The 64,400-nt window shown below is 35.0% G+C and overlaps 2 protein-coding genes and 1 long non-coding RNA gene across 3 annotated transcripts; 1 reads left to right on the top strand and 2 right to left on the bottom strand.

Moving 5' to 3' along the window:
• On the bottom strand, positions 22,904-24,088 carry LOC108663422. Its single transcript, XR_001929404.1, has 3 exons — positions 24,051-24,088; positions 23,305-23,387; positions 22,904-22,942 (listed from the first exon to the last, which is right to left on the bottom strand). It is a non-coding gene; the product is annotated as an uncharacterized LOC108663422 (long non-coding RNA).
• LOC18589523 (leucine-rich repeat extensin-like protein 2) lies at positions 36,552-39,117 on the top strand. Its single transcript, XM_018127518.1, has one exon. It carries the CDS (start codon positions 36,766-36,768, stop codon positions 39,022-39,024), a length of 2,259 nt encoding a protein of 752 aa, XP_017983007.1. The 5' UTR covers positions 36,552-36,765; the 3' UTR covers positions 39,025-39,117.
• On the bottom strand, positions 39,989-48,132 carry LOC18589524 (probable protein phosphatase 2C 44). Its single transcript, XM_007014540.2, has 5 exons — positions 47,768-48,132; positions 47,314-47,574; positions 46,959-47,235; positions 46,637-46,791; positions 39,989-40,662 (listed from the first exon to the last, which is right to left on the bottom strand). Exons 1-5 carry the CDS (start codon positions 47,837-47,839, stop codon positions 40,525-40,527), a joined length of 903 nt encoding a protein of 300 aa, XP_007014602.2. The 5' UTR covers positions 47,840-48,132; the 3' UTR covers positions 39,989-40,524.

The following is a 64,400-nucleotide window of genomic DNA, read 5'->3' as shown; positions in this document are numbered from 1 at the left end:
GAAGAATGTTTGTCGAGGCTTCGCGGCGGTTGTCACGGGCTCGATGGGGAGTTCCGAGTCGTGACATCTAAAATGTTTGGCACCAAGTCCTTTATATAGGCTTCCAAGTATCTCTTCTTCAAGGATACAACCCTTTCATAAAGACACCTCTTTGCCTAGAAAGCATCTTTATGATTTTTGCTAACACAACTTTTAGATATAGTTATTGTTTCAATAGTCATCTTATGAATAGATAACTATTCATCCCACAAATTATAACCTTTGAGTTATATCTTGAAACAATAACTATTCACTTTAACTTTTGGGCAATGGTGTCTTTTCAATCATGTCTCCTAACTTTTGGATATGATTTTCCAAGAGACATAACCATTCACATGAAAACATGTCTATATCTAATAGACACATTATGTTACTTTTCGTAACATAACTTTTGAGCTAATGATAGCTTTTCCATCATGTGAAATAACCTTTAATTTTGAAAATACACTAACACATTGTTGTCCAACCTTAATGATATATCAACCAGGAATATTTAGAGATTATGTTTTGATGCATAAGGATCTCATAACTGTAACTCATTACAGTTCCTTTGTAAGGCATATAAATCTCATGGACATCATCCAATTAGACTTATAACCCATAATAATTAATGTCTTACTGATGAAGGAAAACCTCTAATCATTCAACATGAATGATATTGTTGCATGATTAGAATCAGACCTTAACCAATCTCAATTGGCTACAAGGCTCATCTTAACAAAGGAATCCAAGATTGGATTGCTTACTCATGACTATGAACTTTTTAAGATGACAGAAGGTGAATCAATTAATGAGATGCTTGAAAGATTTACCAACATTGTATGAGGTTTAAAGGCTTCAGGGAAAGAATTTTGTTGGTCCCAAGTAAATGTGCTAGAGGGGGGGTGAATAGCACTTTTGGCTCTTGGCAAGATGAGGAACTAATTTGAAAAGCAATGAAAATAAAAATAGAGTAGACAATGCGTAGAAATTGAGAGTGGTTCGGTCCAAGACCTACATCCACTACCTTGATTATTCAACCAAAGATTTTCCAAACTAATCCACTATGAACGGTGAAATTCACAAGCTTTCACCAAGCTTTTACAATGGCTTTTACCAGGCTTAGCCAAAACCTTTCACAATAGTTTTTACTGAGATCAACTAAAACCCAAAGTGGTTTTTTAAAGGCTCAACCACAACCTTTCACAATGATTTTTCATGGGCTCAACTAAAACCCAAAGTGGTTTTCCAAAGGCTCAACCACAACCTACAACAATGGTTTTTACAGGATCAACCAAAACCCAACAACTAACTTTTCAAGGTTAAGTTAGAACCTACACACTCAATCAAGCAATCCTAACTTGAATCAATCCCTTAGAGTGACTCACTCACTCTAAGAATACAAGAAGATAAGTGATAAGAGTGTACCTATGATCACACGGTTGATCTAAGTGGTAAAAAGTGAAGTGCAGATCACAATTACAAAGATATGAGTTGAGTGCAGTAAATGAGCAGAGAGTATTTATAGGTTTTTCCAACTCTTTTGTGTTCTTGGAAGCTTTCAATTCATTTCTAGCCGTTGGAACCCTCTTTTATACTTGGAAAACTAGCTCTGATGTGAGTTAGATAGTTTTTTGTTCTTTGAAAATAGTTTGGTAGCAATTTTGGCCGTTAATCTGTCTTCTAGTGCACAATTCAAAATTTCTGGCAGAATGCTCTTTGTCGACTAACCGATATCTTAGTTGACTAAGTCGTCTCTGTCTTCTATTCCCAATTTCTGGTAGTGTGCACTTAGTCGACTAACTCATTCCTTGGTCGACTAAGTTGGTTTTGTTTCTTAACACTCTTCAGCCCGTCAACTTTTGATTTAATCTTAGTTGACTAACTCTTCATTAATCGACTAAGGGGCTTCTGTCTTGTTGATAAATTTGTGACTTCTTATTCCTATGCTCCTTGATATGTGCATTTGAATGATTGATTATTTATTTGCATACAATTTTTGTCCTGCACACTCAAGTAGAAATATTAGACACAAATGAATGGGAATGTTTTATTATCATCAAAAACTAATAGAGCTAACAAATTTCCCAATGCTCAACTTGTGATGAAAATTCTTTGTAGCCTACCTAAATCTTGGAGACCAAAAGTTACTACTATAGAAAAATTTAGAAACCTCAATGATTTCAAGCTATAAGAACTCGTAAGATCCTTTCCTACTTATTGTCACGACATAAATCCGGAATCATGACTGGTGCAAGGGTATTGATGGGAATTACCCTCTTAACCCATGTAAGCTTAATAATGAATAATTAAACCAATAACCATATGTGCCTCATGAAAACCATCACCATGGAATCATATGTAAACAGATATAAACATGATTAATATATACATAAAGTATTATGAAATCAGTCTGCACACTTACGTGCTTAACATGCAGAAGCAACATATAAAATAAATCTAGGGTATGAACCATTGTGTGGCGAATATATCCCATAAGCCATTCCGTGGTAAATATTCAATATATGTCATTCATTATAAGACATAAACATTGTCAAATTCCATAACAGTAAAATGTAAAGACTAGACTCGAGAAAACCAAACCTAAAGGAGGATGACTCAAAGTCAAAGGGTTGACACCTACTAGATGCCATGAAAATCAGCTACCAAAAATGACTGTAGAAGTAGCTCCCTCCAAAAGACAACGAGCCAAGTAATCTACTGATCTAAAATAATAAGTGCATCTCACATGTGTGAGTTATAAATAACTCCATAGGTAGATACGAGGAAGGGGAAACAAGCAATAGGGAAGAGTATTTAAAAAAATACACTTTCAGAAATATGCAAATAGACAATTATCAATATTTTCAAAACCCATGTAAATAGGCACAATCATAAATCGAGCCTTATTTACCTAAGCGTATTCACCTGACAGTCTCACTTAACCAACATGTCAAATAACATTATGGTCAACAACCCGACCAAGCCCATGGTTTTTGAGTTCATTAACTTTCAAATAACATCAGGAAACATACATCCTTTCACACTTTAAAACCAATATCTTTTAAATGGTACACTAATAGAATACTGTTCCTTTTTAAAACATTATTTGAAAAATAGTTCATAAACTTTTAAAAGAATATTTAAATGTTGGAAATCACATCAAAATTTGATTAAAACATCATTTCAAGAGTGTTTGAAACATAAATTGAGGTTCTCAAAGATTTAGTTGCAAGCATAAACACATTTCCTTTTTAGAAAAGGTTTAGAAAACATTTCAATTCAGAAATAAGCATATTCCATCGTTACATTGCCCTCATGTATCGATAAATTGTCCTTGTCTATCGATTCATTGTTCTAATGTATCAATAGATTTGAATCAAAATGTAATTTTGGAGGTTCGGTGTTGTATCCATCGATACTTCATGCACAAGAATCAATAAACAAGTTATAAAGAGCAAAAATTTAGCCTAGAACTCACCACTAGTGTAACACCCTTGATCTTTCAATAAAAATTATGGAGAATGAACTTGAATTCATAAATAGATTTGAGGACCTTGATGATGTGTTAAATATGTTGGGTATATGGAAGTATGGCTATAGACACTTAGGCAAAAATTTTATGAACATATTTGGTAAATCTTAAAGTTTGATACTTTGATCAAGATTTGATCATATAATTGAGTATGTGTATGAAGGATTTCAAGTAATATGAATGATTTGAAGTGTTTTGATTAAAGGAAAATTAATTGGAGGCCTTAGGGACAAATTTGGAGAATTGAAGAAGTGAAAATATGAAATCTGGGGATGATATATCGATAGATGTTCTACATTTATCAATAGATGCAAGATGAAAGGCCTAGGAAAACAAGTTGGATGAGCATCTATCAATAGATTGTCTTAATTATCGATAGATGACCACTCAAGAACCTTGCACAGCAACGAAGCCCAAAACTATTGATGGATCCATGGAATCTATTGATATATGGTTAAATGGGAAAAAATAGAAAGAAATTTAAGGCATAATCAATCGATAGATTCAAGGAATCTATTGATAGATGAAGGTCAATGCCCATAATTTTTAGAGGGATCTATTAATATATGCCTCCCATCTATCAATAAATCACCTCGTAAACCTAAAAATAAAAGGGGTTGAAGGCATCATTTGCCTTAGAACAAAAAAAGAAAACCCTCTCTCTCAGACCCTCAAAACCTTAACCTCCCAAACCAATTTTTGGAGCTATTCGGAGTAGATTGGAACTTGAGGAATGCTTTTGGAGGTAAGATTACACCTTTTTACTAATTGATTTTCAATTTAATCAATTAATAACTTAGAATCAATTTGGTCTAGCTTTAATGAGATTTTCTCTCTTGAGTTTGTTGAGAATTTAGAGCTTAGATTTGGGCAACCTAAACACTAAGGTAAGGATTTAGCTCATTGTTGAAATATTTGAGCTTATATATTGAATTTAGGTTATTTTTAAAAAGCTAGATTTTTTCGATAGCTAAGAAATAAATATTATTTGGATGTTTTGATGAGTTTAAGGGGAAGTTGGAGATAATTAACTCGTTAATGAGTTGAAAGATGGTTAGAGGCTGAGAATTGGAGTGTGGCAATGGGCATGCCTTCAGCTGTCACTATGAGTGGGTTTAATTAAAATGCATGTGATGCATGATGCCTTGTTAATGGCGCTACCATGGTATTAGAATAAAAATTTATAGTGTTTGTGTGTGTGTGTATAATCACCTAGATGAATGTGCTTGGCTAGAGAATGAAAATATATGTGATTCTGTGTTGTATTGTGTGCCTTAGTGCAAGTCACGTTGTGGCCTATATTGTGTGAGCATAGACTAGGAAGTCTAGTGACTATGATGAATGTATAGGAGTAGATTACTCAAGATGAACGATTTTCAAATAATTTGAACCTTTGATGACTTAGAGATTTAAAGACATTTATAACCATATCAAGCTTATAAATGGTTGAAGCTCATTAAATGTGATTTGTGATTTGATGTGGACATATGGGATGGTTGAAAGCATGATGGCCTCGTTTGTGTATTTGTATTCTATTCGAGGGATGGATTCTGAACGTTAATTTGATTTACGGTTGAGTGGACTCCTATTCCCTGTGACTCTATTTTGTGCTTGTAAGGATGGTGGTATTAGTCTTGCTTATGATTCCCCCTGTAGTGTTTTGATGCCAGCCATTGAGATTACTCCAAGTGATGCCGTCCGTTAGGAGATTACTTCGCCTGTTGCTTTGGCACACACGTGATTTGATTATGATAACTCTATTATATAGAGTTATTTAGCTCCATTTTGGGATAATAAAATAGCTAAGTCCTCATGTTTTGAGTCAATTTTAGATAGTGTTTAGGTTTTTAGTTAATTAGTTCAAAGCATGTTGATGTACTTTAATTTTATTAATTTTAACTCAAATTCATGTTGAAAGTCTTTATTTAAGTCAATGTTGATTTGGTCTTTGGTCTTATAGGTTCATATGTGCTTAAAGTTGAAAGTTGCTGAACAAGGCACTGGAGACTAAGTGCAAACTTCTACTGAACATGTCGTAATGTTTCGGCCATAACTTGAGCTAACAAGATTCAATCAACATGATTCTTGGACCATTGAAAAGCTAAGAGGTAGACCTACAATTTGCATGTTTTACTATTTCAACTAGATCAGGCTTAAAGTAGGAGAAAATTGTGTTGTAAGATGAGGCACTGTAGTAGACAGTAATATGGCAGCATAAGAGTAAGTAGTGTCAAGCCCTTGAAAAGCTCAAAGCCGCAACGCCCAAGGGAGTAGTAATGCTCCCATACAAACACTTGCGAGCTGACTACCATAGTGCCTAAGGAGGAGCGGCACACCCCTAGATGAAAAGCAAGCAAAAAAATATATAAGTTAGAAACGTCGCGATGCCACTGAAGCAAAGCCATGGCGTTTTGACATGAATTAATGAAGTGTAGCCAATCGAGAAATGAGTTTTTAGGGTTTATTGGTGGCTACAAATAGGTTTTTTTTAGCAATTGAGAAAGGAGGTTCAGAGAGGCAACGAGGGCAGTTTTTGAGAGAAAAGAAAAGGATTTTCAATGAAAGAAACGAAAAGAAATCAAGGGAATCAAGGATCAAGAATCGACAGAGGATTTGAGTTTTCTTTACTCTTCTTTTCTTTCTTGTTATTTTGTTGTAGCAATGATCTTCTTTATTGATTTAATTATGTCTACTATAAATACAATGATGAACTAATTTCATTTTCTAAAATTATGGGATATTTCATTATGTAGTTTGATTATTTGATTTTTTCTTGCTCAGTGTTAATGGAAATCACATGGTTTATTCAATTATGCACTTAATGCTTTTCACTGCTTGATCACCAGTTAAAATGTAGTGGGTCTCTAAATGGAACTCGATAGAGGGAATTTAGACTAGACCATAGTTTTGAATAGCCTTTGTTCGATTCACTTCAAAGTTAGGTGATAGTTTCATGATTAGGATAGACATATCCCTAAATACCTTAGGCAGCCATATTAGAACACGAACTTAATGAACTTTCTAATTAATTTGCATTGACATATGGGATTAATTTAGAAAAAGTATGTGTGCATGATCTCAACAGATGACATGTACATAATTTGGATTCTAGGTTAGCCATATATTCCATTAATCTAAGTTAAGGAAATTATTTAAATCAAACAAAGTTTTGAAAGACACCATTATCCTAGGTTTTGAGTAAATATTTCCTTTAGTGACGTTTTGTGCTTTATTCATTATTTAATTAATCAATTTTTTTAATTTAATTGATATTTTGAAATTGAAGCTTGGATGAGATTATTTTGTTATAAGCTTATTATTCAGTAAAAATAGGTACAAATCTTTGTGGGAAACGATACTCGACTTACTTTATATTACTTGTACGGCCACTTGCACTTGCGTGTATAACCAGATCAACAAGTTTTTGACGCCGTTACCGACGATTTGTTTTCGTATTTATATTTGCTGATATTAAATTAAACAAAATAGTCTTAGACAAAGCTTTTTCTTTTCTTTTGTGTTTTTAAGGTGCGTTTGACATTGTATGTGCATAACACGAAACTTAAAGACTATCTTGTGTGACTTAGAGATTAAGCGAACATTTCGATGACTAAGACAAAAAAGTCAATAAGATTTTAATTCTTTTAGTACAATGGATGAACAACCAAGAGAGCGACAAGTCCAAGAGAGGGTAGTTGAAGAGAATCATTTATTGAGGGACTATGCTGTTCCTTTAGTACAAGGTATCCCATCAAGCATTAAAAGGCCAACTGTACAAGCAAATAACTTCGAGATCAAGCCGGCCATCATCACTATGATCCAAACATCAGTATAGTTTGTAGGTGTTTCCAATGATGATCCAAATGGTCACATATCTAATTTCCTGAAGATATGTGACACAGTTAAGCGCAACAGGGTTACAGATGATGCCATTTGATTAAGATTATTTCCATTTTCATTGAGGGACAGAGCAAAAGTGTGGTTGAATTCATTACCCACAGATTCAATCACAACATGGGATGACCTTGCCTATAAGGTCCTTGCAAAATACTTCCATCTAGCGAAGACAGCTAAAATGAGGAATGATATCACTTTTTTCATACAATTTGATGGTGAGTTACTGTATGAAGCTTGGGATAGAAACAATAACTTACTTAGGCATTGCCCACATCATAGTTTTCCGAAATGGCTTTAAATACATATGTTTTACAATGGATTGCACAGCCAAGTTTGAAATACAATTGATGCAGCTGCAGGATGAGCTCTTATGAGAAAAATTATCGATGAAGCTTATGACCTATTAAAAGAGATGGTGTCAAAAAATTATCTATGGCCATCGGAACAATCCATATATAGGAGAATAGCTATAGTTCATGAGATTGATGCCATCGTGACATTAATTGCCCATGTAGCTGCTCTAATAAAAAAGTTAGATTTTTTTAGTATCAATCATGTTCAAAGTCTTTTTGTAGTTTGTGACAATTGTGGAGATGGACATGCCATCACTAGTGTCCAAGTAACAACGTGGAAACAATTCAGTTCATTGGAAACAGACAGCAAAACAACCCCTTTTCCAACACATACAATCTCGGATGGAGAAATTATCCAAGCTTTTTATGGGGAAACAATCTAGGAGCATTAGCTTCAAGGCCAAATATTTTTCCCAATTTTCAATAGCATTCAAGAGCCCATATTCTAAATAAGAAACCATCAATAGAGGAGTTGCTCTTTTAATACATGGCTAAGACAAACTCCTTCATTCAAAGTCATATAACCTCATTGAGAAACCTTAAGACACAAATTGGACAATTGGCAAGCTCAATAAATAACAAAGCTCAAGGGACTTTGCCCAGTGATATAAGGTAAATCCAAAGAGGGATGTTATGGAATATGTTAAGGCCATCACTTTAAGAAGTGGTAAGAAAGTTGAAAGTAAATTCCAAACAATTTAAACAACCAGACAAGTCTGATGAAAAAGAGACAGAGATAATGATTTCCAACAAGCAGAGTCAGGACATCAAAGCAAAGACAAACCTACCTCTACCACCTTTTCCTCAATGCTGTCAAAAACAAAAGCTTGATATGCACTTCCAAAAGTTTCTTGAGGTATTCAAAAAGCTTCACATCAACATTCTTTTTGCAGAAGCTTTAGAGCTAATGCCTTCATATGTGAAGTTTCTGAAGGATATATTATCAAATAAAAGAAAATTGAAGGATTTCGAGATAGTTGCACTTATTGAGCAGTGCAACATTATAATCCAAAACAAGCTTCTACCAAAGCTTAAAGTCCCAAGGAGTTTTTTCATCCCTTGCTCAATTGTTAATTTTAATTTTTTGAAAGCTTTGTGTGATTGAGGTGTTAGTATATCAATTATTCCTTTGTCTATTGATAGGAAAATTGGACTGAAAGAGATTCAACCTACTACAGTCACCTTGTAGCTAGCAGACATAACAATAAGGCAACCATTTAGGATTACAGAGGATGTCTTGATTAAAGTGGTGAAATTGTACATTTCAGTGGACTTTCTTGTACTTGAGATGAAAGAGGATGTTGATATTCCTTTGATACTGGGACATCCATTATTGGCCATTGCAGGTGCCCTCATCGATGTAAAGGAAGGTAGAATAACTTTCAGAGTTGGAAAGGAGATTGTTGAATTTACTATCTTCAATGCAACTAAGTACCTTTCCTCCACAGCTCATTCTTATAAAGTGGACTTAGCTAATAAGGGAAAAGATAAGATTACTCCACAGCTTCCATTTGAGCTAGCACCAAGCCTTGTTGTTGAACTACCACCTTCAAGCTATCCTGATTTTGAGGTTGGGCAACATGTCTTATTACTTTATAAGTCCTACTTCAAGTTTTTCCATGGAAACATAAATCAAAGTGGGTGAGCACTTTCAAAATTGTGAAGATTTATCCTTATGGCATTATGGAGGTTGAGAGTGAAGACACCAATTTATTGACGGTCAATGTGTTAAGCCTCAAACATTATGAGAAAGAATAAGGAGCTTGTAAAAAGAGTCTAACTAAAGAAGATAAAGAAAGTGTTAGCTCCATTAGTTTTTGATGATAATAAAACATTCCCATTCATTTGTGTCTAATTTTTCTACTTGAGTGTGCAGGACAAATAATGTATGAAATTAATAAATCAATCTTTCAAAGTGTATATAAAAAAAAAGGGATAAAAATAAGGAGACATGATAGATTAATGAGAAAGAAGCTCCTTAGTTGAATAAAGAAGAATGTTGGTTGGCTAAGATTCAAATTGGAGAAATGGCGAGCTGAAGAATATTGAGAAACAGAACCGACTTAGTCGACCAATATGTGAGTTAGTCGACTAAATGCTCTCTGCCAAAATCTGAACTTCAAGACAGAACTAACTTAGTTGACCAAGATGTGAGTTAATTGACTAAATGCTCTTTGTCAGAATCTGTGACCAGAAGAAGAACCAACTTAATCGACCAAGAAGAAAGTTAGTCGACTAAGAGCTCTTTGTCTATAATTTGAACCAAAGCACTAGAAGACAGATTAACAGCTAGAACTAACTCTCAACTGTTTTCAATGGCCATAAACTGCCAAACTGTCATCAAGTTATTTCTCCAAGCATAAAAGGGTCTTCCAATGGTTAGAAATAAGTTCTTTGGAAGTGTTGAAGAGATTTGAGTCATATAAAGCTGAAAAACCAGAAAATCTCCTCTGCTCCTTTCTGCACTTAAACGTCAATCTTTTGTATTTGTATTCTGCACTCAACCTTGTACCATTTAGATCAACCTTGTGATCATAGGTACTTTCTTTTACTTCTCTTCTTGTATTCTTAGAGTGAGAGAGTCACTCTAAGTGGTTGTTTCAAGCTAAGTTTGTTTGAATGTGTTAAGGTTCTAACTTAGCCTTGAAAAGTTAGGTGTTGAGTTTTAGTTTAGCCCGTGAAAAACTATTGTGAAAGGTTTTGGCTGAGCCTAGTAAAAGCCATTGTAAAGCTTGGTGGAAGCTTGTGAATTTCACCGTTTCTAGTGGATTGAGTTGGAAAATCCTTGGTTGGATAATCAAGGTAGTGGATGTAGGTCTTTGACCGAACCACTCTAAATTCTGCTATCTCATTTACTCTATTTTTGTTTTATTTTCTTTCTTTCATCTATCTTGAATTTGTCTACACTTAGAGACAATTTTTGAAAGAGCTAAATTGTGCTATTCACCCCTCTCTAGCACATTTAATTGGGACCAACAGAAAGCACTGCTATAGAGGCAACCCAAGTTTTCTACACTTAGATAATTTTGGCCTATTTTATTTTTTTTCTATTAATAGACTTTTAGTTTTAATTTTTGTTGTATTTTAAGTCTTGTTTACTAATTTTATTATCTTTTTCATGTTTTTGTAGGTTATTGTTTTATGATTTTTAAGTAAATAATAGTAATAATAATAATAATAAAGTCAATGTTGTGAAGGAGGATGATGACGTGTGATGTTGTCTACAAGCATATGGGAGTATTCTATTTTTTACTTTCAGGAGCATTAGAGACAATGTTCACTTTAAGTTTGGGGGTGACTTTTTATGCTTTCTTTTAGTATATTGCATTTATACTTTAAACTAGTCAATTTGCATTTAGGATAAGCGTGTGTTGAAACTTGTAGGTAGAGTAAAGCACCATGAAATTGACTTGCCTATCTACTGATGAAATCTAGTTGTCTTGCTATTCTTGTACTTTTAGTAAGCATGAATAGAGTTAAAGTAGTATGTTGAATTCTTATGTGTGGCAACATTATAGAATGAAATTTCCATAATTAAGCACTTTATCTCTTATATTGAGTTATTATGTACATTTAGAAAATGATTGTGTGAATGTGAATTCTTAGACTAGGCTTGGAATTTTAGAATTTGTTTGATCCTTTCTTAAGGTGAAATCTTAGGAAACACTTAACTAGGAAATGACTTAGGCCATTTTTGGATCAATTGAGCCTTTCGAGCTAACCCAATTAGAGTTTATCCTTAGTATACCCCCTTAAGCCAAGAAATTTTTCTAACTTTCTTATCAACCATAAACAAGTGAGCTTAGCCTTTAAATAAAATTTCCAAGTCTACACCCCTCATTCCTAAGCATGTACATTGTTTTAGAAAATATATTTCATTTTTGATGAAAAAGTGGACAAGATGAATTATAAAAAAAAAATAGTAAATATATAATTTAATAATTTGATGTGAAGTATTCATTCTATCGTCATTGAAAAAAACATGTTTGAAGGTGATGAATTGAGAATAAAAAAATATGGTTGATGAATGAAGAGCGAAATGAAAGACAAAGGTGTACTTAGTGGAGAAAGAAAATAATAAGGTTATATAGGTCCTAGAACAATTGTGTGTTTAGGGTGATTTGAGCTACATAATATCTTGTATCCTACCTTGACCCTAGCCTTACATTACAAGCTGAATAAAGTCCTAAGTATCCAAGTTGAGTGTGAGCCTACATTAGTGGAGAGACAGGTGAATAGAAAACTTATGAAATTCTAAGCTAGTTTAAGATTTGATGAGCATAAACTTATCTAAAGTGCATGATGTTCATTATAAAAGATTACACACATACATAGAATTTCATCTAAAAAATGAGCTTACATTTGAAGGAAATGTAAACTTAAATGATATTTATGCTTTACTTGGGTTGGAAAAACTAGACAATTTATGAGGAAATTAAGGGTGATCGATGAAGCGATGTGATCTCTCAGTTGATGTTTTCAACCATGCTATTTCATTTTCTTTATTTTAGTTTTGCTAAAGGACAAGCAAAAAGCTAAGTGTGGGAGTATGATAACTCTATTATATGGAGTTATTTAGCTACATTTTGGGATAAAAAAATAGCTAAGTCTTCATGTTTTGAGTCAATTTTAGTTAGTTTTTAGGTTTTTAGTTAATTAGTTCAAAACATGTTGATGTACTTTAATTTTATTAATTTTAACTCAAATTCATGTTGAAAGTCTCTATTTAAGTCCATGCTAATTTGGTCTTTGATATTTGTAGGTTCATATGTGCTTAAAGTTGGTCTTTGATTTGGTGAACAAGGCAATAGAGACCAAGTGTAGACTTCTATTGAACATGTCAGGATATTTCACTCATAATTTGATCTAAAGAGATTCAATCAACATGATTCTTAAACCATTGCAAAGTTAAGAGGTAGACCAAAAATTTTCATGTTTATCATTTTAACTCGATCAGGCTTGAAGTAGGAGAAAATCGCTTTGCAATATGAGCAACTGCAGCAGATTGCAGCAAGGTAGCATAAGAGCAAGTAAGGCCACGGCCTTGAAGAGCTCAAGGGAGCAACAATGCTTTCATAAAAAAATCTGAAATATACTATTTGTGGAAACTCTTAAGGATGATTGATATGCCCCTAACATTGAAGATGTTTGTTAGAATATTTGTTTGCACTGATAGTGCAATATTTGTATATGTGTCTAATATATATATTTATATATATATTTGATTTATCTGCATCTTTCACTGAATATTAGATGACTCACCCATTTGTTGTACCATATGCAGATAAATAGGCCACAAGGTTGTGTGACAAGGGTTGTCCATTGACGGATCATTTTTAGCATCCCGTAAGTCCTTATCTGACACGTCCACTCCGCTGAGTCTATAATGAGCTTCCGCCTTGGGGTTTAGTTTAATTTGTTATGTATGTAGGCACGATGTGCTAGTTGAACTTGTGCAAGGGTTGTAAAGTAAGAACCTAGTTTGATGGCCAATGTATGGCTTTATGATTGACATATTAAATATTGATTACAATATATGTGCCAAGTGGCAAAGTTTATGTATTTGAACTTAAATATCATATGAATATGTGGATTTATAAACCCTTGGCTATGTGTTGTGTGATTCAAAATTTTAAGGCTTGCTCGGGTCTCATAGGCTTCGCTTGTCTGACTCCTACGTAGATCATGGAACTCCGAGTTGGGTCGTGACAACTAAGACCTCAAACAAGTTTATAAATCACCCGTAGATAAATAAACAACTTGTAAACATCATATAGGCAATAACTATGTCATAATCCATCAATTCAATCACAAATTCAATAATATCTCAATCTAAATCACCATATTAGAAATTCAATCAATCAAAATGGAGCTGTAACCATGGACATCCAAACCACCTAGTGTCATTGCACTAAACCGAATAGTTCGTTGCTTTTAGTCGACAACTATTCACAAAAAGGGGTAGTACTTCGTTAGCTACCAATATCTAGTAAGTTTTGGGAATTTCTCAACCGGCTCAAGCTACCACTTATTGTGCACAATGGCTAGTGCCTTCTGCCATTAGCTACAAGTCCTTATATCGATAGGCTCCAAGAACTATAATATAACAATTCAATGTATAGTGTATAATCAATCAAGGGATGAAATCAATCATCAATATCCACAAAGGTTAAGACAACATAAAACCATAGTCAATCAATTATTAGGTACGACATGATCAGATTAAAATGCAGCAAATAAAAAATAAAATAAAATGTCGCACCTACCTCGATCACCTTGGTGTTTTAATACAAATAAAAACTTTAAGGAAGAGGAAAGTGATTAGAATACCTTTGTCAAAATCACGATGGCTTCCTCCTCCTTCGATTCCTAGCTCAGTGATATATTATTATATGTGGAAACTCCTAGGGATGATTGATATGCCCCTAACATTTAAGATGTTTGTTAGAACATTTATTTGCACTGATAGTCCAATATTTGTATGGAAAAGATGCTCACCAATAATACATCAAGTCATTTAACCATGCTTTCAACTTTATACACTAAGATAGTTTTCAAAAGTTTATGTTAAATACCATTTAAGTGAGTGTCCTCATTTTTACTTCTTTCCTTTTTCCTCTCCATTTACTTAAGATAGTTAATGTAAATAAGCTAAGAAACCACCCATTTGGATTCAATAAAAGTGTCAAAAAAATCAAAATAAAAAAAAATCTAAATCTAAATTTTGGTTTCAAGAACAAGATAAATAAAGTTCAACTAAAATTAAATTTGTAGCTGCCATTTACCATAGCAAAGGTACTCCAAATATTATGAAAACAAATCATTTTTGGTCATCTAAATATCAAAGGAATCATTAATGTCATTTTTTATTTCTAAAAGATTGTTCTATAAAAATCACATATTTTGACCCCTTCTAGTGACCCCTTCTAGACTTAGAAAATTTTTGCTTCAAAAGTGACAGATAACAAAAAATGTCAATGAATTCTTTTGAAAGTTAAAATGAAGTTTCATATTTAAAATATGTAATCTATATGCTCACTTAAAGATTTCCTAACTTACCCTCTTACTCAATGTTGGATTACACAGTAAGGAAAAATGTCACTCACAAAAAGTACTAGGAACCCAAGATAATGGGGGTTAAATCACTATTCGCTTGAATGGCGGACACCACTCAAAGTTATGAAATGTTTATGCTGTAATAGTAAAATTCTATGGAATAATGATGATGAGTATATATTATGTTGAATGAGAATTATTGTTGTAATACATGCTAGAATGTGTATGTTATGTTGAATGAACATTGATGTGATACACACTTGGTTGTGATGGTTTTAGCCTTGGTTAAACTAAACTTTGGCCTAAGGAATAATCCCATGGTATAAAGGGACATAGGATATGGTTATGTGTAAAATTTCACCTACAAAATTAAGTTTCATGACTAATCTATTGATACTTGAGGGAGATGTATTGATAAATTTTGGATAGAGTGCTATAGGAAGCATTCTATGTACAATCTATTGATAGATTCCTTGCAAAATTGGATTTTCAAGTGTTTTTCAAAGGCAAATGTTTTTCAACAGTTTATGCTAGTTTGATTTCAATTAAATGTTATTGGAAATGTATTTAAATGCCATGTTTCATGAGTATTATGGAAATTTTGAGAAATTTTATGAATAACATGTGATTTCAAGTTTATGATTACAAAAAACTCTCCCCCTTGGCTTGTTCCCTTTTTCATATCCACTCATAGAGTCTTTGTAACTTACACGTTATTTTCCCTATTTTTGTTTTGCAGATCAGTGATTAGTTTACACCCTTATCGCCAAGATGAGCTCTTGGTCTTCTTTCTTTAGTAGGTGTCTAATAGCCACTTGATGCCTAAAGGGTTGAGTCATGTTCCACTGACGTGTCGGTCTTTTCTTTATGTTTATGGATATTTAAACATGTTTATGATGATGTAGCCAATGGTTGGCATTTACTTTATGAATGTTATATTTATATGTGCAAAATTGGCTCAAGAGCCTATAGTTCACCTATGGGTGTAGATGGATGATCATATGATATGTATGAGTTTTGATATAGAGAAGTTCCATAGCTGTGTATTGTCGCCTATGGACGTATGCATGCGAATAGTATATTGGTTGCCTTATGTATTATAATGATGGTTAACGAACCATAATGAGTGTGAATGAATATAAGCAGACTTGCTTGGGCCTAACGAGTTATACCTGTCTTGGTTCTTGCACCTATCACGATTCTTCCACAAAATGGGATGTAATAGGTTAATATTACTCATTTTGATTAGTTTGACTATTTTGGTTGGAAAAATTTCAAATCTAAGACCAAACTGATTAAATCATTTTAATCGAACTTAATTAACTAAAATAATCAAATTAAGAAAACCGAACTCACTTTGATTCTATTTGATTTGAATTTGCACACCTCTACTTTTGGGGTTGTTTCAGGCCAAATTCGTCCCCCTGATAATTAAGGAGTAAATTGAAACCATGCAAACAATGGGCTGATTGGTTTATTAGAGGGGCTTTCAAAATTCTTAAGAATAATCTTTGGTTGTTTTTTAAATTTTGAATGGACAAGAAAAGCCTCTTTTGTATTTTCTTTTTCCTTTTTTTGTTTGGCATTGTTTGAACTTGGGTGTTGAGCCCGTCAATTCCAGCGAAAGATTATGACTAAATTGTAATAATAAAAGACAATAAGATTAAAGAAAAAAGGAAGGTTAGTGTATCACATATCTCATGATTTTGGGGTATTGAGACAGTGTCATAAAAATTGAAGAGGTTTAAGAGATAAAGATGGGCAAATTTTGGCACTTTCTAAGATAATTAGGGGCAAAAAGTGCAGGGGAATCTCACATAAATGAGAAGGAAAAAAAAAGGAAAAGAAATTGAATATAACCCAAAGAAAAGAAAAGAGAGAAAGTAGTAAAAAGAAGACAAAAATGATATAAATTTTTGTACAAAATCCAAAATTCATCTAATAATTAGCAACCAAAGTTATATTTATGCATTCTGACAAGTAACGTCAAAAGCAGATAATTGAAATTTATGTTGAAAGAAGTTTTTGATATTCTTCTTTTTTTTCTTTCCATTTTCATTGTGTTAATCGTTCAATTTTTACATTATATACTCTATTAAACTTTTGTAAAGTAAAAGTCAAACTTGCCCCTATAAATTTTTTATACACTTAATATGAATTAAAGATTGTATGTTTGCGGTTAAATTATGTCAAGAATTTCAACGAAACTAAACAGGTAGCATCATTAACTGTTAACAAATAGCTTCAAGATAATAAATGACAAATCAATGAATATTTATTTCTTATAAGTAGTTAGGCAATTCAAGTATTTCACTTGAACATCTTTCTTGTGTATTTTTTTTAAAAGAATTATGGTTTTATTTAGTTGTTACTTGCTTTTCACATTTGGGAGCAAAAATCAAAAGATTTGTATGGGTACCAGAGTAAATAAAACTTTTGTTATGTAAAAGATTGTATATGTAATTTTTTTAAAAATAATATATATAATTTTATGTTTATATAGAATAATTATTAATTTAATATTTTATTTCAATTGCTTACTCATTTTTTTAATTATAATTGATTTTGGCTTTCTACCATTTGCATTTTTTATTAAGTGACCTTTTAAAAGAGTAAAAGTAAAAAAACAAAAAGTAACTAGCAAAAATAACTATTAGACTAGCCTATATAATTTGTTTAATTCATTATATGTCAAAAAGCCCTTGAACTATTAAGAAAAATTCAAATAAATTATTATTCTTTTATTACGTTTATTCAAATTCTTATATTTTTTATTTTGAGCTAAATATGCCTTTATAACTAATGGTTGGCATCATTTATTATTTTATGTCATGTAGTGTTGACATGGCAAGTTGATATATTATAGTAGATAGTGACATGGCATATTAATGTAACATGATGATATGATCACATGATATTTTTTACTTTTTATATCAGTGCCATGTAAGTATAAAATGAGAAAGCACATTTTAACTAATAATTGTTAGTCAAAGGCTAATTATAGTGATTTATTTGATTCAAAATAAAAATATAAAGATTTAATTGAATGTGATAAAATAATAAAAATTTATTTAAATTTTTTTAAATATTTATATCTTTGTTTTATATGAGGAAATTGTGAGAAATGGACCTCCTGATAAGGTGATTTTAGAAATAACCACTCATATAAAGTTATCTATTTCTAGCCAAAAAGAAGCATAAGTAGACCAAAATGCCCTTAAAAACATCGTTCCAAATTAAGCTCCCGATATCTCCCTCTTGCTAGAGAGAAAATAGAAATAAATACTCAACTATTTGAGCTCGCTCATCTTTCTCTCTCAACTCTTTGAACTGTCTCAACTTTGCCAACTCTCTGTTGAGCACCATCTTCATCAACTCTCTCAACTCTCTGAACTTATGAGCTTGTCAACTTTCTGTTGAGCACCATCGTCATCGGGTTGTGGTCTATCTCTCGGCATCTGGCCATATTGTCGTCAATTAACAGACTTTAAAGCAAAGATGACATCAAGGTATGTTATTGGGTTTATTGCTGCAACACTTAAATTTTTGAAACATTTGGTGTAAATTAGAATATGGATTAAAAACATTGCCCAGAGTAATTATAGTGATTAGCGTGTCAGCGTTGGCATGTTACAACATTTGACTTGATACGCATGACGTGTTACAACATTTTACCTTATATGCATGGCATGTTATAACATTTTACATTATATGCATGGCGTGTTCCAACATGACTGACAAATTCTAAAACACGGCATGTCATGTAATGTGTTAAATGATTAACAAATTATTGTTGTTTCCAAATTTCAATGGGGTTCCAATTATGTGACTTGTAATAAGACACGGTGGTCAGTGGGTGGATGGCATTTACAAGGGTGGTGAGTCACGAATGCGGGGGGTTAGGAGTGATTTGTTGTTTGTGGGATTGATGAAGTTGGTTGAAAATGTTGTTGGGGTAAACTCAGAAATTGACGAGATTAAGTTACATGCATTGATCAGTACACCTGGAGAGCTATCACGGCCAATTATCAAGGACGATGAGGATGTTGTATTAATTATGCTAGAACAGAGGAATGTTCTGGCTGTGTATGTCAGCATTAAGGGACGCTAAACAAATGTTATGTCACATGAAAAAGCTGAACAACATAGTAATCAGCTCAATCAAAATGAGATTTACAATGCTTCACATATACCACATGATTGAGTTTGTAACCCACAACAATGGCAATTGACGTATGCACAAGAGTTTGTGCAGCCCGATAGGCACATGACATTCACAAAACAGTTGGTTGCACAATTCCGATCAGGATGTGCATCGAACCAATTAGTTATTTCTGTCCAACAAATGCAACGATCAAGGTGAAACTATGCAGGGTGTAATGGAATTTTTAAATGAGAATGCGACACTTAAGGACAACACTGCGACGCTCGAGGATAATACTGCATCTGATGAGGGAAATGAGGATTTGTTCCCTATCGATGAAGACAGATTTGATGACAATTCAAATGATGGGCCTGATAAATGGCATGATGAGAGTTCAGACGATGATTGGCTTTATGACAGTGACATTCCAATTTGCAATAATGTTGAAGGCGAAACGGAACCTGTTAAAGGTGTTGATATAAGAGATGTTCAGTGTGATGACCCTATATACAATAACCCCATCGCTGATGAGAATGGGACTCATTTTCCTGGTACATTGCTCCATGATAGTTATTAGGAAAGGGAAATGCAGAGATATCTCGTACGTGGGTAATTTCAGGGGCAGAAAGTTTCTCCTTCCAAACAATTATAACTGAAGAGTTGACATGTGTCAATGATCGTTTATACAAAGGAAGAATATTTTCCTCGAAGGTCGAGTTGAAACGAGCTTTGAACATGTTGGCTCTAAAAGAGCAGTTTGGGATAAAAGTAAAAAGGTCATGTAATGCTCATTATAAGGTTGGTTGCAAGGACAAGGCATGCAAGTTCAGTGTGCGTGCAACGAAGTTACCTGAACGAGGAGAATATTGGTAAGTTTGGACGTTCCACAAAGTACACACATGTACTGTCGATGGTTTGCAAGGGCGATTTGCAACTGCGAGTGCGAAGATAATTGGTGAACTTATGTCACACAAGCTTCAAGCTAATGGAGTAGCATTGAGACTTAAGGACATAATTGGTGAGATAAGGGTTCAATGGGGATTGGAATGCTTGTATGGTAAGGCCTGGCAAGCGAAGGAGTATGCGAAGAGGCTTGTTTTCGATCCTCCGGAGGAGTCATTTCAACTACTACCCTCATATTTTTATATGTTGGAACAAGAAAATCTCGACACAGTCACTACAGTGGCTACTGATGAGGTAGAAAGATTCAAATATTGTTTCTGGGCATATGAAGCTTGTATTCGGGGGTTTAAGGATGTAATGCGTCCTACGGTTGTAGTTGATACAACACATTTGAAATACAGGTTCAAGGGTGTTCTGTTTGTCGCTATATGCAAAGATGCGAACCAGTGCATATATCTAGTTGCGTTTGGCATCAGCCATGTTGAGGACGAAGACTCGTGGACGTGGTTTCTTAGCAAGCTGCATGATGCGGTTGGTTGTCCTGAAAACACTATGTTTATTTTTTATCAGCATCTCGGCATTAAGAAAGTAATCCAAAATGCATACCCAGAAGCGCACCATGGTTTATGCGGGTACCACTTGAAGAAAAACTTAAAAAACAAGTTCAAGCGCAACGACGTTTCTATGATTTTCACCCTTGCTCGAGATTGCTATAAGGTTTCTGATTTCAACAAACATATGAACCATCTCAAGCAGATTCACGCAAGAGCCCACACTGATCTTATGAGAATAAGCCCTGAGAGATGGGCACGTGCCTGTTCACCAGCAAAGTGATACCAAATGATGACATCTAACATTGTGGAATGTGTTAACTCATGTTTAAAGCATGCAAGACAAATGCCAATCACTATTTTGATCGAGTTCATCAGAGACATGTTCCAGCGTTGGTTCCATGACCGGTACGAGGAGGCCGTCAAGATGACCACGCTCTTTAGCCCTTGGGTTGCTAGGCAGTTGAGCAAATGGTTCAATGATGCACATCGCTTTGTGGTTAAACCTATCAATCGAGTGGAGTTCGAAGTTAAAGATAGGAAGATGGACGGACTTGTAAACCTATCCAAAAAGACGTGTTCATGTTGTGAGTTCCAAACAGATTTACTGCCATGTAGCCATACCATTGCAGCAATAAGGTCAAAATATCTTTATTTCTTATTTGAACCCTAATTGACAAAGTATTTACATTGTGCTTGAACATTGAGTTTATTGTATTTTTCAGTAAATGCAAACGTGAAGCCACTAAATTATGCGCTGACTACTACAAAACAACCGTTTTGGTGGAGGGTTATGCAGAGTCCATTCGCTCGGTAGGGCATCCTAGTGAGTGGGACATCCCCCCTCATGTGAAACAAATTGTCGTCGTGCCACCACCTTGGTGAGGCCAAGCGGGAAGACCTAAGAAGAGAAGGATACCATCGGCCAGTGAAGGCAGTCGAGCATGGAGATGTTCACAATGCAAGAGGTATAGGCATAATAGATAGAATTGCCCATCTCCATTTACAGTTTCATCCACAAATCCAACACCATCTCCAAGTCAATCGACGCCTCCACGAGTGCGCCTACCAAAAGCATGTTCCAATTACAAACAAACCGGTCACACACGCAACAACTGTCCAATACAAAGGACAATGTTTGAAAACGTAGGGTGTCTTGTGGATGAAGATAGCTTGTCGGCCTAACTAAATGTGTAACCCATGTGCAATACCTTTGTCACAATTTGCTCTTGCTGTATCTTACATTCATTCATATTTGGATTTTGTGTTTGTTAGTTTCCTCTTGTATATGAGTCTTTATTTTTTTTATTAATTTTATAGATATATTATTTGATTATTCATTTCATTTTGTCCATACTTTTGAACACTGAATAGACTTGTGAAGTCCCTATACTGTTACCCTATCACAACCCAGAACTCTTATCGAGCCCGTGACAACTGCCGCGGCGTCTCGATAGACATTCATTACCCGAAAATGTCAATCGAAACCTCGCAAGGCTTAATATCAGTTTTTCTCGCTTCCCCCATGTGTATTAGTTACTAAACTCATGTTTTGAGAAATTATAAACTATTTCCAATTCAAAACAATAGAAAAATAAATTTTTCCTCATAGGGGCATTTTGGTCATTTTTCCTCTAAGGTCTTTAAATTCGCTAAAAATGTAGTAAGCGAGTACAAAACACATAATTCATAATCAAAAATAAGTTTAAACATCTAAAACCTTCATTTAAAATGAAATTACGATTATTTGAATATAACAAAAATATTCAATAAAATATTTTATTTTCTTATAAAACAATATTTATAAAGTTACCGATAAATAATTTTTGTAGCGTAAAAGTTAAATAAATTTATACATACTGTAATACAGTAAGCCAGAGTATTTAACTTAATTTACAATAACCAGTGGGCTCTCGAATAACCAAAAACAAGAAAAGGTTGTGAACCTACAGTTTGAAGGATGCAAATCCAATGATAGCCCTCGATGAAATCAGCTATCTACAGCTTATTTTGAGCCTGAAATGGGTGGAAAGGAGGGTGATGAGATTATATAATCTCAGTGAGTAAACAAACACCATTCAAAATATCTAAAGTCGAGTAAATGGAGACGATTAAAATATTCCATCTCAATATGTAATTCATAACATAAATATTCATTTCATTTAAATAATCAACATGGCTTATGAGTATCATAAAAGCTTGGCTCCTGCCAAAATCATTCTCGGGAATACCTTGGCCGAGGCATTTGACCGAGTCCGCCAAGGCTGTTAAAAAGTTCGTAGACACGTAAACATGTTTTTATTTTAAAAACACAACCGTTCCTTGGCGTTAGCGGAGTTCATCATCACGAGGTGGTTTGGCGTGACATAAACTCTAACCATACCTCAGGAAATACCCTACGCGCCTCTCCGATCGAGGTACATATATAACCGAATTTTGTGCCCCTCAAAAAGGCTGGTCCACAAAACCCGCCCACTGCAACAAGCTAAACCCACCATACAATAAAATTTTGAGAACATGACATGACTAATATTATACTACCCAACCTGTAAATGTAAAACAGAACAATTCATACAGTTCACAAATCACAATTCCAGCCAGTCATGCCAACACATTATCATAAGCCATCAATTAAAATCATAAATTACAACACATCAAGTGGTCTCCAGTTATTCTATTTTCAAAGCCATCATTCAATTTTTAAGACAATTTATAAAATCTTTTCATTTAAACACATTTTGTTTATAAAACCTAAAAATTAACCATTTAAACTCATTTTTCATAAATTTCACAAAATCGAATAAAAAGACCACTTTGGATAATTAAAATCATGATAAGGTTACTCACTAATTTGGGAGTCAAATTTCTAGAGTACTCTAACTATCGATCCTCGGGTACAATTTCTTTGCCCTTAGCGGAGGATTCACCACCTATACATCATACGTGACACGAATTTCAATAATTTGTGTCAATTTATCATAAACTATTTCAAGCTCTATAAATCTATATGAATGCACCAAAATGTGATGCAAAATATCCGAATAGCCGTTTAAATACGGTATTCAACCTAATTCGCACTATTCTGGGTGTAATTGGCTAAAACCTCCAATTTAATTTCAAATCGATTTCTTTCACTTTCTACACTCCAATTATACTTAAAATACCTCAATGACTGTGAATATGATTCAATTTATTAGTCCGAACCATAAATCGCACATGTCTATACATTAAGTAAAAATTCAGATTTTCATACCAAAATTTCTCATTAAATTTCTAGCCTCACCAATCATTAAATACGATCAAAATATCATGAACTATCATCAATTTCAGCCTCAATATCCTCCCTAGAAAATTTGACCTTTTGTGGGTTTGTGAAGAACAAAGTGATTCCTTGCTAGATTTTCATACTTTCCATTACCAAACAACCAAAAACACTTAATTAACTTGAAATCTAGCAAAATCGATGCTCAAAACCTCTCCTCTCAAATTCAGCCAGAATGGGTTCATCATGCAAACTTGAGTTCTAAGCATAGAAAATGAAAAAAAAAAAGCATGGGTAGTGTAAATCATAAGATAAAATCACAAAATTTTACCTTTATTAGCTTAATCCCTTGAAATCCCACACTTTTTCTTCAATTTTCCCACCTAGGGTTTGTGTTCTTTCTTTTCTTTCTTTGTTCTTCCTTTGGCCGGCCATATGAAGAGAAATGGGCTGATTTATGTGCTGATTTTTAAGCCAAATATTTAATGGATATAAACTTGACACATGTCACCATTCCATTGGTCCATGTGTCATACNAATAAATGGATGAGATTTTGACACATGTCACCATTCCATTGGTCCATGTGTCACACTTATCCATTAAGCAATCTCTCTCCACCACTTAAATTTTCTCAATTATCCATGATAATATTAGGTAAAATCCATGTGCTGGACAAGTGTTAGGTGGTGTAAAATTATAATTTTACCCTTGGGGTGGCAAAATGACTATTTTACCCTTATGCTTGAAAAAATGTCGAAATTAAAATTTTTCACTTCTTAAACTCAAATTATGTTCTAAATAGTCAATCTTAGTCAAAAATTTCATCTAACTCTCACATCTTAACCTCAGGTGACGAAATGACCATTTTGCCCCCAGATCTTGAAAATTCCAATTTGACTCCATATCGGTCCTCGAACTTCGAATCACCATTTTAAGTTATTCTGAAAATTTAAAATTCTCAATTTCATCTTAAGATCTCTATTTAGACTAGTTCAAGGCTCAATTCAACTTAATAGTACCATTTGGTACAATATCGAATTTTGACGATTTGTTTTTTGGGCTTTCCAAGTATGCAAGCATATTGTCAATCACATGAAGGACATGGCAAGTACTTTATAAGGTCGGGCTTGACATACCCCCTTTCTCACATTTTATTACCACTTGTATTAAACAATTAATGATTTAATTTAATTCCTTTCTATTTCATTTGATTTAACCTTTTATGTTCTTACAATCAAATCTCTTAAGAGATATAAAATTAATTCATCTAACTTTAGTAGCTTTCTAAATCCTAATATTCAATTTTTTTTTGTACTTTTTTAATTACAACGTTTATTTTATCTTATTAATACCTCCATATAAAACTTTAAGCCAATCACTTAAAAAAATAATAATAATATTGTACCAAGGAGTTTACTTCAAAGGATGCAAGTATAGAAAGAGAAAATTTTTGACTAATTAAAAACATATCATATGAAATTTAAGATTAAAATACATTATTTGACCAAACAAATTTAAAAAATTTATGTATGATCCAATCAAATTTCATCTATGAATCATCATAATTATTTTTTATTAAATTAAAACATTTTAAAAATAAAATTAAAATATAAGGATGAAAATGAACAAAAAAATATATTATGCTAAGCTAATAAAAGAAATGCCATGTGGCAGTTTTGATCATCTGGTGTGGGGGTTGAGATTAAGTAGTAATTAATAGATGTCAATGACATATTATGGTGACACGTTGAGTGGAAGCAAATACTTGGCATGACATGCTAAGTCATGCAGATTTTTGTAGTGACACGCTGACTTCTTGCAGCATTGTGGGGTGAAACAGCAGGCCCCAATTGTGGTGACACGCTAACTTTTTGTAGTATTGTGGGGTGACACGGCACGCCTCAATTATGGTGACACATTGAGTGGAAGCAGATCTTGGCGTGACACGCTGAGTGCATACAGATTTCTGTGGTGACACACTAACTTCTTACAGTATTGTGGGGTGACACGGCACGCCTTAATTATGGTGACACGCTGAGTGGAAGTAGATACTTGGCGTGACATGCTGAGTGCATGCAGATTTTAGTGGTGACACGCTGACTTCTTGCAGTGTTGTGGGGTGACAGGACACACCTTAATTGTGGTGGCACGCTGAGTGGAAGTAGATACTTGGCATGACATGCTGAGTGCATGCAGATTTCTATGGCGACATGCTGACTTCTTGCAATATTGTGTGGTGACACGACACACCCCAATTGTAGTGACATGCTGAGTGGAAGCAGATACTTGGCGTGACACGCTGACTTATTCCAGTATTTAAGGTTGGAACGCCATGGCCTAATGGGATGACATGCCACGTGGTTGTAGTATTAATTTAAAGGCACTATGTTTGAATTGAGAAAGAAAAAGTAATGTATAAAATGTACGAATATTAAAATTAATTAAATTAATTGTATATATAAAAAAATGTATAAACAAGGGCCGATATGTTCAAGGTTCGCTTTCACAACTATTGAAAAAAATTTCTAGAGTGTATTGGCTACGCATATTTGCAATCATATTCTACTTAACTCTGATTGATTTCGATTGCGAAATACCGTCAATGTACCTTATCATGAATATACCGCAGCTGACAGTATCATTCTGTCGATGCACTTTAGCTTTTGGCAAATGAATTTACAATGGCATCAACGTTAAATCCCGTGTCTTCCGACGCGTTTTATTGAAATAACCGACTTGGTAGCAGATGATTGGCATAATTATCGTAAGGGTTATCATCTGAGCCGGACGCACTCTGTTATCCTTAGCATCCGAAGTTCTTGCGGAGTCCACCACCTTGATCGTCCACCTCACCAAGTCGATCTTCGCTACCACCCAATGCCCACCTACATTGCAAGGGGTGAGGATGAAATTGACATCTTCCCATTTTTTATTATATGTCCACTTCTCACCCTCCACGTACCCCTGCAACTCATTTGGAATTTCCATAGTGAACCGGGCATCTTCAATTAGAAATGTGGTGTGTAGCATATGGATGGTGTCCTGTGAAGCATGTATACATTAGCTTACACTTAATGCAATCAAAAACTTAGTATTTTCATAACTGAAAATTTTTCAAATAAACTTACGAAGAATATCGTGTCAACCACACATGCACGGGTAGCGTACAACTTCGACTTTGGCCTTGTCATTTGCTTACAAAGTACGTTGAGGCATGCGTCTATTTGTTCACTATTCATTTTTTCTTTGAGATCCTCTAATGTTGTGAAAAAGTTAGCCCCTTGATCCCCTTAGATCTTGATGTTATGCCTGCATATGTAACAGAATGAGTTTGAAAAGCCTTGGTGGATTAATGTTTCATTAAAAAACAATATTTGCAATGTTATTTATGAGCTTACCTCACACACTTGTCTTTCTTTAAAGCTTTGTACGCTTCAACCATTGTGCTCTTTACACCCCAACGGCTTAATGAGGGGTCAACATTCGAGCTTGCCCTATATTTGCTCACCATTTTCAGCTGTGCCCGCTTAGTTGGGTCTGAAATTTGTGTTGCACAATGATGGACAGTAGATGACTTTGGTGATGACAACCGTGACCTACTAGCTTTAGGAGTGTTCTGAGGAAGATGCTCTCCTTCAACCACGACTGAGTGAAGGTCTCCCTCCCCTCCCGCAAATGCATTGATAACCAAATCGGCCTCAAGAACAAGGTCTCCTTCAACATCATCTGATTGAAGGGTCACATCCCCTACCATAGCATCATCCGAATCGACCTCAGGAACAAGGTCTCCATTAGTACCAACAACGTCATCGTGAATGTGAACACCAAGTTCATCATGCTGCCCATCATCAGCATCATCATGGTCCTCACCAGCATCATGAGATGAAGGACTGCCCTACAGAACGACACAAATGGGAAAATTCGTTAGCTCATAAAATACCACAAACCATAAACCGAGAACAAAAATTAGAACTACACCTATTAAACGTAAACAACCAATATATGAGCGAAGATAGAATAACGTACTTGTGATTTCAGGCCGTTTAGAATCCGAACAACGACACGGTCCTCAAACGTCTGCATCGACAGAGTCAATTATTGAATTGAAGCCTTCAGCTTCGACATGTCTTTTTTATACCGATGCATGATCCATCGCAACTAACGTTTTATGACTACTCTGTCATTGACTCTTGTCGAATGGGTCAACTGCAATAACATATATTACTATGTTATTCAATAATCATAAATGAAATTGTTGAACATTACCCGTTAGAACTTTAGTATCCTTACAAGCGGCTCGTCACCACTGTGCAATTAAGCAAGACCGATCTGTGGTTAAGGAGTTGTCGTCGCCTCCCTCAACTGTAATAACAGAAATTACAGTGTTATTCGATAAACATATGTGAAAATGTTGAACACAAACCGTTAGAACCGATCTTGCCAATAGGTCATTAGCATTGTGCGTCTGAGGAAGACCTCTTAATGATTAAGGAGCTATCGTCACATGGTCCAATTGCAAACACAGATATGTTATTTGATAATCACATATGAAATTGTTGAACACAAACCATTAGAACCGTCCTTACCAGCTCATCGTTAGCACTGTGAGTTTGAGGAGGACCTCTTAGTGGTTGTGAAGCTATTGTGTATGGTCCAACTGCAAACACAGATATGTTATTCGATAATCACATATGGAATTGTTGAACACAAACCGTTAGAACCGTCCTTACGTGCTCTTCACTGCCATTGCCATGGTCATCACCTTCCTCCATCAACTCGAGGCCCAACAGCTCATTGACTCCAGCAACGGCGGTGCACCTCCGCTTCATGGCACCAGTGGCTCTTTTCTGCTTCAAGTTTCTCCTCTCTTCCCTTGCACCTAAGCCCCAGTCTACCCTGTCAAGCCTGACCTTATAAAATACTTACCATGTCATTCATGTGATTGACAATATGCTTGCATACTAGGAAAGCCCAAAAAAATTGTCAAAAGTCGACAGTGTACCTAGTGGTGCAACTAAGTTGAATTAAACCTTGAACTAGACCAAATAGAGATTTTAAGATGAAATTGAGAATTTTAAAACCTCAGAATGACTTAAAATGGTGATTCGGAGTTCGAGGACCGATTTGGAGTCAAATTGAAATTTTCATGATCTAGGGGCAAAATGGTCATTTTGCCACCTGAGGTTAAAAATTGGAATGTTGGAAGAAGTTTTTGATCAAGATTGACTATTTAGAACATAATTTGAGTTTGAAAAGTGAAAAATTTTAATTCTGACATTTTTTCGAGCATAGGGGTAAAATAGTCATTTTGCCACCCCAAGGGCAAAATTGTAATTTTACACCACCCAACACTTGTCCAGCACATGGATTTTACCCAATATTATCATGGATAATTGAGAAAATTTAAGTGGTGGAGAGAGATTGCTTAATGGGTAAGTATGACACATGGACCAATGGAATGGTGACATGTGTCAAGTTTATATACATTTATTATTTAGCTTTAAAATCAGCACAAAATCAGACTATTTCTCATTCTTATGGCCGGCCAAAGAAAGAACAAGAACCCTAGGTGGAAAAATTCAAAGGAAAAGTGTGAAAATTCAAGGAAACAAGTGAAAAAGGTAAGATTTTTTCAATAAAGCTTGAGATCTAACTTTCCCATGCATTCTTTTTGATTTTCCATGGTTGAATCATATGAAATCATGATGGGTCTCTTGCTGGCCGGACATGGGGGGAGGAGTTTTGATGCTTGATTTGGTTAGATTTCAATGTATTTTAGTGTTTTTAGTTAGTTAGTGATGTGTAGCATGAAAAACCAACAAGAAAAATTCATTTTCTCCCATTACCCATCATTGGCCGAATTCTCCATGTGGAATATTGATGATGATTTTGATTGTTATTTCAAGTGATTTGGTTAGAAAATAATGAATTTCGGTGAGAAAATCAAGTAGGAAAAATTATAATATTGATGCACCCATCATGGCCGAAATTCCCAAGGGAAAATGTGAAGGTGATGTTGCTAAATTTTATGCTATTGAATTTGTGATTGATGGTTTGGAGAATTGGAAGAAAAATGGAGTTAATTGGAGTTGAATTGGCCAATTAATTAAATGACAGATCGAATTAGGCGAACACCGTGTTTAGACGATAATCCGAACAATTTGCATTCCATTTCATGCATCCATATAGTTTTATAACGATTTAGCACCAATGTAGTAAATTGCTTGATTTTGCATCATGTCTAGGTGGTGAATCCTCCGCTAAGGGCAAAGAAATTGTACCTGATGATCGGTAGTCAAAGTACTCTAGAAATTCGACTCCCGAAATAGTGAGTAACCTTATCATCATTTTAATTATCTAAAGTGATCTTTTTATTCGATTTTGTGAATTTTATGGAAAATGAGTAAAATGGTTAATTTTTAGGTTTTATAAACAAAATGTGTTTAAATAAAATGATTTTATAAATTGTCTTGAAATTGAATGATGGCTTTGCAAATAGAGTAATTGGAGACCATTTGATGTATTGTGAATTTATGCTTCTAATTTATTAGCTTATGACAATATTGGCATGAATGGCTGAATTGATATTTGCGTTGAAATGTATAAACTGTCGTTTGCCTTGATAGGCTGGATAATGATAAAATTGCCATGTCATGCTGTTGAATTTTTATTATATGGTGGGTTTAGCTTGCTGTAGTGGGCGGGTTCTGTGGACCAGCCTATTAGAGGGGCACGAAATCCGATTATATATGTACCTCGATCGGAGAGGCGCGTAGGGTATCTCCTGAGGTATGGTTAGAGTTCACGTCATGCCAAACCAGCTCGTGATGATGAACTCCGCTAACGCCAAGGAACGGCTGTGTTTTTCAAATTAAAAATATGTTTATGTGTATACGAAACTTTTTAACAGCCTTGGCAGACTCTGTTAAATGCCTCGGTCAAGGTATTTTCGAGAATGATTTTGACAGGAGCTAAGCTTTTAAGATACTCATAAGCCATGTTGATTATTTAAATGAAATGAATATTTATGTTATGAAATACATATTGAGATGGAATATTTTAATCGTCTCCATTTACTCGACTTTAGATATTTTGAATAATGTTTGTTTACTCACTTGGGATTATATAATCTCACCACCCTCTTTTCCACCCATTTCATGCTCAGAATAGGCTATAGATAACTGATTTCATCGAGGCTACTATCGGATTTGCATCCTCCAAACTGTAGGTTCACAGTCCTCCTTACTTTTGGTTAGTCGAGGGCCCACTGGTTATTGTAAATTAAATTAAATACTCTAGCTTACTGTATTACAGTATGTATGAATTTATTTTACTTTTATGCTGCAAAGATTATTTACGTATAACTCTAAAAATATTGTTTTATAAAAGATAGAATATTTTATTGAATATTTATTTTATTATATCCAAATAATCATAATTTCATTTTAAATGAAGGTTTTAGATGTTTAAACTTATTTTTGATTATGAATTATATGTTTTGTACTTGCATACTACATTTTTACCTAGTTTCGAAATTTTTAAGGAAAAATGACCAAAATGCCCATGTGAGACAGAAATCATTTTTTTATTGTTTTAAGTTGGAAATAACTTAAAATCTTTTAGAACATGATATTTAGCAACAATTACTCACAGGGGGAATGAGAAACTGATATTAAAGCCTTACAGGATTTCGGTTGGCATTCCGAGTGATGAGTGTCTATCGAGACATCGCGGAGGTTGTCACGGGCTCGAAAGGAGTACCGGGTCGTGACATGCCCAATCCTCTATGTGCCTTATTGGCACGTGTTGATGGCCCTCAGATAACGGGACATCGATGTCCACAAAATACTCCTAACTAGCCTCATGAGGGGTGGGCTCCAAGGTCTCAACTTCCCACAACTGCAAAATAGGGATTGTGATTAAATTTTAGAGAAAATTATTATACAAATTCACAGCATAAATTAGTAGCTATTCACTCACCTGTTGAGATGACTCCAACATTTCAATTGCCTTGTAGAAGTCTTTTGGCTTCTGGTTGCATTACCATTTGCACATGCGTGGGTAGACGTTATCCTTTGGAGCAAAAAGGGCAACTATCTTTCGCAAGGCCAGAATTGCCTCCATTGCTTAGAACTGTAAGTCAAATGTAACTATTATCAAACCATAAATGATAAACGAGTGTAACCATAAATTATTATGTCAAAAGGAAAATGAAAAATGTTACGTGACAGCACGTAGATCCGTAAATGTTGTACCGTAAACGATTCTTCTGCATGTTCGAGGCAAGCTCTTCAAACCCCTTCAAAAGGTAGTCCAAGGTTAGCCTCCAAACATAGTGACCCCATGGGAAGACATTCCAAGCGTTGATGTCCTCCACCAATGACAAAAGCTAAGGCGTCACCCGTCTACGGTAGTCTTGACCAAATAAAATGTTATTCGCGATCAAGATGAGTGCCATCTTGGTCGCATCTCTCGGTCACTGAAAGTTTACCTTCCCAGAACGTATCAAGCAATGCTTGCAACTTAACGCTCTGTTGCCCATTCTAGTATCGCGCATGAATTTCGTCTGCAACAACCTCGTAGTATCGTGTGAACACATCGGGCATTCGACCAAATTTTAGTTCGATGATAAGGCAAAACTCTTGCTTTTGTTATGCTCGCCTTGCTTTTGCCAATGGCAAACCATAGCTCATGCTTCATTGAATCTGTCACAGTGATTCGACGAATCATGATGTTATGCAGGAGACCAAAAGAGAAGTAGCTCTGTGGATATACGTCCAGCAACATTCCGAAGCACGTACGCTTCACTGCATTGTACTCCCCTTTCTCTTGAAGAGTCTTGTTGATGTAATACAGTTGCGACCACTTACAGTGGGTGTTAAATAGCGACATTGAACACCCACTTCTCCCTCGGCACAATAAGCAAATTGTCAAGATCCTCATACTGTCTGAACTACATCTGCAAAACATGGCACAGATGCACGAGTAAGTTAACCCATAGTGTTGTAACACGCCATGCATATAACGTAAAATGTTGTAACACGCCCATGAATATAACGTAAAATGTTGTAACAGCCATGCGTATCAAGTCAAATGTTGTAACATGCCAACGTTGACATGCCAATCATTATAATTACTGTAAGGATGAACTGGCCTAAAATACCCATGGCGTGTGACACGCCAATTAGTGTAATTACTGACTCATTACACGAACTGCCCTAAATTAACCAATGTGGTGACACGCTAAAAACCCCAAAAAGCAGTTAATCCACTACACGCCATATCTGTTGTAGTTCAAAACTTTGGTATGACCATAAAACCGGAAAAAAAAACAGTTTAAACATAACAATTGAAAAAGATTGAAAAAATACGAACATATCACACAAACCTAGTAAAAAATTAACAAACAGAAGAAAGTTCTAAAAGTTTTATTTTCAGACTAATTGACCTCTTCACTAATAACCAACATTGTTGCTGTGGTGTCATTAAACTTGCAAAGAACAAAGTCGAACACTCGGGTACCTTTGCGAATAAGGAATGAATCAAATCAAACTTTCTAAGTTCCTTCACACAGTCGTTTGCGATTTCTGAAAAATATTTAATTAAAATGAAATGGCCTCACAATTTCCTCTATAAATATTCATTTATTCATTAAATTCATTCAGTGGAAGTCCAATCGGTTTCCTTGTTATTTGCCCTTTTTTTTTCCTTTTTCAAACCATGTCGTGTCACATGCTCAAGCCATGCCATGTCACACACTCTAAACCCTGCCGTGTCACAGATCTCCATGGAGTTTGACAAACTCTGAACCCTGCCATGTCATAGATTTTCTCCACGGCGTATCACAAACTCTAAACGCTAGCGTGTTACAGATTCCCTCCATGGCGTGTCACAAACTCTAAACACTACCATGTCACAGATTTCCTCCATGGCATGTCACAAACTCTGAACGCTTTCATGTCACAGATTCTCTCCATGGCGTATCACAAACTCTGATCACTAGCGTGTTACAGATTCCCTCCATGGCGTGTCACAAACTCTGAACACTACCATGTCACAGATTTCCTCCATGGCATGTCACAAACTCTGAACGCTTTCATGTCACAGATTCTCTCCATGGCGTATCACAAACTCTGATCACTAGCGTGTCACAGATTCCCTCCATGGCGTGTCACAAACTCTAAATGTTGGCATGTCACATATTCCCTCCATGGCATGTCACAAACTCTGAACCCTGCCATGTCACAGATTCCCTCCATGCCGTGTCACAAACTCTGAACCTTGTCGTGTCATAGATTCCCTCCATGGTGTGTCACAAACTCTAAACCCTGTCGTGTCACACATTCCCACCATGTCGTTCACACATTCCCAACATGTCGTTTCACAAACTCTAAACCCTGCCCTACCATAGTTGTGTCACATATGGCCTGTTATAGCACGACTATTTCGTGCTTTGGATTCACATCTTTCCCCTTTCGATTCACCACCGTATCAAGGATTTCTAATTTCACATCATTCTCCAAGCTTTCAATTCATCATGATCGGTTTCTCGTTCGGTTTAATATCACTCTTCTCCTATTATTTGAATGCCATATTCGAAATCTCTGAAAAATCATCTCATGCAACATTATTTTGTTTTGCACAAGCTTCGTGAAAAAAAAGAAGATGTTTTGCACAAAATTAGATGTTCGTAAATTTTTTGCATATTTATTTTTTTATTTTTCGTCTGTTTGAGAGTGCGCGTCAACGAAGATGACTCATTAAGGGCATTTTTGTCTCAAAATCTATTCTCGTAGCTAAAAACAATTAAAATTATCTGAAAGCTTATTTTTAAAAATATGTTATTTTAAAAAGCTAAAAAAAAAATTCTCGTTTTATATTACCATATTGGTTGGGTTAATATTTTACATGAATAGAGCATTGCAGGTAAATAATGATTGACTATTTGTCTTGATGTGATGAAATTATTATGAATATACATTATTTACAAAATGAAAAGATTAAGAAAAAAACAATGAAAACAGTAAAAGGATCCGTCCCAAACATTTTATTTTAATAATTTTGTCGTGAAGAAATGCCCACGACGAGAATAGGAAAAAGAAAAGAAAGAATAGGAGGAGGAGGAGGAGGCAAGAGCCAAACGCGGTTTCACTTTGAAAAAAAGATTCGAATTGGAAAAGGTCTCAAAGATCGTGCAGCCAGTTTAGAATGGGACCCACTTGTCTCTCTCTCTGGCACTGGCAGGCAGCTAATGCCACAATCTGTTACTGCTAGTATTTGTTTATTGTTTACACTAGGAATTCCTATTCATCTTTTTGAAACCCATCTCGTTTGTCATCACCCACTCCTTTCCTGTTAGGCAACCCATTGACATTACTACATCATTATGATATTGTACAAAGTAACTACCCCTGCCCTTTATCCCTCAACCTTAACCACACTGATTCTGTTTAAAACCATGATAAAAGAAATTTTTTTACCCTCCTCCATAATTTAGGATATCTTAGCACAGCAGCCTTTTCATTTATTTACAATTATATATTTTCAATTTGTTTTAACATTTTTAATAATAAATATAATATAATATAATATATAAATGGCCAAGTTGGACATAGGCGCGAGTCTGGCTTTTCCCAACGTCTTGCAAGCCTAACTCGGCATGATTGATTGGTACATGGACCCTTTTATCTTTATAATTAGACGTAACTATATTTTATCTCAATCCAAACATGTCTTAACCCGATACCAAGTCATCATTTTCAATACTCTTTTTCACCAAATCTTCGATTTTCAAATAAAAAATGTTGACTCCCAACGAGTGAGGATAAGACAAAACTCGTAAAATAAAAATCTTTTACCATCTCAAACTATGTCACATTAACAATAGATTTAGTATCTCTACACATGAAATTCCTGTCATGTGGTTGATATGTTATCCTTAAATATAAGAATTATTTTATTTATTATCAATCAACTTTGCCATAGATATATGTTGTGGTACTTTTCAAAAAAAAAAGATATATGTCGTGATATTTTAACACTATGCTTCTTATATGTATTTTTTATCTTTACTTTTTGGAAGAAGAAAAAAAAAAACCAAAACTTTTAAATAGAAATTTTAATCAAGAATTCGAAAACAGCTTAGTTATGGTGCATCGAATTTAGCAGTGAACGTTCATGAATCCTCCCTTGTTCTCGTTAGCAACAAATTATTAGTATATTTTAAATGGAGGCTGGAGCTATTATATCATAGTTGTGCCCCGCATCACTGCGGTTGACTCCTTGCTTGCTACGCGCATTCTTGCTTTGCTTGGATTCCCATTGCCAGCCCATCTCTTTTTGTACACGAGAAAACAGAAGAAATTGCACTCTAATCATATGCTTTTCGGTAAAATATACGAAGCCTGCTCTGTTGTTCCACAAACATTACAAGTTGGACAGTTCCAGCCACACTATGGTACTATAATTGTAGGCAAGAGTAAAAAGTAATGATGGGTTCAGTTAAACCAAGTAAATATGGTCTGTTAAAGGGGATTGGGGAGGGTTGGATGGATGGTATTTTAAACATAAAGAGAAAGTGAAAATGGGTGAATCCATGTTGAATTCTCCGTGTCGTGGTAGCTGGGGAAAGTGACAAAGACAGTGGCTCACACGTCCTTGAAGAAGGAAGGTCATGCTGAACGAATCATCCAACATTAATTCAACCATCAATCTTTACATCTTTTGCAAGGAGACGTGCCAGCATGTCATCATTTTGTTCCTTTAAAAGATTTTAGTTTATTGGGGTTACTTGTATTTGGTATGAAAAACAAAGCAAATTTTCCATCCTAAGATCAACAGTTAACGAAGCTAAGGTAAACTGACCAACTCAATCCAAGAAATAAACGAGATACAGTAACCAAAAGGGAAACCACTCCCCCACCCCAGAGGAAAAATATAAAACAAACCATGTGGAGACGGGCATATCTCATATGACACAAACACTCTTCTTCATGTGACTTTTCTCTCTGGCCCTCTCTGCCATTCTAGTGCAAACCACTCGCAAATGTCTCCTCCTCGTCCTGCCCTCCTCTTCATTCTTTTCTTGCTTGTTTCTACTTCTTTTCTCTCCCAGATCTGCTCTGCAGCAGGTGAGGATGACGAGTTGGATGTTGTAGTGGATCCAAATCTGCGGTTTGAGAACCCAAGGCTACGTGAAGCCTACATTGCTTTGCAAGCTTGGAAGTCGGCCATATTTTCAGACCCGTTCAACTTCACAGCCAACTGGGATGGCCCTGATGTCTGCTCTTACATGGGAATCTACTGTGCTCCCTCTCCTTCCAATCCCAAAATCAGAGTTGTCGCCGGCATAGACCTCAATCACGCCGACATTGCTGGCTATCTCCCTCCAGAGCTTGGCCGCCTCACCGATCTTGCACTCTTTCACCTTAACTCCAACCGCTTCTGTGGTGTTGTTCCCGCCAGCTTTCGCCGCATGAAGCTGCTTCATGAGCTTGACTTGAGCAACAATCGTTTTGTAGGCAAGTTCCCCAATGTGGTTCTGTCTCTGCCTTCTCTCAAGTACTTGGATCTTCGGTTCAATGAGTTTGAAGGGTCCGTTCCCTCCAAGCTCTTCGACAAGCAACTCGATGCACTTTTCTTAAACGATAACAGGTTCCGATTTGGTATTCCTGAGAATCTTGGAAACTCTCCCGTTTCGGTGCTAGTCTTTGCCAACAACGATCTCGGAGGTTGCATTCCTGGAAGCATTGGGATGATGGGCAAAACGCTGAATGAAATCATCCTCATGAACGACAATCTTACTGGATGTTTGCCTCCACAGATCGGGATGCTCACGGAACTAACCGTCTTTGATGTGAGCTTCAATCATCTCCAGGGATCTTTGCCGTCCACCATTGGCAACATGAAGAGCTTAGAGCAGCTGAATGTTGCCCACAACAGCTTCACGGGTGTGATTCCAGCCAATGCGTGCCAGCTACCCAACTTGCAAAACTTTACTTACTCTTTCAATTATTTCACCGGGGAACCACCAAGTTGCTCTGCAATATCTGGTGGCGGAAAGGTGACAAATGGTACCATGAACTGCATTCCTGGCAAGAAGGGTCAGAGATCCTCCAGGGAATGCTCCTCGGATGCCGCTCGGCCCGTTAACTGCAGCAAATTCAAATGTGGTGGTGGTGGAAGTTCTGGCGGAGGAGGAGGAGGCGGCGGTGGTGGCAGTTCCCCATCGCCAATTAGAAGGCCTCCTGTTCCTAGGGCTCCCGCACCGCGTCCATCTAGTTCGCCAAGGCCGTTTATGAAATCCCCACCACCACCTTCTTCAAAGTCTTCGCCTTCCACCAGATCACATCCTCCACCACCACCATCATCGCACTCTTCACCAATGCCACCTTTGCATTCCCCACCATCTCCACCACCACCGAATTACTCCCACTTTACATCTCCACCACCCCCTAGTCAAAGAGTATCACCCAAGACGCATCTTCCGCCGCCGCCTCCACCAGTTCACTATGAGCCCAAACAATCACCCCCGCCTCCACTCGTTGAGTATGGGCCCAAACAATCACCCCCACCACCTCCATCAGGCCACTACTACAATACACCACCACCACCACGAAACAATTACTACAACTCACCACCACCAAGCCATTACTACAATACACCACCCTCACCACCTCCACCCTCACCGGTTCATTATGTTCCCACGCCTAATCAATCAACGCCACCACCGCCGCCACCTCAGGTTGAGTATTCCCCACCGCACTACGAACATAGAACGCCACCTCCACCTGCACCTCCACCTCCTTATCCCTCAAAGGGGCAGCCAGTAATTCCACCTCCACCACCAATGGAGAAATACACACCTTCCCCTCCGCCATCTCACGAGCATCAGGGGACTCAGTCCCCCCCTCCACCAGTAGAGTATCATCATCATCCACCACCCAATGAGCCATGTCATCCTCTCCCTCCTCCTCCACCACCCCCACCAGAATGCACAACTCCAGTATCACCACCACCACCACCGCCAAGCCACCACTCAACCCCATCACCATATGCACCAGCACCTGGTCATCACCATCCAACACCATCCCCACCACCTGAACATCAATGGCATTACCCACCATCCCCACAGCATCAAAACCCTCCTCCCCCATCAACACACTATTCATATTCATCCCCACCCCCACCATCACATCCACCTCCGTCTCCTCCTCCGCCACCCTCATTTGAAAGCACACCACTTCCACCAATTAGAGGAGTATCGTACGCATCTCCTCCTCCCCCCGTTATTCCCTACTACTAACGGAATGCTGTTGCGCGCCATTGAGTTGTAATTCAAATTCTTTTGGTGCAACCATGAGTGGGTCGCATGTTAATTGTGTGTTTTTTTGGTTCAGCTTGAGCACTATTTTTTTTCTTTCTGAATATATATATATATATATATATATATATATATATATATATATATATATGATAATTTATATTTTATTTCTTTCTTTTGTATTCTTGTGCTAGTATGTATATTTGTTATACGGGCAATGCGGTGAGAAATTTGTGTATAATTTATGTATGGATCCAAAGTCAGGATTGACGATACATACAGCTTACTTTCTCCATCCGCCTTGTTTTTCAGTATTCTTGTAAAAGTCAAGAATATTGAGCAAATAAACTTGTCTTTGTCCTATTTGAGTTTGATTAGGCAAAATTGTTTAGAATCAAGAAAGTTGTATTAAGTTTAAATCCTGGAAGCAAAAGCTTGGAAAATATGTGACTTGGCCCTGGGAGATCTCAAAGTAAATAAATGAAGACAGGAGTGGGGAGAGGAGCAATCAGTTGATGGATGTTGGTGATAATTGATGATATAACAACAACTAATGAACTGTCCAACACATCATTACTCATTAGAACGCATGTGAGGTAGGTCACATGCCAGATCTGGGACGCGGAGGTCTGTTGTGATTTCTCCCTGATAGCTCGGTTTTGCTGTGATTTTTAGTCAGATATGGTGATAAATAAAAAGTGTAACGCAAAAGAGTGATCATAACTAAGCACAGCAGAAAGTAGTTCCAAAGGCACAAGGTTGAAAGAAAATAAAAGTTACCATACAATTATTGATCTGATCCCCACACGTGCCCTTGCACCATGAACATTTAATTTTTTTTCTTTTTGGCAGATCTCTCTGCAAGACTCAATTACTAGTTATTAATGCCATGGCATTCACCATTCAATTGCCAATTGTGGTCTAACAACAGGAGTAAATCCCATAATTCAGCTGGTAAAATATCAGGCATTACATTAACCAAAGTTGGCTGAATACTATGAACCTTCTCAATCATCTTGCAATCTATTCTACTAGCCAAAAAATAGAAAGAAAACAAGTGATTATAATGGTGGTAGTTTTCACATAACAGCCGGCGACAAAATACTAAATATGTATATAGTACATGCAAGTATTTGTATCATGCCTTTATTTCTATCCACACAGTATACACACCTGATTAGAATCAATCTCTGTTCTACCTTTCGTATTTGAATCACAGGTCTTACGATAGAATTACCCAAGCCCCGGGACATCTAGATATGCAAACCTGTTCATGGATTGATGAGGAATGTCCCTGGGAACACAAAAATGCATCACACTGCTATCTCAACTTGCTCAGACATCACTATCCCTACAAAGACATGTACCACATAGATGAAGCTCTCCATCTCAAAGAGTTCCCCTTTTTACACCTTCCAATGGAACCAACCAACAGAAAGTTCAGGAGGAACAATGCCAACAAAAGCTTCGGCCTTAGTAGCATCAACCAAAACGAATTACAATGCATGATATATCATCTTTGCTCTTTCTTGCCAATGCTTCAGTCGTTAATCGTTTAGCTGCTGCTTGAGGGTCCTTTATGGATTTCACCAAATTAACTGCCTCTTCATTCTTCATAACCTGCCAACCATATCAAACAAGTTATTTTTGGATTACTTGCAACATAAAAGAACACCACCAGTATTCATGCCTGGGCTAGTTGCAGCAAACACAGAAATAAAGAAGCCCTAATCATTTTCATTAATACCTATTTACAATATGTTATATCACTTTCAATTCAAATAAGTCTTCGCTGCAAAACCAACCAAGATCTAGAAAAATATAATCAATTTTTGCAGGGCAGAAAAAGAGGATCACCCCAGGGCTTCGTTCATGGATACACATGACAATCATTTCCACATAAACATTCCATATATTTGTTAAATGATTCCACCACTCAAAATGTACTTAACTTACTTTCCATCATTAGTTAAACATATAAATGACGATTAATAACTAGATTAGCTGATATATAAATAAGATGTTCCAGGGTTCTTTCGAAAGAATAATTTTCCCCTTCAGTCAACATTAAAAAATGATGCCTTCGTAACAACTGAAGTCTTCCTAGTTTCAAAAAAAAAAAAAACTGAAGTCTTCCAAAGGTCTGCTAAGTAACCTATTTGTAGTAGTAATGAACATGACTAGTAAAACAGAAAGAAGAAACTCCAACCTTTCATAGCATACCAATTTGTAATCCAGCGAATTAGGTGGCGTTTGAAAATAAAAATTTTGATATTGAAAAGTTAAGTACAAACTTATTTATAAATGGATTTTTAAGATGATGTTTGATAAAAAAAAAATTTGACATTGACACTTAAGTACAAAATTTTAATACTAAGAATGTGATCGAGTGATCAAGTGACCAGAATGTGATCTCATAATGAGTTTGAAAGGCTGGATTAGATGGGGTTTATCTGTTTTTAAGGGCTAGAATTACAAGCTGCTGAACCCTATTATAGGTAGTCTTTTAGACACATTAGGCAGACGTATTATATTAGAATATTATCTCTCAGTGGTTCTACAACCCTAAACCCTAGTTATCTTGTTCCAACTTTGATTTTACATCAATCATCAATTTTTAGCCTTTATTCTGGTCTTGTTTAACTGTTATACTTTTCTTTTTCTTGTTTCTGCTTCCCACTGCATCATATTCCCTGCACATAAGTTCCAATGACTGCATTCTGTGTAAGAAAAGATCAATCTGACCCTCCCTAGACCCCAATCCCCATTTATCCTCTGAAAGACCAATCTCAATTGCCAACAAACAATCAAATCAGCAATAGGCTACCTGATGAAGAACATTGTCATTCACAGCACTACCTTAAAATGACCACCCATGTATCTAACACACAGGGAAGCATGGACTGAACAGAAGCTTCTAACTTTTTCTTTTGGCTTCCAACTTTTTATTAAATATTGCTCACAAAACCAAGCAAAGCCAAATGGTAGGAAGATCTCAAAGCAAAAGCTAGGTTGCACAATAAGGCTTTGCTTGGTTGGGAGGATGGAAAGTAAGAAGGAAAAAATTTTAATCCAATGGTCAAGCTACAAAATAGAAAGGTGGTTATGAAACCTAACCGTTAGATTAAAAAAATTTCCCATCCTTCCTACCAAGCAAATCCTAATATAGAGGGTGGTTTCAGATGATGTTATTCTGTTAGATGAGACAAACCTATTTATCATTACAGTGGTCCATGTTGAAGTGTCTTCACCATCAACACATGCCAAGATAATCTGTTGGACTAGATAACCCAAGTGCTCTGATTTCAACTTTATTAATCCAACCCAACATCCCTCAAGGCTTGAAAAATAATGAGCATTAAGTGCCTTAAGGATGTCAAACAACCATAGCTGACATTGCAACCATCACACCACCACAAACACAACCAAACCATGTAAAATGTTAAAAGACCATGACATCGGCATTACCACAGCAAGCATAGCTACCACCTTAATACTTATTAGTTGCTAATATAGTCAACAGCACAACCATAATTAGTAAAACTAACACCAGCACAACAACCACAAGTGTACTCCCTAGCAGCAACATGAACTATTGTCACCATCACCACCACAGCCGTCTCCTCCAAGTGCTATGTGACCAACTCATGTTATTACATTATATCCCATTATAACATATTATGCATTTTTCAATTGTAAATTGCTACAGCTGTCAAGCTAATAAAACAACTTCAGTGCTAACTTTCTTAACTGAAAACTTAAAAATTCTGCTAGTACTAATTTTTAGTTTTAACCAATAATTAGGGGAAAAGGGTTTGGGTTACACCCATGACCCTCGCCAAAAACTCCAGAGTATGTGAGGAAAAACCGCAATAGCATATTCATGAGGGCAAATTTTCAAAATAAAGAATAAAGTCTTCATTCTTAGGATCTGTATTTCAGGAGCCTTAGCATATATTCAATGTTGTCGAGGGGACAGGGGGACCAATGCTCAGAAAAGTGCTGTCAAGGCACAGAGAAATCCAGCACAGGCAAATACCTCCAATTGAGGCCCTCTACCAATGCAAATGCCTTGAAAGGCAAAAGGTGAAAGAAAGAAGCACCCCTTAGTTAGTGGTATTATCATTGACAAACAACAATATATGTGTCTTTTGAAAGCATAATGAAATGGCAATGGTTTGTACAAAATAATTAGTAACTTCTTGTTTGAGGAGTGAAGGAAGTTAGAGCTAAAGTTTGATGGTGCTTTTAGTTAAGTTAATTGTACTAATGCTATATCCTTGTAATACATTAAGCAATAGAATAAATTGACTTTTGAGGGTTATTAATACAATTTTATGTTTTAAAGTTAATAGAATAACAAATCTTTTCTTATGCACGTTTATTCTTTTTAGAAATAAGTGGACTAAACAATTAATTTCTTTTACGTAAAAAGCTAAATCTTTTTTTTTTGGGCATAATATCTAAAAAGCTCTTGAACTATTTAGGAAACTTCAAATAAGCTCCTATTCTTTTATTGGGTTCAATCAAGCGCTTAAGCTTTTATTTTAGGCCAAATAGACTCTTATGACTAATGGTTGCTAACTATCGTTAGTCAAAATATCACTTATTAAATTTTTGTCACATGATACTGACATGTTATGATGAATGATAACATGACATGTTGATGTGATATGATGACATGACCACATGACATTTTCACCCATCACGTTAATGCCATTTCAACGCCACGTGGACATAAAAATGATAAGTGGCATATTGACTAATGTTAGTCTGTCATAAGGGTCTATTTTATCCAAAATAAAAGTACAGCGACTTGATTAAATGCAATAGAAAAATAAGAACATATTTGAATTTTCTTGAATAGTTCCAGGGTTTTTTTAAGCATTATGCCTTTTGTTTTTTGCACTTTGTGCCATAAGTTCTAAAAAGGTCCTAGCACCCCACCACCCATTTCTGAAGATTTGAACTTGGGACCTCCATGATGCAGTGTGGAGGAAAAAACATTAAAAAGAAAACCAAAACAATGAAAGAAAACCAAACAAAGGCTAAAATTGATGTAAAATTGAAGTAGGAACAAGATAACTAGGGTTTACAGTTGTAGAACCTCTAAGAGAAAACAATCCAATATAATACAGCTGCCTAATGAGTATAAAAGACTATTTAATCTAGGGTTATAGCAATTTCTATTCCTAGCCCTTAAAAATACATAAGCCCCATCTAATCCTAGCCATTCAAACTCATTAGGAGATCACGTGCTAGATACACATGACCACTTAGTAAAATAAAAACATAATTACAAACCAATAATTATAGTAAAACAGTAAACATAAAGGAAAACATATCTAGATAAACAATTAGAAAAATTCTAGAATGCTTTTGCTTCACTCCAACATAAATGTCTCCTTGGGGGCCTAAATTCTCTATTGTTTCACAAAGTGAATTCATACAACTTCTGAGCATATCAAATTTATTTATGTGATCATTTTGTTAAGAGACTAGTTCAAACTTGTTCATAATATAATGGTCAAACTCAGAAAAATAAAAATTAAAAATTAATAACAGAAAACTTTTTTCTTATATTAACCAATCAAATATTTGACATGTCATCCAACTAAAATTTGGACAATATTTTAAGCAAGAGTTCTTTCATAAAAATAAAAGAAAAAAAAACTAAAATTGAATTATTTCATGAACAGATAAGAATGGTATCTCTTCTCAATTAAACTCCAGTAAAATTATATGTTTTTAAAGTTTTAAAATTGAACTCTACCTTAATCAAAAAATGTGGAGCGCAATCTATTCAACAATGGATACGTAGTTGAGCCAATCTCAAATTGTTGATGCAATTAACATGCTAAGCTTCAGTATTTGAACTCTTGACCTAAGTTCACGCTGAGCTTAAGCAACTATATAAATCATTAGCTCAAACTTGAGCAACTTATTCCTTGGAGTAGGTTGGTTATTCAATTGTACATAGATAAACTAATAAATATTCAACAAAACAACAATGCTCATTTGCCTTCAGAATTTAGCATAGCTTGTCCACCAATTCTACAATAAATGGAGAGAGAGAGAGAGAGAGAGAGAGGAAATCAGCCAAATCAAGAATCCCCTATGATATGTTTGTGGTTGAGGAACTTGTCTTAAAATTGGTGAAGCATAAATACAGATGACTGCAATTCTCTAGTCTTTCTCAGTCCTATCAGCTACTTTGACTCAAAAACTGTAATAACATCTATATTATTCACTACTGAGGTGCTTTTGGTGGATAACACTATAAATCAAACCTAATGAAGTCACTCGCAAGAAAGCATTGTCTTACTATTGACCAGATATTTAAGTTATCTCTCACAGTTACATCAAAGGAATGATTTATGAATGAATTAGACAAGGGATCTTGTGGAAGAAATCTCTTAAAATTAAAACTACAATGAATTAAGGTCTGTCTAAGATCAGGTGTTCAGATTAATAAACAAAACAGAGTTGAGATCATTAAAAAGCTTTGTTGAGGAAGATTTTAATTAACTATTTCAGCAAGAGCAGAAATTTTTTCTCTCTCTCTAATAGCTTTTTGAACGGAAGATTCAAATTAAGATATCAACTAAATATAACTGTATGTATTTATGCATGTGCACACACGTGCAGCCCAGTTTCAAGTTTAGAAAAATTTGCATCATAACAAAGAAGCTAAGTGAATACTAAATGACAACTTCATTGTCCAACTCCCACCCAACCCCCTAAAATTTAAAACTCACAATAATCCATCCTATCCATTAAGTCTGTACCCAAAATAAAAAAAATCAAAATCAAAATCAAAAAGAGAGAGCCTATTCTTTAAGAAAATTCTGACCCTTTACCTAAGAATGCACCAAGCAGTAAGCAGTTTCAATATTTCATTTCAAAAATTTGAAAATACAGAGAGAAAGGTCCGCAGAAAGTATCTTGTATTAATCTTTATTAAGGAAAATTTTGAGATGGTTTTCCAAATGATTAATGCATCAAAATTTTACCCCTGGGCAAAAAGTAATCTATACATGAAGGACAAAACAGAGTTATTTGACGGATTAAACTACTAATCATTTTATCTTGTAATTTTATAACTTATTAGTTATAAAGTTTATACAGATATAGATGTCAGATTTTTAGATTATTTAGGCTATATTATATTAACCAGTATATTGCTTATTTTCCGAGTGCTAGAGCATTTGGTTGTTATATTTTGCATTTCCATTATGTTTTAAAGTTAGTTTATAGTCACCTATGTTATTTCACTTTCAGGAGGTTTCAGATTATAAATTATTGAGATTATTGGAAATTGAGATAATGGAATTAAACCTTCTCCCTCTGGTTCTTCTATTTGTTTCTCCAATGTCCTCTTCTTCTTCAGATGAACCAGGGCTGCAGTCCACCATCCCCACCCTCCCCCAATTTCTCTATTTTCTTTTTCTTTTAAAAATGTATCCAGCTCTTATGTTCAACAGACAACTTAACACGTGCAATTGCTACAGCCTGTAGGTGCTCCATGCACCAGCCGAACCTAGAGATGCAGAATGGAGATCAAATGCTATAACAAATAACCTATTTAACTGACCTTCCATAATCCATCGCTAGCCAGTATTACAAAGTCAATAGTCGAGTCTATGGGAACATGTCTGACATCAGGTTCTGAGCTTAAATGTGCTTTAAGGCTTTGATCCCCAAAAGCCCGTGCAACCGCAAGTTGGCCATTAACCCTAGGCACATCTCCTGAAATAAGAATCACATTTTCATCATCAAAATATTTTTTAATTAAACAATCACAAATACATTGATGTAGCCTGCTGTCAATCTTGTAGATGTGGCATAACCAGTTTGGTATGATCCTAGTGCAGAAAGTGATAAATGGAAAACGTAATTATATATATATCTATTACCTGGAAGAGTAGTCACAAAGCCACCCTGCTTCTCTATCCTTCTTCGTTCAGCATGCGGCTCATGGTCCACGGTAATTTGATTGGCAGAGCCCCTCTCACACACAACAGCTCTTGAGTCACCAATGTTTGCTACCCATAAATCTTTGCCATCAATAACAATAGCAGTTACAGCAGTAGAGCCACCTGGCCCCAATTGCATAGAGTTCTCCAATATGACCCTATCCGTGGAGCGGTATGCATTCCTTAATGCTGCCTCAGGGTCTTTCCAGAAATTTGGCTGTATGACATTCACATGGGTGAAGGGGAGCTAACGAAGCAATTGGAAGAAAGGGATGTGATGGTAAGGAAACGATACCTCTTCGAGTATATTGTTGAAAAGGTTGTCTTTCAAATAAGTGGGCACGCGATCCCCCAAGTGACCATCAAAGATTGCAAACAATCCAAGCGTATGATTCCTCTTTTTTCTGTATTCAGCAACATGGTAATCTTCCATATCATGGCCTGATTGACCTTCGACTAAGTGGAATCCGTGGGACACTTTGGTACTCGATGACTTACTTTTCCCTTTTCCACCTTTTCCTTTGTCTGAAGAAGATGACTTGAGGCAAGCAACATTCTGCAATCCAGAAATAAAATTCACAGACAACAACAACATCAACATCATCATCATGTAATTCAATGAGCAGGCAACAATCTGACGTTTATTTCCAACTCATATGTGTAACTCAAGTCAACCCAAATCCGAAAGAAGATAATTGAATCGAATTACAAGTTAAACAGCAGGTAGGCAGAGAAAAAGAGAGAGTTACCTTGATCTTGGTAAAGAAGCCGGCTTCTTTAACAGGGCGAGAGGCACCTGCAACAGATGAACTTCTGCTCATGTCTTCAACATATAAAAATTAGTAAAATTCCCTGATGCGTTTTCTTCCTCGCGAGTGTGTGCGTGTATGCACCCAATACACAGAAAAGGAGAAAAGAAGAGAGAGAGGGAAGGGATGGAAAGCCTGAAAGGTCAGAGCAGAGGAAAAAAAAGGGTGTTTGGTATTCACTCGTATTATTACTGTTGAAGGGCATTAATACACGGAATAGAAGCAAAGGAAGACTAAAGTAGTATTGGCTATGGAAGATAAAGGTTGACCGCTTGATCCAAAAGTAAAAGCAAAAACAAAGCCAAGAATAGTCCTTTTCTTGAATGGTTTGATTGTTGGGGTTGAAATGCAACTTTGACAGCACCAATATAAAGAGATTGGTGATCCTACTAATATTATTAGCAGAAGTTGTTAGTAAAATAATAAATAAAGGCAGCAAAAAACGATGACATCATATTCCGCGTGGGGGTAGGGCCCACTGCCCCTCCCTTCCCCGTCTCTTCCTTGCAACTTCCGCCGATTGTGACCCTCTCCCCCTCCCTCATGGTCATGGCCTTTGTCTCCTCTACGCCCCATCTTGCTTTCCTCGTACCATGTCCCGAGTATGATACTAAAAAGATGATTTATTTTGCAAATGTTGAGAAGGCATGCTGTATGACAGAAATGAAGCTGCACACGTGAGGAGCATGTGACATCACGCACGTTAGGAGCATGAAGAAGCTTAAGTTAAATAGAGATAGCATTTGTAATTAGAGTTGACTAAGTTAGGATTAGTTCATTAAACTTGTTGTTAAGTAGCAAATCTGTTGTGTATAAATAATAAAGTTGTAACAGCTTTCAACTAACTGAACAAAAATTCAATTTCACATTTTCCCTTTCCCATCAAATGTTTTATCTTTCTTGATTATTATCAATTTGTAATTTCATCCTAGAACTTTCATGAGGTATTAGATAACTGGTTGAAGTCTTCGATCATATCTTGAGACACTAACGATGATTGTCATCCAAAATTATTGATTAATTAAGAAATTAAGAAATTTCTCCTTTTTCGATTCTTCTTGTCAATTTTTTCTTTATTTCTTCAATTGAAACCTTTATGATGGTTGTTTCACCCTCAAAAATCTCAATTTCACCATTAGAAGACCATCAATCACTTTATTTCATTCATCATTCCTATCATTATGGAGTAGTAACAATAAACGCCAAATTGACTTCTATAAATTATCTTTCTTAAAGAAGATCGTACTTGCTGGCATTGTCCATTTGAAACAAATTTGGTTTTGTGGATAAATTAATTAAAGAGCCAAAGTCGATAGTTGAATTGTTTATTCCTTGGACCAGGTGTAATAATGTGATCGTGGCTTGGATGCTCAAGTCACTAAAGCCAATGATTGCATCAATAATTTTCTACATAAATTTCGCGCATCAAATTTAGGAGACCTTGTGTGAAACCCCAATCTTTACATATTGTGAAAATTTAGTAAAAACTTGAATTTTGATGAATCATACATAGGTGATGACTATCCATGAGAATTCCTTATCATTTGATGTAAATTTCTCCATATGATTGTGTTATATTCATGGGTGAATGATGGTTGAGGGAATGGTTGAAAAAGTAAGTCAAATAAATGTATTTTTATAAGTTTGAACTTGGAGGATCAATCCTCAATGGTTACAACTTGATCCTATGGTATATTGCATGAAAATCTTGGAGAATTGAAAGGCCCAGTTGATCTTATAACTTCACTAGTTGATCTTAAGGCAGATTACATGAAAATATCAAAGACAAAGCCCTAATCAATCCCATAGCTTCTCTAGTCGATCCTAGTGCTTTTTGACAGAAAAAAAATATAACATGTTTAGCACGAGCCCTAGCCTTCATGTTTCATTTTTCCAACCTCCAACTGATCCTCAACAACCACCAAACCCTTTTCCAACCTTTCAAAAACCCATTGGATAAAGATTCAACCTTCCAAACTCAAATCTACGGTAAGTTTCGGCATTTTTAGATATTAATCATAATTTTTCAACTTAACTCTAGGGTTTTGTAAATTTCAACTCCTTTAATCCGAATTTGACTAGGATTTAGGGGGTTTTTGTTCTTCAACAAGTCTGTGGAGATAAAAACGATTAAGATTTCATTATATATGAATTGGGTAGAAAGTATTGTGGGTTATTAGCTTGAAACAAAAAATATGGGTTTAATTAGTTAGTTTCGAATAAATGGGTTTGTTGGAAAAATAGGAAATTTATGTTAGAAATCGTTGTGTTAACTTGCATTGAGCTTGTGAATTTTAGAACGAGTGAGGTTTGACAAAAGCAAGGCTTAGAAGCACACTTTTGTCAAGGTGAATGAATACACCAATGTAAAGTTGAAGCATGATTTGATGGTTTATTGATGAGTATGGTTTCTCATAAATGTTTAACTAATTAAAAATGTGTTTGTATATGAGAAATTATTCTAGAAATGATTTTCAAAGCTACTACATATATGTAAATATTATGTTATGTATTAGCTTTCAACAAAGGAGAACAAGTCCTTTCAAACGTTTTATACCAAAAACACCACTTAATTTTATGAGATGTGTATGAAATGCTTGGAGCATACTAAATTGTAATAATTATCTGATGATGAATTCCATATGTTAAATGAGGTTATGAAGGACTATATGTTGTTTGTCTGTTAATTTATATGTGATGACATTGCCATATACCACATGAATGAGAATAGGCATATGATGTAAATTACGCTAAGGTATGTGAGGTAATTTCCATATAGTCCATGATATGAGAATAAACACATGTTGAATGTCATAATGCTAAGTATGTGAAGTAGTTTCACATACCACATGTTATGAGTATGAGGACATAATAAGATGTCAAATGAACATTGTGCTTAATGAATGAGGGTGAATTATAAAATAAGTATTCAATAATAAGATGTGAAATGTTGGTTGTTGCTCATGGTTAACGGGGGTTATTCCTTTAACAAATCTTAGAAGGTAATGAAGGATTTTTGCATTACCATTTTTTGAGAAAGGAATGAGGCATTGATTCCATTCCAATGTTACCATAAGGTAATAAAGGATATTCCATTACTACCTCTCAAGGAGAGTAAAGGGAGTGAGGTAGTGATTCCATTCCCCCATATGTGCGCACTCATGTCGACGGGAGTTATATCGAAGGGTCCATGGTGAACAGGGCCTATTCCGACACAAATGTTATTTAATGATTGTTAATGAAGTTGTTGATTTTATTTTGTTAGTTTTATTCTTGTTTTAACATGACAAAATTAATTGAACTTAATAAGCTTTGAAAGTGAAAGATATTTTTGAGTATGAAGAAAAATCTCAAAGAATTGTTAAAGCTAAAATTAATATATAAAATTTGAAATGCTTTAATTATTTGAACATATCTTTAATATGGATGATCATGCTCTTAATTTTCTTAAAAGTCTCTTGTTTTCAAAATTAAATATGCCAGCCCAAGGATAAAGCTTTCAAAAGAAATGACTTGATTCTTGAATGAAAAGGAAGCAAAATATATTTCTTCAATTATAAGAAGAATTGATTCTAGAGAAGAATAAGTTAGTTCTCGAGCAAAGATCAACAGTGAAGAATCTATTTTGAGACAAGGAGAAGTTGGTTCTTGGAAGATAGGATTTATGAAAAATTGACACCTCAAATATAAAGAATTGATTCTGGAGAGACAAAATGCAAAGGGAGAAAAACAATGAAGAAAGAATCGATTCTACAAGGAGAAGAAGTCGATTCTTGAAATATTAAAAGCACAACTCAAAAACTTGGTGACCAAGAAAGGCATGACACAATTGGACAAAAGTGGAATGGCAAAATTCAAAGTTGACTTCAAAGTTTGGCGCCAGTCTATAGTGAAGAACTTACACCTTAAGGCAAAAAAATCGATTTGCAAAGGTATCACCTTTATGTCTAATTGTAGAAAAACTGACACCTCTAAATTAAAAAATCGATTCTTCAGATATAGAAAGTTATGAACTTTGCGAAGAGCCGACAACTCAACTACAAAGAATCGATTCAACAAAAATGACCCTACAAAGGCGACAGAATTGTGCAAGCTGGCTTAAACATACAAGAAATGATTCAAAACTTACTTCAATGGGAAAAAAAATCTTAGAGGCTATAAATATACATCTTGAAGGTGTTAAAGAAAAAAGAAAAGAGGATTTTGAATCATCCTTGAAGAGGAAAAGAGTAAAAAACAACAGAAACGATTGCAAACAGAAAAGTTCATACCTTTGAACAAACAACAAGTGTCACAACCCAAATCCTAGGCCATGATCGACACATGGACCTAATAGGCATAACCCATCAGACCCGAGCAAGCCTTATTAGACATTCTCAATAATGCACTATATTCGTTCACCAATCCATATTAGTGCTCAAACCATATACTTTCGTGTTATAACTTGAACCACAATTACAATAATCAATTCAATTTTTAAAACATATACTCGTAAGTATATACAATAAAGTCTAAAATCTCCAATTTAATACTTGTACCAAGGCCATTATCTATTTACAATTAATTAAATAAAGTTCTACGACTCGACCTCTAGCAGCAGAGCGACTCGGAATAGGGTATTAGGAGATGCCTTTACCTACATCGCAGTGGACCATAAATGCTGATGAATAGCTCGCTAGCTAATCACTATCTGTAAAAGGAAAATAAGGGGGTGAGTCTCATAGACTCAGTGATCATCGGCTCCGTGAGCAGGGAGTAGATGGGAAACAAGCAATAAGCAAATCATTTGAATGATAAAACCTGAATATAAAATGCTAATCTTATAAACCAAACCACAATAAGGATATTTGTGCCTTGTAAAAATAATATCGTAAAATCATTACACAATGCTTTCTTTTGCAAAACAGTACCGAAAATAAGTGTAATAGAAAGAGTTTCAATTACCGGAAACATCATTTGCCATCAAAATATGAAATACAGTATAAAGGTATGGACGCTCCCAAAATGTATGGCATGTAAAGAAATCAAAGTGTACAGCCACTTAAATCAACTCATGTTTGTCAACTAAGCACTGAAAACTTTTATTTAAACAATAGGAGCTGTAGAGAAAGTCTTAACTCCCCACCATGCAAGAAAGTATGCATTGAAAACTCACAAAGCTTTTAGTAGGAGAATGTAATATCAACACGTGGACCCATTTCCACATAATAACAATCCGAGAGTCTTACTCCACCGAATTCCCATAGCTATGGCAGTCTTCACGATGTTGGCTGACATCGGAGAATCAAGCGATCGATACCGTGCACATCCGGGAGTCTTACTCAACCGAGGTGACTTGTGGCCTAACCACGTATACATATCACAGGTCGTGGCCCCCGCCACTCCTAACCATTCGTCGGTGACCCAAAGGTTCTCTTGCTAGAGCTCACTCGTGCACGAAGGTCACAATTAACTGAAGTGACAGTCGACTTACTCTCGACGCACTTGGTTTGTCAAAACCATTTTCAAAAACCACATTAAGGTTTCCAAGTCTTTCGCTTGAAACTATTTGAAAATAAGGTTCAATAACCTTTCAAATTACTTTTCATATAAAAAGGCATGGTGTATTCTCTTATTCAAAGATCAGACTAAAATTGGTGCTCAAAACTTGCATTTTAAATCATTTAACTATTTCATTTAAACTATGCATATCACCCATAAATACAAGGCACAAATTTTGAAGGCAAAATAGTATAAAATGCTTGTTTCCCGATTTCAAAAATACTTTACATATATAGCTCATATATAGATATATCCAAAATAATTTTCAAAACAACTTGCATCTACAATTTCCTACGAGTTCTACCAGCTCATGCTTTTCACAATAACAATGTATAAATCATTGTAAATCCATTTAGAAACTCCTATCGAGGCTAACAGCTCATGCTTTCCACAATTGCATTTAATGAAATCCAGCAACATTTATAAAATGTATAACATTATATAGCTATGGAATTTTTTTGAAATAGGCACCCCCACTCACCTTACAATGGCGGGATATCACTTCGCCACTTATCTGGGTACATTTTCTCCTTTAGTTGATCACACGATGTCCATTTTCCATTTGCGCACTTCCTAGCAATAAACCAAATCTAATAATCTTAGTGTTTATCATTCCCATTTCCTCTTTATTCAAACATTACCATCATGTTAATAACTCATACTATGCTAGAATCACCACTTTTCCTCACTTAACCTTGCATATTCATATACATCTTGACACATTTTTACCAAAGTTACCTTTATCCTTTGCTTACGTAATTCTTTAAATTATAATTACCGGCAACTTATTTATGACTCTAACACCCATATTAAACTTTTCCAGCCATTTTCATTGAAATTCGTCTTATATTTTCACACATAACCCACATATATGGCAGTAACAATCATTCTCACTTTCACTCGATTATTTCCAAGTTTACATGCATCATTATCTATCTAACTTTCAATACTTTGTTTCTCAATCCTCCATCCACAATATTCCTTTTTTTCATTTCTTTTAAATAACATGCCATACAAACTTAACAATTTTCAACTAGCTTATGCAAATAGATCCTTTCAACAACCATAATTACTCACAATATTCAACTAACCGTAGGCTTTAAAACATAGTTTTAAGCTTACCGCTTTCCTTTTCCACTTTGAGTCCATCATGTACCCACGGGTTTATTGGCTTGTATGTCACCACTTTTTTTTCCAATCAAGCTAATCTTTGCTGCCACAAGACATTTTTCTTAGTCACTAACTCATTTTCAAAGATTACTCAAGCCAAAAACAAGAATCCTTACCTTTCCTTGCTTGAATCACCAAAACCAAGCTTTTTCTTCCTTTCTCTCTTTTTTCTTTGTCCTTTCTTTCAACTGATCTCATTTATTTTCTTTCCAAGAGTATGATTTTCCTTGCAAAACATAGCCATTTTGCTTTTCAAATGCATGATGGCAAGGTGAAATTGGCATGGAAGCTTGAAAATGGTGTGGAGCATGGAGGAGAAGAGGAAAATATCTTGTGGCTGGAGATAAGAACCAGCCATGGGATAAGGATGAAGAGTCAAAGCTTCCAAAGGAAGCTTTGACCAACTTAATGACAAAATTACTATTTTACCCTCTAAGGTTTTCACTCTTTTTAATTGTATCCTCCCACAATCTTTTAATTCCAATTTCTTTTCATTTTTCTTCCTTAAACACTTGTATCAATAAAATATCAAGTTCATGCTTCAATGCGGTATCACCGAAATATTTAAATATTTACTTACCCACGCTAACTTTATTTAATAAAAACACACGGGCCTCATTAATGTCATTCTTCTTTGAAATTTCCTCATTCTTCTTCTCCCCCACTTAGATTGACCATATACTCTATGGAAAATTTTGACACTGAATAAAATATTAATATTTTAATATTATTTTATTTCAAAATTTTTCACTTGTCTCCTTGGCACCTAAAATCTCTTATCATGTCCCGATTCACTTCTAAATCACTTGTTATATCATTAATTCATTCTTAATAAAAATATTATTATTTAATCATTATTTCTTCGCGTGTGAAATATTTTATTCCAGATTATGCCTTTCACCCTTCATCACTTTTAAACACTCTAATTAACCTCAATTGGCATTTGATAAGCTTTATTAGTCAACATAGCAAAGTACAGGGTGTTACAACAAGCATAAAGTTCTCATCCTTATTCTTTAACTAATCCTTCTTAAGCTTAGACCTTCATTGATCACCCTTATTTTTGTGAAAGCTCTCACCTTTTTGAACCTAAACTTTGTTATCTACCTTTCTAAAATTTTCTAGTTTGTGGTTCACTTAAATCCACTGTTGTATGGATTATACCTCCAAGAAAAAGGTAGAAGGGCATGTTTGATCTTGCAAAAGGCATGTTGTAAAAGTTACGCCTAACCTTATTGAAAAGACAAGCTAAGAGTAGATTCAAACTCTTTGTGCTATCAAGGAAGAGGATGTAGGCATTGGAAGGTCGAACCTCTATAAAAATCCTACTAAGTCCCTTCATACTTTGCTGCTCTTTACTCATTAATTTCATACTTTATTTTATTGTTTTATTCTTTCACAGTTGAATTGATTTTTGAAAAAGGATGAATTTTTACTTAACAACCAATTCAACCCCGTCTTAGTAGTTTTACTTTAAGCTTATTGTAGACATTATTTTTTATTTTATTTTATTTTATTTTAATATTTAATATTTATTTATTTTAATATAATATTACTATAGTTTTTTTTATTTGCTATCATTTTCAATTTTATTTTATTTTTATTTGCATTTATTTTCTGTTTATGGGTTGATATTAAGCCTAAATTTGAAATTGGGCATTTCTCTAGACTTTAGTGATTTTATGCCTTGCTTGGGTCTTCCATTTGATAAGATTAGATTAAGCAAAATTAAAAAAAAAAAAACAAAGCAAGTAAATGACCAATAATTACAAAGAAAAAAAAAGAAGAAAAAACAAATACAAAAAAGGCTACTAGTGGCAGCCTAAATCAAGCCTTCCACCAACTCTGGTAAACATTAATCCGAAACTAAGGAAGATTAAAATAGAATTACTCATAGAACAATCTGGAAAACCTAAAAATGAATGAAATGAATGGGAAAAGGCCATTTGGCCAAAATGACAAAGAAATGGTACAAGGTGCAAAATGCTCTCTATTAGGAGTGATTTATTGCACCTAGCAGAGGCTAGCAGTGCAAGGATGAAATTGCCAGTAGAGCCTACCAAAGAACAACATCCTTTACACATATATAAATATTAGAGAGTTGTATAAAAAGGTTAGAAACTATAGAAAAAGAAGCCTTAGAGAGGATATGAGAAAAAAACCCTAGAAAAGAGAAAAAAAGAAAGAGCAATCGCAATAACAAAATCCTAACCTTCCATGAAAATGATGGAATTGTAGAAAACCTAGCCATTTCAAACAAAAAATCTAGTGGATTAGATATAGCACTAGAAAAAGAAAAACCAAAATGAAAAGAAAGAAATCGCTACAAAAATGGGAGGTTGATCGTTAGTGTTTTGGCTTTCGAGTTAAGAGAAAGAATGGCTTGTGGTGGTTGAGATAAGTTGTGTTAGGAGACGAAATGGGTGATAACAGCAAATAAGTGGTGGTCTGTTGGTTTCAAAGGGAGAGAGTAATTAGTAACTATCGTTTAAAGAAAAAAAAGGATGGAGAGAAATAGAGAAAATGACCTTTTTGTAGTTAGGGTTTAGTTAAAGAGAAGTTGTGAAGTTGTTAAAATGGTAGTGTTTTAAGAAAAATGAGGCCAAATTTGTGAAGCAAGCTTCCAAGCCATCAAAGCTTAGTCCTCACAAGTTGGTTCAAGCCCAAGCTAGGTTAAACTTGTTTCCTATGCTTTTGGTTTAATCTGTGGGCTTGAAATTGTTGAACTTGTTTATTTGGATTACATGAGATCGGGCCTAATAGAGTTTAGGAAATGAAGAAATTAAAATAAGACTTTTATGGAAATAGAATAAGCGGAAAATATAAAAAGATTTATTATATATAGGGTATGGATATTAAGAATAAGGAGAAAAATATAAAGATAGGAAGATATAAGAAATAAAAAAATAAAAAAGAATAAATATTTGTGTTATAAAGTATATTTAGGTAGATAAAAAAATAGGATATTTTGTTTTAGAAATATATATGTATATATATGATAATAATATGACAAAATAATATTATTTGGGTTATACCGATGATGGAATATTTACTCAAGATGTGAGAAGTTGCAATCTTGAGTTAATTTTCTTAGGTGAGGGATTTTTGTTAAAACTCCACCAATATGATCGATGGTTTAATCTCAAGTCTCAATATTTTAATCTAAAATAATATTTCTTTATGATATTAATAAAAAATATTAAAAAATAAAAAAACAAAGACTAAAAATGAAATAAAAAATGATAAAAAATAATAATAATGAACATATAGTATAAATAACAATTAATGTTGAAATTTATAGCACGTCATGCACCATCATCACATCATTTAAATGTCGTAGCATCCAGATGTATTTTGTATGAGTTAAGGCGATGATGGGACTATTCAAGGGAGCTTGTGAAGGCAAGTTCCCTTGAAAATTTCTTTAGGTGAAAGGATATCTTCAAATCCCACCAATATGGTGGGAGAGCTAGAAAAAAGTTCTTAATAAAAGGCTTTTGCTCGTATTAGGGTTTGTACTCATGAAAAAATTATTTTTACCCGCAAATGTTACTCCGATGATGAGATTTGCTTGATAAGCTTGCGAAGGTGAGTTTTCCCAAGTAATTCCCTAGATGAGAGAATATCCTCGGATCCCACTAGGATGATGGGTGAATTCGGGCAATACCCTCAATAAAAGGTTTTCATTTGACATTATCAATATTTATGCTATGCAGTTCATAATTGCATCATGCACATGTCACATCCATAAAATCGAATAAAATACTTTTAAGTTGCTAATAAAATAAAGAAATAGAAAAATAAATAATGATTAAAGGAACAAAAGAATAAAATTAAAAATTAAGGTTTAAATAAGATAACATATGATTAAATGGTACTGTTCATGAAACAGGCATCAGGGGAGCGTTAATCCTTCTTCGTGCTTAACTGTACTCCCTAACCCAACTGTAAACTCGTAGTCTAGATTATTGTTCTTCAAACAAACCTAAAATCAATTTAGGATCTCGTCAAATAGAACCAATTTAATAGGTGACCAATCACACTTAAATAAAAAAGATTAGTAGCGACTCCTAAATTTCCATATTTAGCGATCGGGTTCCTAAACTCGCATGTAGCGACAGATTGATGACTCCACTGGGGATGCTTTGAGAGTTGAGCCATTAATTAATCATATGTTATCCTAAGCCTTAAATAATTTAGTGTTTCCTTTAATCTTGAGCATTTATTTTGTACATTATTGTTTGTTGCATTTATTGTTTCATTGTTGTTATTTTATTACTTTTAAATAATTATGGGGCATTTAAGATAAAGGGGCATGAGATGAGTGATTAAAGGTTGGTCCATTTCTTCACACACATGACACATTGCATTCATGCTTGAGCCTTTTACCTAGGCTCTGTCCTTATTAAGAGGGGGTTAAGTAGCTATGCTTTCGTGAAGTGATAACCTCCGTATGGGCTAGCGAAACACTCTCACTGAGGTTAAACCTAGTATGCTTGAAGGCTATAATGGGTGAGGATTAGGGTGCCTCACTAGACTGAGTGGATGACAATGAGGAACAATTTGGGAACCTTTTAACTTCGAGTGAAACTAGACGCAACATGTAGAAAATCGTGAATAGCCTTTTTTTTTTTAAGCAGTGTTATTCCAACCTATCATGAAAGATGTACCTTTAAATAGGAACACATGAAGGAACACTTCCCACTCTCTCTATTTTGATAAACAAATAAAGTCTTTTCTTTTATTTCCTTTGTCTTTTGAAAAATTATGAAAATGGAAAAAAGAAAAAAATGTTATTTCTTTCAATTCTTTTTCTTTTTTTTTTTCTCGAGAAGGAATGGTCTTCCATTTAGATAGAGAGAAAAAGAGAAATAAAAAAGGTCTTTCATTTTTTCATTCTTTTTAGGAAAAATGGATAAGGATTTTAGTTTTGAATAAATTTTCCATTTCTCACTTTACATGATTTTTAATAATGTGGTTTTTGCTTCTCACTTGCATGGCATGTACAATTTTTAAATTTTCTTACATTTTAAAGGTACTCCATTGTATAGCACTTCACCCATTCATCAAAGCATCACTACATCTCATGCATTCATGCATATGCAATATTTTCATTGTAAAGAACCACATAATGTTATTAGCTTTGAAGGAAAGAGAACAAATCCCCTTTTATAAAATACAGCTAGAAAATTTTTAGTGAAATTTTAAATTTCTTTTCTAATTTATTTTGATTTGAGTCAAGGGAGTTGAAAGACATGGAATTGGAAGTAAGGATAAGTGCACTACAACACAATTAAGAAAAGTTTGGACACGAAGTTCAAGAGATGAAAAGTAATATTGTCAAATTAATGAAAATGGTTGAATGTTTCAACGAGACCAACGGAATTCACTCCAAAGAATCCTCGTCACTTCAAACAGAACTTTCCCATAAGCAATCGTTGAGTGGAAACTCATTGATCCATGATGAGTCCGATAACGTGCTTAGTGGCCTAAATGAGGATCAAGGCTTGAAAAAGGTCCTGAAAGAGATGGATGAGTTGAATGCATAGATGATTGAAATGAAAAGCCTCTTATCTGAGTTCAGTTCTTTAAGTCCTACACAACCTTCAAACAGTGGTTTGCAACCTAACACATGCCTCCAACATATCACTATTAGACCAGTTTTTCAACCTATGAACACTAGACTGTGTTCAAATTTGTACCACCGCCCAACCACTTTTTGGCCACCCTTTCAACAAACTCCTTAAGTTCAGACATTTGCACCATCGACAATCACCTTCACACCTCTACTTGTATCTCGGTCATTTTCAATACCCAAGACTCACCAATTGCCAATACTTATCCCTAATCTTTTGCCTCTAGTAATTAAGAATCAATATCTCAGTCCTGTGCCAATGAAGACAATTCTAAAACCCTTTGGCAAAGAATTATGACCCTAATGCTAAATGTGACTATCATAAGAGGTCAATTGGACACTTGATAGAAAAATGTAGGCAGTTGAGAGAGAGAATTAAAGATGTCATCAACAATGGCACTTTAACTTTTGAGTTTATGGAACACTGGAAATCGATTGCCATAGATTGAAATCTTTTTGGAAAATTCAAGATAAAAGATCGCAAAAAGAAAACTTGTGTCTCGAACAATCTATTTGCAAGAAAAGAGGAAAATTTTCTCAAACTATGTTGAAATTGTCATTTCTATACATAAGCGAAGCATAGTGACAATAAAGCTAGCTTTATTGGGACACCTTCTTTTTAATAAAGGCATTTTAGGATTTTAGGACATCTAATTTTAGTCGTAATAGTCTTTCATTTCTTTTGAATCTTGTAAGGATGTGTTTATGTTTGTGGACAATTATGTGAAAATAAATGTGTTTAAGGTTGTTCTCTGAATTATACAAATTGCTTTCATGGATTGAATTGAATCTATCGATGTTGACTTTTAAAGTTTTGCTAAAACCCCTTTTAAATTTTGTTTCATAATAGTATATAAAAAAAGAGAGATTAAAAAAATGGATAAATAAAAAATGATGGAAAAAGAGTTGGTTTGGAAAAAAATAAATGAGTTACACAATTTATATTTTGTTATAATCTCATCATGTATATAAAGTGCCTCGAATCATTCTTTGTCCATTGACTTATAAATACATTTAATCATCCCATCATGCATTCAAGCATCATTGATTTTGACACATATGTATTCGTCCATTCACCTTTGTTGTAAATGGTATCATTTGACTTTATTGCATTCAATGAAAGAAAAAGCAATAATGTTGTCGATTCTAGAGCATAAAAGATCTCTTTTTAAGTCTTTTATGAAAAAGAAATTTGTATCCATCTTGGGAAAAGATAAAAGCTCATGGAAGTTCACTTATGGTTCATGTGATACACGAACTTAAGATAGAATCATAGAAAATGAGCAGTCAAAATGGATGGACAAGATTGAGAAGCTTCAATAAGAGATAAAGGAACAGTTCACAAAGCTAATGGAGATAATGATTGCAAGTAAAGGGAAAGGAACTATCTAAGGATCTTCAAGATCACCAGGTTTGAGCCAATCACCAACACAAGTGCAAATTATGTCAATTTCAAGGGAAAATCTTTTTAACCCAATTCTTTTTCTTGACTTGGATGACCTCAAAGAGTAAGGAAGATTGAAAATAAACTCATCAAGACTAAGAAAAAAATCAGGAAAGTTTTCAATTTTGTGGAGGAGCTCTAGGTGCTAAAAAGTTATGGCTATATCCCTTATCTTTGCAAAGTTTTTCGTAGCCAATGTTTTCAAACTCCTTACCATGGTCACTTCTAACATTAGTAATTGTATACCTTTTCTCATTTTCTACCCTTCTACAAAAATTTGAGAAGACTTCTAAAGCTTCATTTTTTTATAGTTAGGAAAAACACCCAAGTATACCTAGTATAGCCATCAACTATAACTAATCCATAGGTCTTACCACCTAAGCTTCTAGTCTTAGTCGGTCCTAAAAGGTCTATGTGTAAAAGTTCTAAAGCTCTAGTTGTAGTATCATCCTTCTTAAGACTTAAAAGAACTCTTTCTTTGTTTTCTTTTATTACAAGTATCACACAACCTATCTGTCATGACCTAAAACCTCCCTCAAGCCCATGACAATCGCCGCGACGTCTCGATTGACACTTATTATCCGGAATGCCAACCGGAACCCCGCAAGGCTTACATATCAGTTTCTTTCATTTCCAGTGAGCAATCGTTGTTAAATATCGAGTTTTTAGAGAATATACACTATTTTAGATCAAAAACAATCAAAATAAAATTTTCACCACACAGGGGTATTTTGGTCATTTTGTTCTCAAAAATTTTGAAATTGGGTAAAACGTAATATACAAGTACAAAACACATAATTCATATTCAAAATGAGTTTAAAAGTCTAAAATCTTCATTTAAAACGAAATTACGATTATTTGAATATAATAAGAAAATAAAAAAAATATTAAGAAAAATATTCTATTTTCTTATAAAATAATATTTATAGAGTTATACGTGAATAATTTTTATAGTGTAAAAGCTAAATAAATTTATACATACTGAAATACAGTAAGCCAAAATATTTAATTTAATTTACAATAACAAGAGGCCCCCGAATGAACAAAAGTAAAGAGGACTATGAACCTACGGTTTGGAAAATGCAGATCCAATGGTAGTCCTCGATGAGATCAGCTATCTACAGTCTATACTGAACCTGAAATGGGTGGAAAGGAGTTGGGTGAGATTTTGCAATCCCAATGAGTAAACAGACATTATCATAAATATCTAAAGGCGAGTAAAATGGAGGCAAGTTTAAACAACAAATTTCAACCCATTTCATAATGTTTTCAATTTATTTCTTAAACCATAAAATATTTGTAATTTACCAAAACAGTTGTTAAGGCTTATGTCTTTTATTAAAACAAGGCTCAAGCCAAAACTAATCCTCGGGGATACCTTGGCCGAGGCATCTAACCGAGTCCGCCAAGGGTGTTAAAATATTCACACGTGAAACACATTTTTATTTTTAAAACCAGCCGTTCCTTGGCGTTGGCCGAGTTACACATTCACGTGGGGGTTCGACGTGAAGTGAGCTCTAATACTACCCCGGGAGTTACCCTCCTCGCCTCTACAACCGGAGTAACTATATAACTGGGTTTACCGTGCCCCTCTAATAGGCAGTCCACGGAAACCCGTCACTGCAGTGACTAACCCACCAATTTTAATAAAATTTCGACAGTATAACGTGGCTTTTATTTATTTATCCAGCCTGCATAGTAAAACCAACTTACATAAATTTCCCAAATGCACTCACAAAATATAGCCACATATACTCATTTCTCATAAGCCATTCCTAGGAAAATATATATTTTTCAAGTCAATTTGCAGCCTCCAATTACTCAATTTCATAATCAATACAATATATTTTTATTTGTCACATTTATTCCTAAAACATCAAAAATCCCGTTTTAATCTCGTTCTCATTTCATAAAATACATAAAGGGCATTTAAAATAAACTCTAGATAATTTACAATAATAATAAGTTTACTCACCGTTTGTACAAACTAAAAGCTTTCTAAGCGCCCCGATCACTACTCGTCGGGTACGACTTCTTTGCCTTTTCCGGAAGGCTCTCCTCCTAGACACATTACAAAAATTTACACAATTCATCACATTGATGCTAAATCACTATATAATTAACTTAAATCCTATACTAATGCATGGTATGAAATGCAATAGCCTAAAACGGCTTAAACGCGGTATTAACCTATTTTTGGCACTTTGCCCGATAAATTGCTAACGCGCTCCATTTTAGCTCTAAATCATCCCATTCTCTCTCCAACATTTCTAACCATTAAATATCAGCCAATAACCTTCTAAAAACAACAAAATCAGCTCACTCCCTTCCTTGGAAAATTCGGCCAAAAATGGGACATTAACTCGGTTAATTTTCTACTTTGTTTTTCTATCACGTTTAATCGTTTTTCATCATTTTCTCTTCATTTCCCTTAGAATAAAATCAATTCATCATCATTGTACAGCATTGAGCATCCAGCCAAGAGTGGGTATTGTGAAAATTTAATGATTTCTTGCCCAATTTAATTTCTAAACACATTTAACTAACTAAAACTATCAATTTAACTAAAAATCAAAACCTAAAAATTTCAATTTCTCTCCCCTAGAATTTCGTCCAGCCCTTGATATCACTTTTTGATCTCTCTCCTCAAGCATGCTAAATGGAAATAAAGGCATAGGAAAGGTAGAAATCAAGCTAAAATCGAAAAATCTTACCGTTAGACGCGTAAATGGGCGAAAAACGTGAATTCCCCTTTAAATTTTCTTATTTCTCTTTGGTTTTTC

Source organism: Theobroma cacao, chromosome 9 (assembly GCF_000208745.1).
Source record: "Theobroma cacao cultivar B97-61/B2 chromosome 9, Criollo_cocoa_genome_V2, whole genome shotgun sequence".
NCBI classification, from domain to species: Eukaryota; Viridiplantae; Streptophyta; class Magnoliopsida; order Malvales; family Malvaceae; genus Theobroma; species Theobroma cacao.
The sequence above is the reverse complement of the archived record's forward strand: the minus strand, read 5'-3'. Positions and strand labels throughout refer to the sequence as shown.

What these genes read in the sequence shown, in the direction of transcription:
- LOC18589523 (XM_018127518.1), top strand. Translation starts at nt 36,766, where the DNA reads ATGTCTCCTCCTCGTCCTGCCCTCCTCTTCATTCTTTTCTTGCTTGTT.
- LOC18589524 (XM_007014540.2), bottom strand. Translation starts at nt 47,839, where the DNA reads ATGAGCAGAAGTTCATCTGTTGCAGGTGCCTCTCGCCCTGTTAAAGAA. An exon ending in GCTTCTTTACCAAGATCAAG is followed by an intron (nt 47,575 to 47,767) that starts GTAACTCTCTCT and finishes TCTGGATTGCAG; the next exon opens with AATGTTGCTTGCCTCAAGTC. An exon ending in CTAGCGATGGATTATGGAAG is followed by an intron (nt 40,663 to 46,636) that starts GTCAGTTAAATA and finishes TATGGTTGGCAG; the next exon opens with GTTATGAAGAATGAAGAGGC.